General features: G+C 32.0%; 1 protein-coding gene and 1 long non-coding RNA gene across 3 annotated transcripts; both read right to left on the bottom strand.

Moving 5' to 3' along the window:
* Window positions 1–10,651: 10,651 nt before the first annotated feature.
* On the bottom strand, window positions 10,652–17,428 carry LOC128984979 (tachykinin-like peptides receptor 99D). Its single transcript, XM_054404351.1, has 8 exons — window positions 17,423–17,428; window positions 16,926–17,114; window positions 16,149–16,297; window positions 15,544–15,700; window positions 14,871–15,038; window positions 13,942–14,042; window positions 13,107–13,197; window positions 10,652–11,942 (listed from the first exon to the last, which is right to left on the bottom strand). Exons 1-8 carry the CDS (start codon window positions 17,426–17,428, stop codon window positions 11,766–11,768), a joined length of 1,038 nt encoding a protein of 345 aa, XP_054260326.1. The 3' UTR covers window positions 10,652–11,765.
* Window positions 17,429–17,496: 68 nt separating this feature from the next.
* Window positions 17,497–57,115, bottom strand: LOC128985447 (uncharacterized). Of its 2 annotated transcripts, none has more exons than XR_008490026.1 (3): window positions 57,082–57,115; window positions 22,137–22,300; window positions 17,497–17,558 (listed from the first exon to the last, which is right to left on the bottom strand). It is a non-coding gene; the product is annotated as an uncharacterized LOC128985447 (long non-coding RNA). The 2 variants fall into 2 exon arrangements; XR_008490025.1 differs by lacking the exon at window positions 17,497–17,558 and adding an exon at window positions 20,859–20,962.
* Between the last annotated feature and the right edge of the window lie 14,974 nt (window positions 57,116–72,089).

Here is a 72,089-nt window from a genome sequence, read left to right on the forward strand (position 1 = left end):
AACAAAATATGTAAGATCATGGGCATGTGGAAATAAGCCTGGTTAGGGCAGATGAATCATAAGATTGCTACTAAGTTATATAAGGAATTTCAAAAGCCTAAGTTGACAGGCCAGGTTTCCCCGTCTACAAACATCAAGTTGGGACCTGTTTAAAAGTATTCAGTGACTTATCTTGTCAAACAACTTTAAAACCATCAAACTATCGTATAGGGTCGTTTCACATGCAAAGTATATGAACTATTGGTACTGCCATATTAGTATGAACAAACAAACTTTATCTAAGATTCTACCGACGCTTTACATCACAAAAAAATTCCCTGATCGTAATAATCTTTTCTTTATTTTGTTATTGATGGCCAGTCCACAATTATTCTTTATGGTTAACATCAATTTATGAAATGTCATCTTTGTTGTTGATGTGTATTTTTAGACGGTAATGATAGAACCCATTGAAGCATGAGCTACGGTTTTTTGTTGTTACTTGTTTGTAATGATTATCCTATATGTACCTAGTGATGGTTATGCTGCTGTTTACTTATAAATAAATAAACTGCACTCTAGGTTATAACTATTACACAGGATGTCCGGTAACTCTCTGGACATATGTATATAGCGAGTGTTATTGCTTAGGTCAAGAGAAACACATTTCACCATAGGAACATGTGTCTGTGGTGTCTAGTTTTCCGTCCGTCTGTCTTTATGTGTTTGAAAAAATAACTCCTGAACGGTTTAAGATACAGAGTTGAGATTAAAAAAAAGGTTTATCTTATGAAGACCTATCTTTGTTTAACATTATACTAACAAATCATTAACCGTTTCAAAATTGCAGCCATTTGAAATATTTGATGCCAAATTTCATGAAGACCGTTAACATAAAAATATTGCAAGAGACAAAAAAGTTTGTGAAATTTTATGTTGTTTTCAATGATTTTATTTTTTAATAATGGATAAATAATAACAGAAACGTCTAGACAGGCGGTTAACTAGGCACCACAGACCCACGTTCCTATGGTGAAATGTGTTTGTCTTGACCTAATCAATAACGCTATATACATGTGTCCAGAGAGTTACAGGGCACCATGTATAAGTGCTAAAAGTTACTATGGTATTGCCAATTTTGGTTGGGACTGACTTTAAACTTTAAGTCAATGAACGTGATATTTGTATGTTAAGTAAATGGTTAAAAAAATCATCCTAACAATAATTGGTCGCTTTTAAGACACAAGGGCGTAATTACATATACTTTACATATGTACTTACACCCTTCCCGCTTGTAAGCGTCAATTAATATACAATGCAAGATTTCTAGCCTTTTATAAATATATCTATTAACATTTATTTTTCCTCTGAAACTATTTTAGAAAGAAGCAATTTCTCTGAAGAGTTCAAGAAACACGAGAACTGGCTCATTACTTGAGACGCGTTATTTGGACAAAGTGTCATTAGTGCTGCTTATTATTGTCTGGGAGAGGTCAGCGTGAAATATGAGACATCTTTCTGGCATCATTGCTTTATCTTTCTGACAAATTTCAAGTGATGTATTTACAAGTTGATTAATATATCGTGGTATTTAAGAGATAATTTCTGATATTTCTTATCCAGAGGTTTATATGATATTTTAAGAATTCAACCTCAGTTCAGAAAGTACATCAAATAAATAATTTGTTTGTTAAAAGTTTAGTCGAGATAGACTCAGAGATGGTGAAAGTACTCTAAAAAATCCCCCTAACGAAAATAGGACGAGAAACAAATGAAGTTACGAGTAAGTATTACATGTTTGGCAATAATGAGCTGTTAATTAAATAATAGCTTGCGAATTTGTGTAAGAACCTACTAGACCTATGCGGTGTTCTGCCTATTTTTGTGTAGATTTAATCACTTTAAACCATTCTGCTTTTAGACTTAAGTCCATTATTGACACTACAAATAGGACTGAGTGCATTTTACGGCCGTTAATTAAATTCCTAAAAGTCAATTTCCATTTAAAATACTTTGCAAAAATCGCAGTGTGAATGGATCTCTATTTTATCGTAACTCATGTTTCATAATCTTTTGTCGGTGGGTTATTATGGTAAGGAAACACTTTAATTTATGAAAATCTAGATTAACTATTATAGCATGCCTGACATTATCAAACTGAACTACTAACAGCATATTTTTAAACAAGTATTTGTTTTAAACTTTATTAAGTTTACATGAGCAGTCCTGTAGCTTTATAGATGCTAAAGTCAGTACAGCAATGTTGTGTGTACTGCATTTACAATTGAAGGCGCATTCAGGATTCAATTTTCCTTTTTGTGGACGTAGGTTTGATACAAGTTTGATTATAACCTTTTGTTTATTATTAAATTTTCAACTTAAAAGTCCGTAATATTTTGGTCAAGAATATAATTTACGTTGCAAAATTTTTTAAGTAGTATGAGACGAGAAATATTTGATGGATTTTACTATTTGATAATTATTTTATTATAGGTACCTTTTATTTTACTATTTCTTTATCAAACACATTGTTAAATTAAGCTGTCTTTTTTATTTAATTAAGACCATGACGTCTTTGTTCCATTTTATCTGTAATATGCATCACATGACCATGTAAATCTTTACTGTAGTATTAATTCGTCTCTAATACAAAACGTGTCATTGTTATCTTGAAAAATAAGACTCTTTTGTATTAAAACCCTAGATTTTTTCCTCTCTCTCATTCAAACACTCCGCAAATCTTTGGTCCTTCAAGCCGCGGATTATCAATAAACATTAATGGAATTTTTTCTCAAGTTTTAAGAAACTTTCAAAAGTGTTAAGAACAAAATTTTATAACAGCTTCCAGAGGATAAAATTAAATCTTTTTGGAATTTAATACTTTCAAAATGTTATTTACTACCTTCAGAAACTAGATTGACCCTAGATTTAAAAACCCGTGTAATCTTCATTGAAACAGCAATAGTTCTTTTACTTAACTCATAAGTATCAGATTGTGTTATATATTTTTTCAAACAAACTCTTATTTTTAATTTAAGTAATGGCATGTTAAGTTTTAAAAGAACTCGTTGTATGTTCAGGGGTTTGTAACCTACACAATGCAGATTATATAACAAAACGTAAGAGTGCCATAGTTCTTAGGTTTTGTCAGGTTTTCAAAATAAGATAATTGTGAATAATAGTTTACAAACAAATAAATTTAAAAATTTTCTGATCACAATCTAAGTTCAACGAGTGGGTTGGTATTTTTTCAATGATTATTCATATTGATTTATTGTACATACATTTATAAATACCACAAAGAACAATGGGCAGAAGCCATTAGGTCACATGACGTTGTAGTGATGTCATTATCACACTACAATCTATGGCGAACATGATCCAAACACATTGTTGTCAATAATTAATATAGGGAGTAAGGTGAGTGTTTGTTCTATTTGCAATGAAAGTCTGACAGCGATATTAGCTATCATGAATTATACAGGGTGTTTCCAAACTGTATGGACATATTTCGTGGGCTTGTTCCTTAGGCTAAGACAAACATAAACTGTCATATAAGTATAACATTAACAAATTCCTAGATTTCTGTTCGTCAGACTCTTTGTAATTTTTAGGAACTATTTTTTATCATGAGTAATTTTTTAAAATAAAAAATTTCAAAATTGGTATAAATGTGTAGTTTAGAAGGTAAACAGAGCTTAAAACTTTCGTTCCAATATCTTAAGTTGTTTCAATATGGCGGCCTTTTAAATATTTAATGAAAAACTTCATGAAAGCCGTAAAAATGTAGAAAAGTGTTTTAAGATAAAAAGGATAGGAACATTTAATCCAAATCAAATGAGTTCTTGACTGTTAAAATCGGGGTAAAATAAAGTTATAATTTTTTCTACATTCATTAATAAAATATAACATATAGGCCATTTCAAATAATAAACAATATGGTAGTCCTACTAAATTACGTAACCGAATGTAGAAAAAAAACTGATAACTCGGTGTGTAGTTAAACTTACCACGTAGGGTAAGTTTCTAAAACAACAATTCTATGATGAAAAGTTAGGAAAAAGATATTTGATGTTAATACGTTATTTTTGTAATGGAATCACAACACAATACATTCTGGAAAATGTGCTTGGAAATAATTTTAGACTCTTTAACACTCTTATACAATAAGTAAAACTATATCGGGTATTTGTAAAAACCATTTTCTTAAAACCCACTAAAAGGTTAAGTCTAGAAAGTGTTAAACGTTTTTCAGACCATTTAGTAATGTTTGCATCGACACCTGAATCCAAAAATATAGTGATGTCTCATATTCCTCGAACTTTTAGCCACGAAATTTAAATCTTATGGGATATTTGCAAGTCATTGACTATTTAAGACAAAATACATTCAATAGTTTTTACATTATGTTTACTGCAATGCGTCCCGTTACATGGTGCATAGTCAAAGTGAACATAATTACAATATCGTCTTTGAACTTTGAGGTAATTAGTACCTGCAGGCTTACCGTATATGTCAACCAGCAATATTGAACGGAATTCACAAACACAGTACTTTAACAAGCTTTGTACAAAAGGTCACCACTCTACTGCACCAGTTTAATAAAATTAACTCATTAGGCATTAATGCTTGACATTATTTGTCTTGTCAACAATATAAGACTCTATCAACTCTTTTCAACCTTTTTTGAAAACAATTCACTCGTTTGTTAGTCTTAAAACGTTATGGGTAAAACAATATCAATGGAAGTTTTCAATAGTAAACTTCTTTCAGTTAGAAACTGATTGCGAGTTAAAAATTAACGCAAAATAATACAAAGTATCGACTATAATATGCCACTCAGTTCTGTCTTATTAAAATACCCCCTAAACCTAATACATCAGAGCATTAACGTATTATTCGTTTTATGACATATTATACTACATTATTCTACAATGGCAGATATATTTGTAACACTCTCAGTTTATTAGCATATTGCTTTGATCTTCTAGAGTCTGGAATGTTTGAGAAGAGCAAATGTATGTGTGCTCGATTGGTACTTATTTTTAAAGCTGTATTCAAAATTATATTAACCTTGTATATATAAGTTGATCAAATTCATTATACATTTTAAGTAATGATATTATTTATGCTTTATGCAGTCATGCACATGTTTGTGAACAAAAGATTAAATTTGTACAGTAAACTTATAAAAAAAAATATGCTGATGGTTTGGCTTGATCAAAAAAATCTTCAATTAATTGGTTTTACATTTAAAATCAATTTTTTATTTTTATCTTTTTATCTAATTTGTTGATACTTTTATTAAAATTTAAACACTATAAATACTATTGTTTATAAACGTTAGTATTAATTTGTATTTATTTAGTTGTTCACTGCTTTGTGTTTTGATCACGAAGACAGTGCCAAGGGGTTAGAGTGGTTTTTGTGCTAGCTTTCACGTCCTAAGCTTGTTACTTATTTTGAATTGATCTATTACGGTTAGTAGTTTAGATGATAATGACGAATTAATTTAGGAAACATGTGGCTTTTTAATTATAAGATTTTTGTCTGCAGTGTTTCCTAGGATTTGATAGGTGAAAATGCTCACTTGTACATAAGCTAGTGTATGCCTACAGTATTTTTTTCTAACTCAGGAACCAGGGACCCCCCTCCCCCCCAATAAAAAATTACACCCAGGCTTAAGACTAAGGTAGGTTGACTAAGGCTGGGTAAAAAAAATTCAGTCTTCACACGAAAAAAACAGTGCCTTTTCTCACGATTTTAATAACCCTTTTTACAATGAAACAATATTTAAGGATATTTGCTTGGATAGTGTATTCGTTACCTATTCACTACTACTTTTTATTTGCGTTTATTTACGCTTTTAGGCATTTTTTACCTTGTTTGTAAGGAGGTGGCTCAACACCTGGTCTTGTCGACTGTTTAACGGCAACCGTTTGTTTACATAAGGCTAATTGATAGCCCAATGACAAATGCCATCTTGGTCCAGAATCTTTGTCTATTGGAATTGAACTTGTGGTCATCAGATTTGAAGGCGAGAACTATAATCACTCGGCTTACCACACGCTAATAAACAGCATAGTTTACAGTCCATACTATACTAGGTACCACGAGAGTTTGCAGTTGGCGGCAGCCAATAGCAAGACTGGCATAGCGTGACGTTGCAACATCCCCCGTTCACTAATTATTGACACAAATTAAAATATATTAAACATTGTTTTGAAATCAGGTGGTATTATTAGATTTGACAACAGCGCACTGTCCTCATTGGCTCCTTTAGTGTCACGTGGTAAATATGCTCCACCCTCAACTGCAGACTCTCGTGAACAGTACTGTTGTTAAATTTAAGCTCTCCTAAGCAAAGCCCTTATTGGGGTCCATATTGATGAGGGTTTACCATACTACAGTATTGTTTTGGTATAGGTTTATATACTCAGAAAAACGCAATACATGTCTATAGAAAAATCATGGAACTTATCGTAAAAATGTGTAAGTATGATTAATAGGCATATGTTGAAAAATCTTACAAATCGGTTATAGAATATGCAGATTCAGTCTTTAAAATTAATTACTTTTGCTGAGTAATAATAATATCACGGTATAACCAGCTGAATTTCAAAAAGAAAGAAAAAGCCAAATACTAGAGGGTGATGTAACTTTTTAAAAAACAAAACCAGTTTTTGACACGACCTTTTGACGTCATGTGAATTCATCGTTGTGCAAAAAGCATAAATAAACGTTCCTTTTGTGTGACAACTGTCAGAAATTTAGAAGACTCGAGTATAAAAACAGTAATTACTCAGAAGTGGTCTCTGCAGTCATTAGCATGTCTGTCTCTTCTTTCATACGTTTCATTTACGTTTTTAATGTGAACAATATAAGTTCAAACTGCAGTGTAGTCCTATATTTGTCTCTACACACGTTTGTAAATTTCAGTATTACAATAAAGTAGTAAATTCAAGATTTAATTCAACATTTCTCATAATTTATTTAGAACAGTTGGTTAAAGAAATAAAATAATATGAAAAAATGAAAATAAATAATGAAATATTGTTTATTACGAGATGAAATTAGGATTTTGCAGAGGTTGTTAATGACTAACATTATTTTTTATATTTGTTAACTAACGTAGACTCATTTTAAGCCAAAGTCATTATTTATGTATTGTTTGAGTAGATTTGGTTGACCATGCATCTATTTTTTCCCAACATTTTCAGAATATTATCAACATGTTGGCTCATTCAATCGGTTGCAAAGTTGCTGAAGATATAAAATTGACCCTACGAGGACAGACAACGCTAATAGTTTTTTTGTAGCCGTAATCCGTAATATTTTAGTTTAATGATAATAATCAATTCGTGGACCTATACACTTTTTTCCTTAAAGTTAGTGAATAAATGAAGGGCTTAAACTCATTTAACTAAAAAAAATCATTTAATCTCAAACCAAGTGGACTACATCACGTCGGTTTTTATCTAAAATTTAATAAAATCCTTACTGTCAAGTATAAAAGCATATTTATGTCATATATTAGTTTTTTGAGTAGCTAGACTGTTGATTAAATTACTTCAAAATCAGGACAATTTACTCAGTCTTACTCAGTAAGATAAAATCAATTTATCTTAAACTGTCAACGACATTAATCTACTTTGTGAGTCGAACATTTCTGTAGACATTTTAGTCCCTTAAGTCATATACCAACTTAAATACATCGATTAACCATATCTGATTGCAATTAGAAATTTTATACTCAATAAATGTCTCTTTAATTAGTTTCGCCTTATCCGATGGGGGGTAGTACAAATTTTATATTGGCTTGCGTCTATATTCGCTCCGTGACTACGTCTTCATGCAGTAACTTCTTCGACGCTGTTACCGACACGATCATGATATCCAATTGCCATTAGAAAAATTCATCTTTACTAATTTTCACTTGACTGGACAAGCTTTTTGCCTTATCAAACAATCATGTTGCAACGATAGAAGTGTTTTGATCTCATGATCTACGTCGATGTAGTTAGTAGGCTACCCAGTGATATAGTTTGGAGGGGGGGGGGGACTGACTGGTTAGGTATCATATCATTTGGGGGGGTCCTTAATAAAATGTATGTTTTCAAAGTTTGGGGGGGCGGGCTCCCTACGACCCCTGAGTACCTCCCAGAGTTGATTTAATTATACTACGAATAGTGTATTTACGGACTACATATAATAAGTCAATGATAATAGTCTTCTGGCTAATCTAGTAAAAATTGGCCACTAAAGTGGCTTTTGAAAACCGAAAGTTCAGCGTATCCGAAGGTGTGCTCTTGAACTGTTCTCCTATGAATTTGACATTTTCTCTGTTTACCATTAAAATACATAACGTTAAATAAATATCTCAACTTTTAAGTTTACTTACAACATTTGTTGAATTTCCTTGTTCATGAATCGCAATATAAGCAAAACTCAGAAGTGTCACAAGAATTTACCCTCTGTCAGAAAAAAATGTTTGAATCATCGTTAATTAACTGTTTTACTGGAATTTAGATTTTTGCAGTTACATTGCTTTATAACCCATTTAAAAAGAAAAATTTGGTTCTGTGACAAGGGTTTTTAATTAATATAATAGTAAACGGTTGCACACTTATGTATTTGATATATCATTGTTAATAACTATAAAAATAAAAACATTGACAATTAAGTTAAAGTAAAAAGGGACAAAAAACAGCAAAAGACATGCCAAACATGTTTAATTTACAGGAAATACATGAATAATGTTTAATAAACCCTTGGTCATTCATATTTACCATTCGTAAATTTGATCTTGCGTCTTTATGACGAAAATACACGTTTATGTGGAAAGAATGTTGTAGCACAGCTTGAGTTAAAAATTACTTTTTGAAATAACAGGTTAAATTTATTACATAATTTTTTATAAAACCAAAAAATACTTTGATATCCTACTAATCCTACTAATATTATAAATGAGAAAGTTTAGATGTATGGATGTATGGATGTATGGATGTATGTTTGTGACAAGTGAACGCGAAAAATACTGGTCGGAGTGGGCTGAAATTTGGCATGATGATAGCTCACATTCCCCATTAACATATAGGCATATTCTTATTTCAAAAATCCTTTCGGGCTCCGCCCCAGTGGCTCTGGGGTTTCCCATGTTAACCTTATGAGAAATGAAATTATTGAATCTTAACAGCAGTTTCAATTAAACAAGTTGGTTCTGTTCTGTGATGTTCAATAGCATTAAAGTTACAAAAATTACTAACAGGGTGCAGCACTATTATTTCTTTTACATTTATGACAACAGCTAATTTGCAACCAAAAGGTGAGTGAGCGTAGCGAACGAACTTCAACCTGGAGGCGAGTTAGCGTAGCGAACGAGCTAACCTGAAGGCAAGTGAGCGCAGCGAACGAGCTCAAACTAAAGGTGAGTGAGCGTAGCGAACAAGCTCCAACTCAAAGGTGAGTGAGCGTAGCGAACGAGCTCCAACCTAAAGGTGAGTGAGCGTAGCGAACAAACTTTAACCAGGACGTGATTGAGCAATGCGAACGAGATAATCTTGAAAATTAAGAAGTTAAACGGGGCAAAGCCCGCGGGTTACAGCTAGTTTTATCATAAAATGAAATTTATATAACAGTAAAACTAATTAGCATAATTTAAAGAGTAAATTCACTTTATAAGATTTCTGGGCAGTGCATTTATTTCCTTATACAATGTATCTGATTCATTCAACTATAAAAAATACATATTTGATAAATAAAAATAAATATTTAGTATTATTCTTTTTTGTGTGGCAAATCCAGGATGATCTTTTAACAAAACTATGATCATTCAATTCGTATGATTACGACTTTGAAAGGTCTGACTCTAATGTGTGTTGATTTGGTAAACTGAAATTATATTTAAAAGTCAAACTTTTATCAGATTCAAAGTTATTGTTACACTTTTGAAACTCTACAAAATGAAAAACCATACACCATATCATCACGAGTTGAGAATCAATCAACTCTAAAGGAGAGAGATTCTATTAGGGAGGAGATTCTAAAGTTTTGTTTGACACCACTTTGGTAAAAATATTTGCCAAATTAGCCTTTACAGCAGACTTTTTTATAAATTTTAACTACTATTTTAAATTAATTACACACTTTTACCTCTCTAAATCTCAAAACTTATTATATACCGCTTGGTCATTGTTATCCGCCATTATTTTAAGCTGCGAGGAACCTTTAAAAATAAAAATAATGTTCTGTGTTTTAGAGTTTGGGACGACTTCAATCATAAAGTGAATGTGGGCTTTGCAGCCAGAGGGATAGTTTTTAGCCATAATCTTGTTAACTTTTTTTATTAAAAATTTAACAAAACTATCGAGCCTGCAATTGTGTACATACTTTTTTACGCCATGGGTTTCATAGATTATAAATTGTAAAATTAATTTAAAACCGTAGTTAAAATTAAAAACAGTTCGTAGAGGCTGATTTTGCAACTATGTTTAACAAGTGTCAAACTCAACTTTAGAATCTCCTCTTCAAATTGGTTCCTACCCTGTGGTTGTATAGTTTTTCATTTATAGATTTATTAATAATTTAAGGATATTACCTTGGATATTTAACTCTTTTCATAAAATAAAATTATAAATTAAATTAAATACCAAATTAGTTAATAAGTGTAACATTAATTTAGAATCCCCCTGTATTTCAACAACCAATTTACAAAAATGTTAAGATTAAGTTATAGATTGTTCCAAAAGTGAAGTAGACTTTAAAACTGTACATGTGATCATCAGTAGAAAACTTTAGGCATCTAATGCAACTACATAGTTCTGCAAATATTACGATCAAAAACATTGTGCATATTACTGTATATACAAATTTACAGTCAAAACTTCAGTGTATTTTCACCTTTAAAGTAAAACCATACAACATCATATACAGATACAGACATTAATTGAAATTAATACAAATAACTTGAGATTATGTTTTATAAAAATATAATAACGTTACGTCAAATTATTTTCCAAAAATCCATTTTAAGAAAACTATTTCAATAGTGGAACGATATTCCTGTGTATAAAAATAATTATTTACAATTTATACATTTTCCAAATTTCCAAATTCGGAAGTAATAAAACATATTCAAACTTTTATATAAGGGAGAGGATACGCGTCCGGTAACCAGGCGTGGATTAGGCGTTCGGCAATAACCTAATAACTAACCAAACTTGCCGATAGTAAAAAAAATCTAATAAAGGTTAACATTTAACTCTTTTCATAAAATAAAATTATAAATGCCTCAAATTCTAACAAAAGATTTACGGTTCAGAAGAAATGGCATTCTAAGAAAAATCTTTGACAACAAATTAGTGTCACCGGTGGGATTCGACCTAGATACCCCTTGCTCATCAGCCGAGTACTCTATCCACTACACCACGAACACCGATAGCTGTGCATCTTATCGTTGTGGTAATGGTGTTCCGGGCCCCCACAACCCGGTGACGTCACTGCCGAACGCCTCCATGTTCAGTTACCGGACGCGTATCTTCTGCGTTTATAGAAATATTCAAAATTACACATTTTCATATTAGAGTCTATTTACGTAAAATATCTTGACCACCTCACATATTTACTTCAGCACTTCACGGGGTTGGCTGTTGGGGAGACCTTTTTAGTTCGCACTTTTGCGGAAACTTCCTCACAGTTTGTCGCAGTTTGCCAAGATCGGTTTCGTTCTCCACCATAAAAGAAATCGTCGCAACGTTTCTTTTGTTGGCGTGAGAACCCATTGACACTCATTGAAGCGATATTGACGTGAGCTTGGAGCTCTTGGAGTTGATGGTGGAGTTTCTACGCCACTCAAACCTGGAGGAGTCCAGGCCACTCAACTCCCTGGCGAGTGGCTCGGTCCTCTTGACTTGGCGGACACACGGCCACCGCAATCTCATCTGGAACTCACGCTTGAATTTCTCCTGAAAAAGAGTTAAAATGCATGCAGCTTTGTTGTGGTTTTTTTTCATAAGTGGACATACAACTCCATTTCGACAGGCGCACAAATCTGTTTACGGTGGGTTCGCAAATCTGAATAGGGGCGAATAGAAATTTGGCCCTTCCCTTCAAGTCGTATATCGGTTTTAACTTTGTAATTTGGAGCAAACTTATATATGGTGTATATCTGGAGCAAATATTTGTAGGATAAAAACAGACTCTTTTTAAGAAACAATATATTTATAAGCTTCAACCCGCAAACTTGATACACTTATATGTATATTGTACATTTAAGATTTTAAAAACTGAAATTACAGGAACAAACTAAACTACAAAGAAAGTTACCTAAATAGAACTATTAAAACACTTTACAACACCTAGTTGTTAATTTACCTTTATAGTTACGAAATTTGTTAAAACTGTGATGAATAGCAAACTATAGCCTTTTTAAAATAAAATGTTTGTGTCCATAAATACATTAGTTAACTGAGAAGAAAGTTAAGTGAAACCCAATGGCTCAACTCAAATATACATTTCATCAAATAATCGAGAGCTCTATTTAAGTAACTCTATTTGTAGTTTAGTTTGTTCCTGTAATTTCAGTTTTTAAAATCTTAAATGTACAGTATATCAATTTATCTACAAAACTTTGATAAATTTGCCAAATATGTACATTAAAGGGTGTACAATACCTGCAAATAGTAATCCTTTGTTGCTGTTTTGGCAACTAGTTTTGGTTCCGTGCAACTATAATCAGGCCTCAAGGTATCAAGGCAATCACTTCATTCTAAGGCCGTCAACAGAGTTCAATAAAAAATATAATAAATACATGTATATTTATTCTATGTTTTCGTGTCTTGTATAATGTTTTAATTATTGAACTCTGTTTATGACTTTCGAATGAAGTGATTATCTCGACACCTTTAGTAGCCAAGACAGCAACACAGGATTACTATATGCAGGTATTAAAAAAAATGTTAAGCAATTTAACGATAACCCCCATGTCATTTTACCTTTGCACAGTTGTGCATGACAGAATATGTTAACTAGGACATAGTTCGGCCGCTTAGAAAACGACCTGCGCGCTAATGCTAAACCAATGCTGTATGAGGTCGTTTTCTAAGCGGCCGACCTAGTAAGTAACTTACATTGTAAATGCCGTATATGAAGGGGTTGTAACAGCTGTTGCTCATGGCCAACCAGTCGATGGAGAACCAAATGATGTTTATGTATCGGAACCTAAACAACACAACACAGATTACCATACTCATGCATGTGTTGTCGGACAAAGGTGTCAGCAGTTTTAGTCGATACTAACATGTTGCAGTTTGAATATTAAGCGTTAATAACTATTGATTTGTTTATGATTGTTCTAAACAGTTATTTAAAAATCATTAATTTTATTTTTATTGATTCTATAGCCTCAAATAATTGTTATCTAAAATCGATGAATTATTGATAAAGGTTTATCTAACTACCAAAATTCGTCATCACTCAAAATCTGATCTCATTATTATAATAATGTGTGAAAGTACAATCTCAATTTCAAACTCAATAAATATAGCCTTTTATTATACGATAGAAAATATTCCTGTTATTGTTAGTGGAACTTTTGCTGGGAAGAACGTTTTGCTAATAGATCAATGACCTTAGTTAAAATTGTAAAGTTTTTGTTGAGAACACCTTTTTACGGGCTGTGTCTTTCAGTTGAAGTTCATCTAAGTAGTTATAACTTCTACACAGGATAGATTATCCTGTCATAGTCTTCTGCTGTTAAATTATGTTTCCAACGATATTTAGTTAATTTATACTGAAATATACATATGAAATAATCTACCAAGACAATATTAACTATTGTCACAGTATAACAAAGTAAATGGGCAAAAATTTTTGCGCAAAGCTAATCTGATAGTAATAACGTTCCTGAACCAATTGCCTGTTATTCACTAGTATTAAATACATTTATTATATAGTTAGACTCACCTGTTGATTTCAGGATAGATGTATTGCAGGACGGTGTACGTTTGTAGAGGTAGCCAGCAGAGAGCGAACAACGCAACAACAATTGCGAGCATTTTGATCACCTGAAGCAACATCAGATCACAACATCAGCAACATCGTATCACTAAGTAAATCATATGCTTAATACTTAGAGTGCACATAGTGCAATAGTTAAACTTGGTAGATTAATGTGTTAGGGAAAGCGACAATAAACTAAACAGGTATTAACGTCCTCATTGTTTTAAATATATTTTCTGATAAATATGTTTCGTTATCGTGAAAAGCAAGTTTATGCCTAAATATATTTGTAGATAGTACTGCCATCAACTGATTTTATAAAAAGTAAAGTAACCATAAGTTAGTAATTATCCAAATAAAAAAATAAACAATGACATAAACTAAAAGAGAAATTCATCATGGTCAAGAAACGTTTTGTCTATTTTAATACAATCTAATAATAATTCTGATATTCTTGGATTAATTTATACTTTTGATAATGTAAGTAGCCCTTGTTTTATACGCCTGGAATCTAAAATTAGACTCTCAAGTAGTTGAGAACCACATGTATACCAATAATTTACATAACAACCGTATAACAGAATACTATGTGCCTGACTGAAACTACAACACACACTTAAACGTCAGCTTTCCCACGAGTTTTCTAGAAGCAATCCTCCATTCCGGAATTAAATCTCTCTCAGTGATGACCAAAACTTATACTTATGACGACGACATTGAATAAAATATAGTATAAAATAGTATAAATATTTACATGAAAAATATGCTTTAAATATAAGCTCAATCTATTGCCACCAAGTATTAAAAACACATTAAAAGCAGTAATAAAAGCTTTACAAACCTAGAAGAATCCACTTTACATTAAGAAGGTTATTTCTTACCTTTTTTATTACCTTTTTCTTATTTCGCATAATGTTTGCGTCCCGCTCAGTCTGGGCGTTTCCCGGAGCCGTCGCCCCCCACAGAGCAAGACCCATGCGTGCGTAGACCCAGGTTATGATGATGAGTGGGACCAGGTACTGCAGGAGAACCAGGATGGCTTGGTAAACCAGCATAACCTCCTGTAAAATAGTCAAGTTACGCTTTTAAGTAAATTCAATGTTTAGACTCAGAAAGATCATTAGCCAGGATGGTTGTTAGACCCATCTTCTCGTGCTAGGAAGCCATACTCTATCCCAGAACTGTTTTACACATTAATTTAGGCTAAGCCTAGGGTCTTTATGGTATTATCACCAGACAAATCTTAAGTCATTCGTGATTTTCTGGATTTGAACCCCGGGCCTTCGGGTATAAAAACTATGCAAGAACCCATGATCTAACACTGAACTAGACGGCTCACCCTAGCCTGTCTGCAGCCATTCATTTGTTTTTGTATGCATTTTAGTAAATGGCAGTTTGCCTATACGAGGACGGTTATGACCTGCAAAAATATCTCATTAACATTTTTAAATAGGTACACTTCTAGCCTAAGACCGGCTCTAAATCAGTTAGACATCATAGAGAAGTAAGGTAGTAATGAACCGGGACTCATTCCCTCTGTTATGTTTTTTTACACAACAAAAGTACCTCGGCGACATTGCGGTGGTAGCAGAAGTAGTAAGGATCTCCCTCTTTCTCCATCCTCGTCAGACCCATGGCGAAGAGATAAGGAGCTCCCATCAAACCACTGATTACCCAAATAAGCGATATCACCAGCTTGAACTGAACCTTGGACACCCGAGCACTGAATAAAAAAAAAACAATGACAAACATTTCCTTTTTCAGAGTAACTTAAAAAAATAGGAACAGTTTTCGGTTTCCATTAGGCTTATAGGCCTACATCATTTAGTTGAATATTATTTCATTCCCTTAACAGATGATTTAAACATTTACAGACACATTAATGATATTTTGCTGGGACAATATATACGAGCAATAGGTATATTTTGGTAATGTTAGGTTTCTATTTTTTTCCAAAGCTAAAAAAACTGATTAATATAAATTACACTAGACGAAAGTATTATTTAATTGATTACAAATTACAAAACTAACTTTACAAGTCGCTGTTTAACAGTAGCAAGAAAAGCTCACAAAGAAGTTTGTTCCAGATAGATTTTAATTAAAACCTAAGCCTTTTTAATTAAAGGCATCAAGTTTGTTGTTAATTACCGAGCATTTTGAATAATACTAACGTGAAGGGAGTGAGAATGGCTCTGTGACGGTCTACGGCGATGGCTGCTAGTGTAAACACACTGACGGACACACTGATCACTTTGACGAAGGGACAGAAACTGCACATGAACTCAGGGAATATCCATCGCTGCAGCAGAGCTGACTGAAACTGAAATACATACGAAAACAATCAGTCAAGATTTAATAAAATTGTTAACTAACCTACAGCTTTACCGTGAAGCAGTGCTTCTTTCTATAAAAACCTTTTACAGAGATAACCGAAATTTATACTTAAAGTGACAATATTAAGTTCTATATAAAATTTGACAGAAACATATGTTTGTAAACAGAAACTCATATTATGATCTACTAGTATGTAAAAAGACCTAATGGATAGTATTTTACAAGGGCACAAGGGATGGTGGTTGAAGTGATTGCTGATCAGAGGTCAGTCTCAACCCCGCCATGACTGCTTTCTCTATACTAGCATTCGATCAATTACTTATAAGACATTGAGATGCCATACACACTAACATCAACGACTTGAGAAAGCACATTATAAGTTGAGAGAAACAAAACCAGGGAAGACAATCAATGACATTCCAGTCTACTGGATCGTGTAAATATATGAAACTGGAGGTGAAACACAGTAAATAAAACGTAAAGCTAAAACATTACGTGAAACATCGTAGCTTTAAATTGTATAAAATTAGATTGACGATTATAAAAGTACAATTCTTTAAAGCTTAAAGATAAAAACACTCTCATGCTTTTTAGAGCTAAACAGATAAATTTACCTGAAAAGGTATGGCAAACAGACCAATGACGATGTCAGCTAGTGCTAGATTTGCGATGTAGTAGTTAGTGACACTTCTCATACGCCGACTAGTGGCGATGACCCAGATCACCAGGCCATTACCGAAGACAGCAGCTACTGATATACTACCGTAGCAGATACTCAGTAGTATCACCTCGTGTGGTAGAACCTACAACATTACTGACATTGTAGTTGGTGACACTTCTCATACGACGACTAGTGGCGATGACCCAGATCACCAGGCCATTACCAAAGACAGCGGCTACTGATATACTACCGTAGCAGAGACTTAGTTGTATCACCTCGTGTGGTAGAACCTACAACATTACTGACATAGTAGTTTGTGACACTTCTCATACGACGACTAGTGGCGATGACCCAGATCACCAGGCCATTACCGAAGACAGCAGCTACTGATATACTACCGTAGCAGATACTCAGTAGTATCACCTCGTGTGGTAGAACCTACAACATTACTGACATAGTAGTTTGTGACACTTCTCATACGACGACTATTGGCGATGACCCAGATCACCAGGCCATTACCGAAGACAGCAGCTACTGATATACTACCGTAGCAGATACTCAGTAGTATCACCTCGTGTGGTAGAACCTACAACATTACTGACATTGTAGTTGGTGACACTTCTCATACGACGACTAGTGGCGATGACCCAGATCACCAGGCCATTACCAAAGACAGCGGCTACTGATATACTACCGTAGCAGAGACTTAGTAGTATCACCTCGTGTGGTAGAGCCTACAACGTTACTGACATAGTAGTTGGTGACACTTCTCATACGACGACTAGTGGCGATGACCCAGATCACCAGGCCATTACCAAAGACAGCGGCTACTGATATACTACCGTAGCAGAGACTTAGTAGTATCACCTCGTGTGGTAGAACCTACAACATTACTGACATAGTAGTTTGTGACACTTCTCATACGACGACTAGTGGCGATGACCCAGATCACCAGGCCATTACCAAAGACAGCGGCTACTGATATACTACCGTAGCAGAGACTTAGTGGTATCACCTCGTGTGGTAGAGCCTACAACGTTACTGACATAGTAGTTGGTGACACTTCTCATACGACGACTAGTGGCGATGACCCAGATCACCAGGCCATTACCAAAGACAGCGGCTACTGATATACTACCGTAGCAGAGACTTAGTAGTATTACCTCGTGTGGTAGAACCTACAACATTACTGACATTGTAGTTGGTGACACTTCTCATACGACGACTAGTGGCGATGACCCAGATCACCAGGCCATTACCAAAGACAGCGGCTACTGATATACTACCGTAGCAGAGACTTAGTAGTATTACCTCGTGTGGTAGAACCTACAACATTACTGACATAGTAGTTTGTAACACTTCTCATACGACGACTAGTGGCGATGACCCAGATCACCAGGCCATTACCAAAGACAGCGGCTACTGATATACTACCGTAGCAGAGACTTAGTAGTATCACCTCGTGTGGTAGAACCTACAACATTACTGACATTGTAGTTGGTGACACTTCTCATACGACGACTAGTGGCGATGACCCAGATCACCAGGCCATTACCAAAGACAGCGGCTACTGATATACTACCGTAGCAGAGACTTAGTAGTATCACCTCGTGTGGTAGAACCTACAACATTACTGACATAGTAGTTGGTGACACTTCTCATACGACGACTAGTGGCGATGACCCAGATCACCAGGCCATTACCAAAGACAGCGGCTACTGATATACTACCGTAGCAGAGACTTAGTAGTATCACCTCGTGTGGTAGAACCTACAACATTACTGACATAGTAGTTTGTGACACTTCTCATACGACGACTAGTGGCGATGACCCAGATCACCAGGCCATTACCGAAGACAGCGGCTACTGATATACTACCGTAGCAGAGACTCAGTAGTATCACCTCGTGTGGTAGAACCTACAACATTACTGACATAGTAGTTGGTGACACTTCTCATAAGACGACTAGTGGCGATGACCCAGATCACCAGGCCATTACCAAAGACAGCGGCTACTGATATACTACCGTAGCAGAGACTTAGTAGTATCACCTCGTGTGGTAGAACCTACAACATTACTGACATTGTAGTTGGTGACACTTCTCATACGACGACTAGTGGCGATGACCCAGATCACCAGGCCATTACCAAAGACAGCGGCTACTGATATACTACCGTAGCAGAGACTTAGTAGTATCACCTCGTGTGGTAGAACCTACAACATTACTGACATTGTAGTTGGTGACACTTCTCATACGACGACTAGTGGCGATGACCCAGATCACCAGGCCATTACCAAAGACAGCGGCTACTGATATACTACCGTAGCAGAGACTTAGTAGTATCACCTCGTGTGGTAGAACCTACAACATTACTGACATTGTAGTTGGTGACACTTCTCATACGACGACTAGTGGCGATGACCCAGATCACCAGGCCATTACCAAAGACAGCGGCTACTGATATACTACCGTAGCAGAGACTTAGTGGTATCACCTCGTGTGGTAGAGCCTACAACGTTACTGACATAGTAGTTGGTGACACTTCTCATACGACGACTAGTGGCGATGACCCAGATCACCAGGCCATTACCAAAGACAGCGGCTACTGATATACTACCGTAGCAGAGACTTAGTAGTATCACCTCGTGTGGTAGAACCTACAACATTACTGACATTGTAGTTTGTGACACTTCTCATACGACGACTAGTGGCGATGACCCAGATCACCAGGCCATTACCAAAGACAGCGGCTACTGATATACTACCGTAGCAGAGACTTAGTAGTATCACCTCGTGTGGTAGAACCTACAACATTACTGACATTGTAGTTGGTGACACTTCTCATACGACGACTAGTGGCGATGACCCAGATCACCAGGCCATTACCAAAGACAGCGGCTACTGATATACTACCGTAGCAGAGACTTAGTGGTATCACCTCGTGTGGTAGAGCCTACAACGTTACTGACATAGTAGTTGGTGACACTTCTCATACGACGACTAGTGGCGATGACCCAGATCACCAGGCCATTACCAAGGACAGCGGCTACTGATATACTACCGTAGCAGAGACTTAGTAGTATCACCTCGTGTGGTAGAACCTACAACATTACTGACATAGTAGTTTGTGACACTTCTCATACGACGACTAGTGGCGATGACCCAGATCACCAGGCCATTACCAAAGACAGCGGCTACTGATATACTACCGTAGCAGAGACTTAGTAGTATCACCTCGTGTGGTAGAACCTACAACATTACTGACATAGTAGTTTGTGACACTTCTCATACGACGACTAGTGGCGATGACCCAGATCACCAGGCCATTACCAAAGACAGCGGCTACTGATATACTACCGTAGCAGAGACTTAGTAGTATCACCTCGTGTGGTAGAACCTACAACATTACTGACATAGTAGTTTGTGACACTTCTCATACGACGACTAGTGGCGATGACCCAGATCACCAGGCCATTACCGAAGACAGCGGCTACTGATATACTACCGTAGCAGAGACTCAGTAGTATCACCTCGTGTGGTAGAACCTACAACATTACTGACATAGTAGTTGGTGACACTTCTCATAAGACGACTAGTGGCGATGACCCAGATCACCAGGCCATTACCAAGGACAGCGGCTACTGATATACTACCGTAGCAGAGACTTAGTGGTATCACCTCGTGTGGTAGAACCTACAACGTTACTGACATAGTAGTTGGTGACACTTCTCATACGACGACTAGTGGCGATGACCCAGATCACCAGGCCATTACCAAAGACAGCGGCTACTGATATACTACCGTAGCAGAGACTTAGTAGTATTACCTCGTGTGGTAGAACCTACAACATTACTGACATTGTAGTTGGTGACACTTCTCATACGACGACTAGTGGCGATGACCCAGATCACCAGCCCATTACCGAAGACAGCGGCTACTGATATACTACCGTAGCAGAGACTTAGTAGTATCACCTCGTGTGGTAGAACCTACAACATTACTGACATAGTAGTGGGTACATGAGCTATCCTAATAATTTTAATTATTATTATAAAAATCCTATATTTCCTTAGTATATAGTTCATAGTTTTAATTTGTTGTCTGTAGGTTTTTAATTGACACTTTAAATCTAAATGCAAAACACAAATCCCTCTGGTATTGTGAACGTTTTTCTTGAAGCGCTTTGTACTCTTTTACTGAATATCAAAGCAATTTCGCCACCAGCAGGAACGATAGGCAGAACTCACAAAGACCTTTACATATAGGTGATTTATTGTCCACTATACAACTATTTCATGTCCTGTTTTCAATCTCCATTTACTGAAACTTGTAGGTATATTGTATTCAAATGTATTAAATGCAATATTGTATTTTTGAGTCTGTTTTAGGAAATTAGAAAGCTTATTAAGTTATTTGTTCTTCATTTAGTGACTGTATTATTTTTAAATGTTTTGCGTTATCTATTAATTTCTTCCAAACAAAAAATATTTGAAAAAATATAACATATATACATCAAACTAATTATTTGAAGCGAAAAAAGTAATTGATAGATTTTTATATTAATAACTGCACATAAAGACAACCCATACAGTTACAGAAGGCGTTGCAAATTTTAAATGTATGGTTGTTTTTTGTTTTGCATAGAGGTATCCACTTGGTTTTACTATTTTAAAAATGTGAAACATATTTAAGGAATGTATTATATAACCGAATACATGTTTGATGCCTTTTGATAGCTCTTTATGAAACAGCTAAGTCACCGCAACTATGATAAAGACATTCAAAACTGTACTTCTTGCAAGTATACAACGTACTTAAAAAAACTCGATTTATATAATTATTTTAAATGTAAATACGATTTCTGCTGCCATTCTCTGCTTCTATATAGTTTTTGTAAAAAATATTTTGTGTTTCATAAAAACCACTAAAACAGTTTGATGATTTTATCCGTGATGAAGCTTTTAATTTAATATTTGATAGAATCCATGATAATATTTTTGTATCATTACTATGTTCAGAAGTCACTCTTTGTGACAAGTATTTCGACCGTAGTTGCGGTTAGAAAATGCAGATTGATAAAAGACATATTATTGCCAGGAAGGTTCGGTTAAAAGAAACCGAAAAAAATACGGAACACATAGACAATTGATAGCATAATATTACCTCATAAATAGGTTCGTCTATGAGGGGAATGACATTTTCATATCCAGTCTCAGAAGTAAAAGAGTGGTAATTTCCCTCTGTAAGGTTTTGCGTTGGACTTTGGTCAGTCCAGTTGACCCAGTTTGTTTGATTTGTCAGGTCCATTCTCCAGTTCAAAATGTCACCTGAAAAGAAAAAAAAATAGTTTAAGATCAAGATTCAATGTTCAACCAATTTAATATATCATTATTTGTTAACCAACATGAAGTAGATTCAGCAAGAAACCAAAACAAGCAGTTCCTCTTTAGCACTCATACATCTATTGGTTTTTGTATTATTAAGCATAGCATTATTAATAAGTTAGGTCTTAGTTTCTCTTTATTACCTGATTACATCATAGATAACCATAAAATTCAGGAAAACCTGTCGATTAAGACAAATAGTTTAAATGATTGCCGTCTTGTAAAAGAAAGCAAGTATTTTATCATGCTGGGATTATGAATATAAATAATTATACATGTAATTAATAAAGTGGAGTATCCTAGTTATTGAAATTTTGAAGAGCCCCTTCATATATGCATTTCCTTACAATAGTTGAGAGCTTCTCGCGATGTTTGAAACTGCGAACTGTTTTTACTTTCTTCCCCTATACATATATATGGAGAAAGTATTGTTTTCGTTAACATTTTCTAGTTTGAGTTTTGAGTAGATATATCCATTTTGGGTACCCCTGAACCCAAAAAAGTGGTTTTCGAAGTGATGTCTGTGTCTGTGTGGCTGGATGTGTACAGAGCTACATACCACACCTGTAGTTCGATTTTGATGAAATTTGGTATGTAGGTACTTATCCATGGTATATCCAGGCGTTTTTTTTCATTTTTTTTTTAATTTTGATTTTTAATAGGGATTCTTCCATAAAAACTCATAAAATTAAAGTCGGATATTTTTTAGAAAAGCTGGGTTTTATCAAAATTTATACGTTATGGTCCTTATAATTCTAAAAAAAATAGTACAACACCCCATTGCTGTAACAATTACGGTTTAAAAATTATTGCAACTTTTGTGATTTTGAACTATAAAATATCATATTTACTCTCATCGTTTACTCTGACGAGTTTATAGGAGAAGGTATGTGGCAGAATGTTGATAATGTTTATTTACTACATTCATTTGTGTACATAGTAAGAATATATATTACATTTAATCGTACAAACCCACTATGCACACACTGAAAAAAGTTAGCAGTTTTAAATATAGCAAGAAGCTCCATTAAAAACATATTAACGGATTGCCACATTTTGCTGAACAAAACTATTGCGATGTGATCATTGTTCAGCCCAAAAAAAAATACTGGTACTGATAAAGATAACCCAAGACGAAATTTGAAAACGTTTTCCTAAAACAAATATAATCTGGATTTATTTTTGAACCGGCAATACTTGACTGTTTGACTGCTCAGTATCAGGGCAATAAAATCCTACTTTGGACAGTCTTTAATTAGAAGGAAGCAGTGAAGCTAAAAGCAATTATATTGAGCTTACATAGCCACAGGGTTCATTAGGGCTTTCATTCCTCTTCGCTGAGCATCTTGAGTCAATAAACTATGTTATGCATGCTCATTATTAGCTGATTTCAATCAACTTATAAAATTAGCTTTACTAATCTTTTATTATATCATTCATATTACTTTTACACCAGCGACATTTTAATATTTTCTAGTGATATAGCAGTAGTATTGACCCTGTTTTGAGTATAGGCACAATTACTCTTTAGTATATTGGATTAACTATTTTTTTGACATTTTCACTAGGTTTAATGTATTTTTAATGTTTTTAGTTCATTGACTTAATGTGGTGTTTTAATTCAAGGGAATTAATTGAGGTTTGATTTTGATAGCACCAATCATAACTGTATTTAAAACATTAACATTGATATATTACTATCAGCAAAATAAAGATTATTACTAAATCTTTCCAGTAATACGATTCGGTAAAAATAAAATCTAATCCACGAATTATGCTCTTCTAAGTAAGTATTGTTCATGTTAACAAATTACTCAACAGTTATACGTAAAACGGATTTTGTAATTCACAGCTATCGTCACAAACAGCTGTTCGCAGTTGGTTGATAGAAATAACAAGTGATTTGCTACTTGACACGATATAAACTAATCTGTCAAGGCCAAACATCGCTTCAACAGTAAGGTAACCATTCACTGCAAACCGTCATACGTTGTCCTACATTCTAAAATGTGTTTCGTTGTAATTTGAAAAGAAAACTATTCGCTCACACAAAAATCGTAAAAAAACTAATCTCCTAAATTTACCTTAAACACATTATACGCTTTGGGGGAAAATACAAAAAAATACTCGTAAAATAAAACTGTCAAAAGACTTGAACGTTTTTAGAGCTGTTTTGGATAATAGTATTGGTAGTCAATGTGTTATTGACTAATCATAAGTATATAAGACACACAACTACTAAACTGTCGATGTGTTCGTCACAATTTACTAAAAGAATAAAACACTTTTGAAAAATAAAGATATTTATGTCTACTGTAATCACAGGTGTCTATGTTTATTGAGTGTAAAACTCTAAATAATTATTTTAAAGTAGAATGAGACATTTGTGCGCAAATCCGAAGTTGTTAGACATACTTAAATGTAGGCTGAAGCTGTTGATAAATCCACTAGTGCACAAATTGAAAACAGGTGAGATATAAAATGTCATTAGCGCCGAGCAAAGTTAAATTGGAATACACCTCAGAACTGTATTGGAATTTTAAACTAAGCCATGTCACTTGGTTTACCTTCCTAGAATAGGAGTAAAGTCGTAGTAGTTTAATTGGTTCTCGTCAATTTAATATGTAAGAGCAGATTGTTTAAAAATAAAAAAGTTTATCCTGCATGAAACAAATATACTTGTTCGTTACGAACTGTACACTTAAATTAAGTTAAACTTAATATACATATATTCTTAATCCAAAAATCAATTGTACGGGGATTACATAAAAAAAATTAAAATTAAAAAAATTGTCAAAAGAAAAGTATGTTTCCTGATGCGTTTGAGTTTAAAAGTCGTCGTTTATTTTATGGAAACATTTTAATCTCATAATAGAAAGAAACTTAAAATTACTAACGCATTTTACAAACATCCTCTAGTTGAAGGCTAAAATACTGTTTTTCCATTTGTTTAATATATTTGCTAAGATGTGAGTCCATAAGTATGCAGATAAATGCTAAATCCTGCTGTTTAATATCTTTTTATTGTCCTAAGAAAACAACTGTATATTGATCGAACAATAATCTACAGCCTTTATTATTAAGCGTTATGGCTATGAATTAGTTTTAATACATTTAGACAATGGGGGTTACCATTTGACTAAAAAAAAAACTGTAAAAATCTGTGCTTACTCTTTTGTGACATTGTAATACAAAAAATCTATGAAAAAAACAAAGTCATTAAATGACGCCTATTCGAAATAGGTATACAACAAGGTTCAGAATATAAAAGCTGCAACAATTATTCCCTAAATCCTAAACACTCGTAAGTATAAACCAAATCCGCTGAACTTGTCATATTGTGGATTTAGAGTTTAATTTCCTGGATGAAGCAAATCCAAAGCCTTTTTCCTAGAATAACTTCCTGATTTTTAATATTCTGCCACTTTTCAGGTCTCCGTGGTTCTTGTGGAATTATTTGCTTTGAAATTTAATGAACTAATATGAACAGTAATACAATTTTAACGATTTTTTTAGTTAAAAAGTTACTAGCATCATCTGTAACGGGTCTAATAAATAATTAAATAAATAATTAATCCAACATAAACAAAAGGTTAGTTATCAGAACAGTAATTAAATAAATTGCCAACATTAAATTCAATAACGGACGTTTCAGTTAGGTAACATGGTGGATAAATTAGGGTCAAATGGTTTTAAAAAGGATTGATTGTAATATATTCCAAGATGGCGAGATTGAGAGCCGTGTTTGTTGTTGAGGAAGACGCAACTCGGTATTCTGCGCAGCCAGTTGGAGTTGGTGGAGAACTACTGCAACGCTTTTAGGCTCTGAAACGGAAATTTTCCGTTTTCATGGAGTTGGCAGTTCTCGGGTTGAGTAACCGACACGCACACTCGAGGACGGGGCAGGCGCAGGCTTTATTTCTTCACCGGTCGTTTTGTAGTAAACTCGTTAATCGTAGTGGTTAAGACATATTCGCAAATTACCGAAGGGGTAACAACCCCACGCTTAAATAAAATAAATGTTTTATCTTCTGATAATTCTTGTTACTTATTAACATGAAATAAGCTCCACCAAACCACACGGATAACCTTAGATTAAGAGGAGTGCTCTACTAGCCTATAAGCTAATTAAATGTTTAACTGGTTTGACTGACTATTGTGTTTATTCATAACAGTAGTCAATTAATTTAAAGATGAATACTTGTAAAGCGCACCGATACACATTCAACCTATTACCAAAGCAAAGTAGAAGAGACGAGAAAATAAATATATTTATAATTTAGTAATGTCAATTATGCATGATTATAGTTCTTTATTAGTTGGTTATGATGTTATGTAAATATGTTTGTTGTTTGTGTCTATTCTGTTTAAAATGCAATACTTTCAATCAGGTTTGTACCTCAAACACTCTAAACTAAGGCAAAGTAGGACAAGTAAATAACTTGGCTAAGACAAAGTGTCTTCGTCGAGAGTTTGGTATGTAAATCACAGTTATTTAATTAAACAATACAACTTTTATATACTGTCAAACTTACTTATTATGAGATATCCCAGTTTAAATAAGGATTTATATTGAGAAACCTTTAGACTTAGTTCCAAGTTGATAAGTTTAGGGATTATAAAGTCAGTACACGTATAACATGTACAAAATATTGTTGTTGCTACCTTTGTTAATTACAACCTAATCGCTTAACTGAGTTTTCATTAATTGATGTTCTCAAAATTAGATGCCAATCAGTCGATGAACAATTTGATACCAAAACTCAACATTAAACACTTCTGTAAATCAGAGCCATATATTATAGTTATGTTTCACTATACTGTATCTTAATATGGCATAACATGAATGATATGTTTTGTTATAATACATGTTTACAGACACATTATGTATAGCTAAGCAATTTTAAGTCTAATTCTGACCCATAAATATTGCGCCTTAATGAAATCTGTTTGGATATTGAAGTATTATAAATTTAGTAATTTATGGTTTTAAATGAAAGCTTATACTGTAAAGTATGTTATGCAACCTATAACGAAGAGCAGTTCATATTAATTGCAACAATATGGAAATCGTATGTTAAAATTAAAACCTACCTTCAACATGAATCTACACAAATGCACCGTGTAAATAACTGAACTAGTTATCAAAGTGCATTATAAAAGACATATGTAACAAATTGCAGTGGAAATATGTCAACTTGATACGTCACTCTGTCCTCGACATGTCTTGCAAAATACATGCATGGGTAATGTCAACTCCTACTTACTACTTATGTATATCCAAGTCATGACAAAAATATTTTTTAGTATTGCCATAATGTAGAGGTTTTTTGATTAACATTACTTTAAACACAAACACCAATAATTTAGAGCACAAAATATATTTCACTCCCTAAGAAATGCAGAAATAAGCACCCCACAGGTCGTTTCTTTGTCGTCACCAAGTCGTTGACCCATTTCAAGTCATGAACCGTTTTGCTGCTTATTTCCTTGAACAATTTTAACATCTAAAATAAAGTATAGTTGTAGAATAGTTAAAATAATACTTAACCTTTCTATACAGTAAAATGATATTCAGTAAGCAATTTATAAATTACTATAATACTAGAGGACCCATGCTGCTCCGCAGCGTTAAAATAAATATAATATCCGAGAAATTATCAAATTTATGATTTTTGATTGAGGAATCCAGTATTAAACGACCAATAGCTCAAATAAAGCCTATATCTTTTATATTTCATATCTATATCATGAGAAAACCTCATATCTATCTCATGGAAATACCTCATATCTATCTCATGGGAATATATTATATCGTTCTCATGGAAATACATCATATCGTTCTCATGTGAAAATTTTAAACCCATCTCATGGGCATATTTGATACTGATCTCATGGGAATATTTCATACCCATCTCATTAAAATATTTAATACCCATCTCATGGGAATGTTTCAAATCGTTCTCATGGGAATATTTCATATCCATCGCATGGGAATATTTAATACCCATCTCATGGGAATATCTTATGCTACTCTCATGGGATTATCTCATACCGTTCTCATAGGAATATATCATAAACTCATCTCATGGGAATATCTCATCCCCATATCATAAGAATATCTCATACCCATCTCATGAGAATATTTCATATCCATCTCATTTAAATATCTCATACCCATCGCATGGAAATATCTCATATCGTTCTCATGGAAATATGTCATATCAATCTCATGAGAATATTCAATTCTCATCTCATTAGAATATTTAATATCTATCTCATGGAAATATCTCATACCCATCTCATGGGAATATATCATACCAATCTCATGGAATTATCTCATATCGTTTTCATAGGAATATTTCATATCCATCTCATTTGAATATACCCATCATCATACCCATCACATGGTAATATCTCATATCGTTCACATGAAATACATATAAGATATCGTTCTCATAAAAATATTTAATACACATCTCATGGGAATGCATCATACTTATACATCATATGGGAATACTCAATACTCATCTCATGGGAATATCTCATACCCATCTAATGGGAATACATCATACCCATCTCATAGGAATACGTCATATCCATCTCATGGGAATATTTAATACCCATTTCAGGGGAATATGTCATACGGATCTCATGACTTATCTTATGGGAATACATCATATCCATCTCATTGGAATATTTAATACCCATTTCATGGGAATATGTCATACGCATTACGTGACTTATCTCATGGGAATACATCATATCAATCTCATGGGAATATTTAATATCCATCTAATTTGAACATCTTGTACCTATCACATGGAAATAACTCAAATCGTTTTCATGGAAATACATCATATTAATCTCATGGGAATATTCAATACTCATCTCATTAGAATATTTAATATCCAACTCATGGAAATATCCCATATCCATCTCATGGGTATATCTCATACCAATCTCATGGGATTATCTCATGTCGTTCTCATGGGAATATTTCATATCTATCTCATTTGAATATCTCATACCCATCACATAGGAATATCTCATATCAATCTCATGGAAATACATATGAGATATCGTTATCATGAAAACATTTCATGGAAATTCATCATTTCAATCTCATGAGAATATTTAATACTCATCTCATGGGAATATCGCATACCCATCGCATGGGAATATCTCATACCCATCTCATGGGAATATCTTATACCCATCTCATGGGAATATCTCATACCCATCTCATGGGAATATTTCAATACTCATCTCATGGAAATATATCATATCCATCTCATGAAAATATTCAATACTCAACTCATGGGAATATTTCATACCCATCTCATGGGAATATTTAATATAGTTCTCATGAAAATACTTCATATCTCTCTCATGGGAATATTCAATACTCATCTCATGAGAATATCTCATACCCATCTCATGGGAATATTTAATATTCATCTCTTAAGAATATTTAATATCCATCTCATAGAAATATCACATACCTATCTCATGGGAATATCTCATACCAGTGAATATCTCATACCCATCTCATGGGAATAATTCAATACTCATCTCATGGAAATATATTATATCCATCTCAAGGGAATATTCAATACTCATCTCATGGGAATATCTCATATCTAGCTCATGGGAATATCACATACCCATCTCATGGGAATATCTCATGACGATCTCATGGGAATATTTCATATCCATCTCATTGAAAAATTTCATACTTATCTCATGGGAATATCTCATATCCATCTCATGGGAATATCTCATACCCATCTCATGGGAATATCACATACCCATCTCATGGGAATATCACACCCCTTCTCATGGGAATATCTCATACCCATCTCATGGGAATATTTAATATTCATCTCTTAAGAATATTTAATATCCATCTCATAGAAATATCACATACCTATCTCATGGGAATATCTCATACCAGTGAATATCTCATACCCATCTCATGGGAATAATTCAATACTCATCTCATGAGAATATCTCATACCCATCTCATGGAAATATATTATATCCATCTCAATATATGGGAATTTTTCATATAGTTCTCATGGGAATATTTAATATCCAACTCATGGGAATATCTCATATCCATCTCATGGGAATATCTCATACCCATCTCATGGGAATATCACATACCCATCTCATGGGAATATCACACCCCATCTCATGGGAATATCTCATACCGATCTCATGGGAATATCTCATACACATCTCATAGAAATATCTCATACCGATCTCATCGGAATATCTCATACCCATCTCATGGGAATATTTAATATCCATCTGATTGAAATATCTCACACCTATCACATGGGAATATCTCATACCCATCTCATGGGAATATTCAATACTTCTTTAATGGGAATATTTCATATTCATCTCTTTATAATATTTAATATCCATCTCATAGAAATATCTCATACCTATCTCATGGGAATATCGCATACCAATCTCATGGAATTACCTCATACCAATCTCATGTGAATATCTCATACCCATCTCATGGGAATATTTCAATACTCATCTCATGGAAATATATTATATCTATCTCATGGGAATATTCAATACTAATCTCATGGGAATATCTCATACCCATTTCATGGGGATATTTAATATAGTTCTCATGAGAATCCATCATATCCATCTCATGGGAATATTCAATACTCATCTCATGGGAATATCTCATACTCATCTCATGGTAATATTTAATATCCATCTCATGGAAATCCCTCATACCCAACTCATGGGAATATCTTATACCCATCTCATGGAAATATCTCATACCGATCTCATTGGAATATATCATACCCATCTCATGGGAAAATGTTAAATATCAATCTCATGGGAATATCCAATAGCCATCTCATGGGAATATCCAATACCCATCTCATGGGAAGATCTCATACCCATCTTATGGGAATATCTCATACCAGTGAATATCTCATACCCATCTCATGGGAATAATTCAATACTCATCTCATGGAAATATATTATATCCATCTCAATATATGGGAATTTTTCATATAGTTCTCATGGGAATACATTATATCCATCTCATGGGAATATGTATTACTCATTTAATGGGAATATATCATAGGCATCTCATGGGAATGTTACATATCGTTCTTATGAGAATACATCATATCCATCTCATGGGAATAAACTATATCATTGGAATATTTCATACCCATCGTATGGGAATATCTCATATAGTTCTAATGGGAATACGTCATATCTATCTCATGATAATACCTCATATCCATCTCATGGCAATATCTCATATATTTCTAATGAGAACACCTCACATCGTTCTCATGAGAACGACTCATGTAATTCTCAGTGGAATACCTCATATAAATCTCATGAGAACACATCATTTAGTTTTCATGAGAAACCTCATATCGTTACATACCTTCAATTTGAGACCTCAATCATGAAAATCGGTAGGGTGGAAGAGCCAAACGAACTCGGCAAAGAAAAACCGAATTTTACTCCCATAAGAAATACATGGGGAGCAAATTTCGTTTACGTATAAGCCGAGTGGGATTATAGATAAATATATGCCAATGCTTGGTGGCAAATCTGTACATGCATACCTTCAATTAGAGACCTTAATCATGAAAATCGGTCGGGTAGAAGAGCCAAACGAACTCGAATAAACCAAATTGTTTAATATATAAGAAGAAGATATGAAGTGTTACAAAACTACTATCAACTAATATGAACTATAGTCATTTGTGTAACTATAGTGGGTAAAGTGGCACTTTGCAAAGTATAAACCGTACGACGAAGTATAAATCGTACTGCAAAGTATAAATATGCAGCAATTAGCAGCTTTCTGTACTATAAACAGTAAAAGGAAGCCAACTTTGTCGAGTGACTGTAGGAAAAAAATATTTCGTAATGATTCTGTCAAAATACTAGTTTATGTGTTGCTTTAGATTTATAAGTAATTATGGACATACACAAATTTAGTATCCAAACATGTCTATAAGTATAAAAGAGGATGTTTGTATATACAGGGTGGGACAGGGAAGTATCCCTAATTTTAAAGGTAAATTTAAAGACAACCAAAAATGTTAGAGCCAAACTTTTTATTGAGATTAAAAGGTTACATCTGGGAGTTTATTTTAATATAACTTTACTTGGTTTTAAACAGCATATCCTGCAAGTTGTGTCCCTAATCTTAAATGCATTACTGTATTCTGGTTCTGGAGTTCATTATAACTTTGTGAAGCATTTGTTGTGGAAAGAGGCAACATTCAAGTTGAATTGCATCCTTCAAGGCATCTAGGGTCTTCCCTTGAACTATCCTAGGCTTAGCATCACTCCAATAGAGCACATTCTGCTTATTTACCCGCTCCAGGAATATGGAAGTGTGCCTCGTCACTAAACAAAACCCAAAAAGCATGAGGTAGTCCCGCAATTAAGATTTCACATGCCTGCATTCGTTGTTGCCAGTCCCTTTGTGTGAGTTCATGAGCAACTACCCTCTTGTATAGATGGAGGTGTAAATCCTCATGGAGAATACGAGGCACAGTACGATTAGACAATGCCAGCGCGGATGCATGCTTACAAGGAGAACTTTGAGGAGACTTCAAAATCGATCTTCTGACAAGGTCAATGTTTTCAGGACTCCGGACCGTTCTTTGAGCTCCAAATATCCTTCGCAATACACCACCACATACACGAAAGTAATTCACCCACACCAAATTGTAACAGCTTTGCGACAGGCCAACCGATAACCCGACAGCCAATGGTAGCTGCACAGCAACAATAGACAGATTTTTGAAAAAAATACATCTCGAGTGCAAAAGCACATTGGTCATAAAAGTAATAAAAGTGAACAAGCCATATCTACTACTGATAGTGATATTTTTAGAAATTCCCAAAACAAAAGCTTCGTTTGAGCCTAACCCCATTCCTCCAGCACACCCACACTACTCACAGTACCATCTTAAAAGTAGGGATATTTCCCTGCCTCACCCTGTATATATATATATATTTGTTTGGCAGTGATAAACTCAGACACCGCTGAACCGATTGCCACGAAACTTGGTACATACGTGTAGAATTTCATGGAATAGATTTATACACCATCAATTTCGTGATACGTCCAATCGGCTCCGCCCCAGTGGCTCTGGAGTTTCCCATGTTAACCTTATGAGAAATGGAATTAATGAATCTTAACAGCTGTTTCAATTAAACAAGTTGGTTCTGTTCTATGATGTTCAATAGCATAAAAGTTACAAGGATTACCAACAGGGTGCAGCACTATTATTTCTTTTACATTTATGACAACAGCTAATTTGCAACCAAAAGGTAAGTGAGCGTAGCGAACGAACTTCAACCTGGAGGCGAGTTAGCGTAGCGAACGAACTTCAACCAGGACGTGATTGAGCCATGCGAACGAGATCATCTTGAAAATTAAGAAGTTAAACGGGGCAAAGCCCGCGGGTTACAGCTAGTATTGTATACATAAGGGTTAGGCAAAAGTCTGGAACCCCCCCATTAACTTTAAAACGAATCACGCCAAGGAAACTAAACTGAGCACACCTTTATATGAAATGAAAATGCACTTTTTGGTCAGTATAAAAATTTTTTCCGGGACCCCAAAATGGGGGATTTTGGGGGCAACTCAAAAATTTCAAATGTTAAGCCCCATCGAGTGACACCTCATTTTGAAGGTCTTGATTTAAGAAAACAAACAACGCAAACTAGAGGTCCCTATCTTAACCCAGTCAAAAATGGCGGTCACTTGAAATTTCAAAAAAAGCAATTTGGAAATTTGAATAAAAAGTAATAACCCCCCTTCTAAGTTTTTTCTAATGTTAATTACAAAGATATCCTTTTGGTGGTTGTGCAACCTTCGCAGGTACTTTATTATTGTCATTTCAAAAATTTTGAATTTGCACCGAAAATGGGGGATTTTGGGGGCAACTCAAAAATGTCCAATTTTAAGCCCCATCGAGTGACACCTCATTTTGAAGGTCTTGATTTAAGAAAACAAACAACGCAAACTAGAGGTCTCTATCTTAACCCAGTCAAAAATGGCGGTCACTTGAAAATGCATCGCACTATTTAATAACCTCTTATGAAGATTCTTGATCAATAAACAGTCAATAAACAGTGCGTACTAAAGTTTTATTAAAAAGCAAAACGTTATTAGACGAAATTTATGTTACAATTCTTATTAATCACTATCTTTCAATATGGCGTAGGAAAACATCTTAACATTAATAATTATTATCAAATTTTATTGCTTCTACTCACCTAATTTCCTTATAAAAGATGCTCGAATTGCTCCCCTTGTACTGTCTGGACATGTCCTAGCCTGTTGTAAAAATGTGAAACAGCATGTTGAATGGATTCTCGTGGAACATTGTGAATTTCCTCAACTATCCTGTTCCTCAGATCATTGATGCACTGTGGTTTTGTTTTATACACATTATCTTTAATGTGGCCCCAAGCAAAGTAATCAAGTGGTGACAAATCAGGTGACCTTGCAGGCCACTCGACAGCCCCTCGTCTCCCTATCCAGCGATTTGGAAACATGTTGTTCAAATACGTGCGGACATCCCGGCCATAGTGTGGAGGTGCTCCATCTTGCTGGAACCAAATCTGATCACTGTTATTAGTTGCTAACTGGACAGCGGGAATAATCTGCTGTTGGAGCATTGTCAGGTACACTGCAGAGTTAAGATTACCTTCAATGAAGAACGGTCCGATAAATCTATCTCCTACAATACCAAGCCAAACATTTAATTTTTCCGGATGTTGTGTATGTTGTTCTCTCATCCAGCGAGGGTTTTCATCAGACCAGTAGCGACAATTATGCCTGTTGACATTTCCGTTTACCATAAAAGTTGCTTCATCTGAGAAAACAATGTTATTTAATTGAATAGTATTGTTATCAATACGTGACATCATTAACTCGCAAAATTCTACTCGACGATCGAAGTCATCCTCAGATAGTTCCTGAACTAAATGAAGTTTGTATGCTTTAAAACCGCTGTCGTGTAAAACTCTACGCACTGATCTTTGGGAGATCTCTACACTTAGGCCAACAACATTTGTTGAGACATGGGGATTTTCTACAACAGATTGCAAAACATCCAATGACTTTTCTTCGTTTGTAGCAGTTTTCGGTCTTCCTGATCTGGGACGGTCCTTGACACTGCCTGTCTCTTCAAAACGTTGAACAGTTTTTATTACTACTGATTTTGAAATAGGGTTACGATTAGGAAAAGAATCATTAAATAAGTTTTTTACCTGTACATAACTTCTGATTCTGTCACCATATCCTCGCATAATTAGTATAGTGATCCGCTCTTGTTCACTCAGCTCCATTTTACAGTAAAATTATGAAACATACCATATTGGCTAGTGGTTAGTCTCACCCAAATGCCAGTCTGATAGTTACTGATAAGGTTGTGGTCCTAGAATGTCAAAGCCGGTGAAAGTTGCCCTCAAGAGTTATTGTTTTCCAATGTGGGTTTTTCGAGTAATGCGGCTGGTTTTCCTCAATGTACAATAATTGTAAGTGAACTAATAAAATTACTCTGGAAGTAGATGACAAAGTTTGGTTTGCACAATTTGTTTTCTTAAATCAAAATCTTCAAAATGAGGTGACACTCGATGGGGCTTAAAATTGGACATTTTTGAGTTGCCCCCAAAATCCCCCATTTTCGGTGCAAATTCAAAATTTTTGAAATGACAATAATAAAGTACCTGTGAAGGTTGCACAACCACCAAAAGGATATCTTTGTAATTAACATTAGAAAAAACTTAGAAGGGGGGTTATTACTTTTTATTCAAATTTCCAAATTGCTTTTTTTGAAATTTCAAGTGACCGCCATTTTTGACTGGGTTAAGATAGGGACCTCTAGTTTGCGTTGTTTGTTTTCTTAAATCAAGACCTTCAAAATGAGGTGTCACTCGATGGGGCTTAACATTTGAAATTTTTGAGTTGCCCCCAAAATCCCCCATTTTGGGGTCCCGGAAAAAATTTTTATACTGACCAAAAAGTGCATTTTCATTTCATATAAAGGTGTGCTCAGTTTAGCTTCCTTGGCGTGATTCGTTTTAAAGTTAATGGGGGGGTTCCAGACTTTTGCCTAACCCTGATGCAAAGTGTATTAATATTGAAAACACAGCTAATTGCAGTTTCTTATTAACTTTAATTAATGCTACGGTAGCGTAATAATTTTAGCAAACTGGTATAGCGTAGCTTTCAGCGATAGTTTAAATTCACTCAATCAAAAAAATCTTATTAATATTAACAATTTATTTGAAAAAATGTAATTTCAGCTGTGTAAGACAGAGCACAAAGAATTCACAAGTTACTGGTGGCTGTAATTAGTTTTTACTTTCAGTTCAGTTTCTTTATTCTCGCCATCAAGAGGAATATTAGGAAAAAGATACCTAAAAGATGTTTAATTGGAAGATCTTTGAAACATCACAGAGTAAATTCTCTTTAAGCTTTAGTTTCAAAAGAAATTAGACTAAGCTGTTGGTCCTGAAAGATTAAGCATATGTAAATTTCCAGGAATACTTGATAATTGCAAGGCAAAGCTTTTAGGCCTAACTAGAAACGACCAATAAATACGTAAAATGTACTAAGTAAAACCCACATTGCCTAATATTACCTAAATATTTAAGTAATGTATATACATGTAATATTCCATTAGTTTTTTTTTTTTTTTTTTACAAAATCTAATCTCAGTTGTATGTGTTTCGGTCAACAAGGTCTGTACTAATCGTTAGGCCTAGAGCTCTTTTACAATGGAAATTCAGGAATGAATTATACGTTGTCAATTCAAAACTATTAGAAAATTAAAGCTTACGTGAAGTAAATTTCTATTAACAGCTTTTAGTAAACTATAAGTTCTCGCTTGAAAAAAGTTATCTTTTAGGAGGTTTGTATTGAGTTAATTCATGAAAAGCATGTTACATAAATAAATGTTCATTAAAAATATTTTGCATTTGTGATTTTTTTTACGTTTGCATGAATACTCGTTAAAATAGTTTCACAGGCTACAGATTTTTACTACTGATCATAAAGTTGAGAAACTAATCTTTACTAACCAAAAGAGTTTTACAAGACTATATATTGACTAGTTCATGAAAAATTCGTACACTGCCTTTACTGGGATGCATTGTACATAATATAACCACTTAAACCCGAATACATAAATATTGGAATACGATGGGATTGACGTCGAAATTGTTTATCACCTGCCAATAACACTCTCCTTTGTCATTGCTTGCCATGTATCAATATTTCATGTTTCTGATCTGGCGAAGTAAATAGGTAGCCAATATTACTGCATTTATATCACATTAAGAAAATATGTAAATTGAAAGGTAGGTGAATGTGATCCCCAGCGTAATTTTGCTAAATTTAAGGCGTTATTTATTCAAAAACATGATAAACGTTTTGTTCAATTTAAGGCGTAATTAATTCGAAAACATAATACACTTTTAGGAAGGATGAATTCTATAGCCAAGTCAATGCAGTATTACATATTTCCCTATAGCTTCTACACTATTAAACCGATGCTTATTTAAAACCGTAATTACATTCTACACAAAAGTTAACAATATTTAATAAATTTAACCTACAACTAATTTTAATCATAAAGAACATAAATCGTGATCATGAACCAAACAATCGTGATCGTAAACAATTTAAAGAAATAAAGTAAAAAGGAAAACAAACGAACCAAGCAGTTCCTATTGTCAATACCTATGTCCTATGTAGCGAGAAAACATTTTAAACGTAAACGAACTTGGATAGTTATTAAAACTACTTTAGGAAGCGTTTTTCATGTTCCGGATACTTGGTTTCGAAAGGGTCTTGTAATTGATCGACATAGACAAAGGAAGCGTCAATTTCACAAAAGCCTGGCAAGATGATCAAAGTGACTTGCATTGTGTAACAAAGCTTTTAGAAAAGTAGTTAAATCAAAACCACTGTACAAAATTATCTCAATATTTTGTATACAAATGTAACCTTATTAATTTATTTGATTTTTAAAGTGAACTATTACCATGCCTATTTCAATATACAAAGGCAACAAATGCAAGGAGCCCGTGGAAAATATTTTAAAATGAATAACCTTTAAGCCTTATGATTAATACTAAATACCAAAGATGTCTTCGACTTTAGTCTTATTATAACAAATACATAAATAGCTGATCCCTTCAAGGTAGATTAACTAACACTAAAATAGCTTTCTCATACTAAGTTTAAGTGAGTATACTGATTAAAAGACGGGTTTTGGGAGTGTGGAAACAAACTTTGATACCGAAGGAATTCTAAACTTCCGTGTTTAAACTTGTAATAACCTGAAGTGTCGAGTATGGTAGTTTGCAGTTTTGTTTGTTCCCAACCTGAAATAGTTTGGTAAACATTAAATAGTTCATTAACCACTTCAATTGATATTTTCAGAATGTGTCGTTGATATATAACTATTCTGGATATATTTCGACGGCTTAATTTCAATAATCGCTTCTAAATTGTTTTTAAATATACACAGATTGTTCTCTTATCCAGCTTTTAATCTTTTATAAAAATAATAAATAATAAACTCTATAAGATTTACATGTAAGCTGTAAAATGCAAGTTCAATTAGGCCTATATAAACTAGCTACCTTTTGTACCCTGTTTTGAGACGTACATTAGTGAATAACATGTTTTAGCACTCAGATTTTCTATTTATAATTTTAAAATTTGAAAAGAAAACAACACTTATTTCTAAATCTTTAAGCGTACTTCTTGAACAACTTACTTGACAGTCCTGAATTTTTTCACAAAACACAAAACATATTTCCATACACTAGGTGGAATCACATTTGCCTTCTTTCAACATATAAACTATCTTGTGGTAGTAAATCGATTTTGTAGAGAATATATCCGTCGATGTTTTATATCACCCATGAGACGGATGGTAATATATTCTAACGGTTTATATCCCCTCTCTTTGAATTGTATAATAGTGTGTATTTATATTTTACAATATAAATTTGAAAAGTGTATTTGTCAAAGAATGTATTCCTCGTTACACTATAAAAACAAAATCGTGATTTATCGCTACTGTTAATACCAAAATGTCTAAAACTACACAAATTTATTTCTAATTTACAGCTTTATACAACTTGATGTAAAATCACATCCTGATCAAATATAATTTATTAAATTTCCTGCTATTGTAAAAGAATAATTTGATATTTTAAAGAAAGGCGTCTTTTAGACAGCTCCTTTCCACTAAGCCTCTTTCTAACAAATCTCCTTCCAGCCAATCTCTTTTGACGATATAGCTAGGGTAATTATGAATATTTAGTCAATCCTTTTAAAAATCCAAATAATTAAATCCATACAGCTTTTTTAAAACTAGTGCATAACAATTGAACAAACATAATAATCAAACTTCCTTTCTCCTTTGTAATTTGTTTTATTATTTATTAGTTCACTTTTATGATTAAGTTATTTGAAATTAAATTATATGCTACATATTTGTAGTTTCATATAATTTTGAATTTAGAACATCTTTATGTTAAATAACTTATTGGTCACCATTGTACGTGTTATTACATTTACGGAAAGTAAATAAAAGAAACGTCTTTATAACAATTACAACACATATTTACTCTAATACTGTTACTCCCAAGACTGTAAATATATAAAAAAGTGGTAAGTGGTCATATAACTGATAATAAATATAAATGACTATAAATGAACATTCGCCTATTGGGTCTGATGAGGGATGGAGTGTCCAATCGAAACTGATCACCACATACCACCTTCTTTTATATATTTAACGTCTTGTGAGTAACTGTATAAGCGTAATTATATCTTTGTGTTATCAAGTAGGACGGTCTGTCAGGATTGATAATTTCAACAAATTTGACAACCGTATTATGTACGATAAATCTTAATTTGTTGTAATAACTTCTAGGTGAACATTATATAAACACATTTTCTTACAACGTTCAAATTATAATAATAAATCTACGAAAGCTGACGAATTGAGTGATATCGACGTATATTGGACTAAAGCCAGCAAACTAAAGGAACACTGTTTTGTATTCCCGATAAAGGGCATTCAACCAGAAATGTTTTATTGTATCCTCGATATTTTAAATCCAAGCTTATAAGTTGAAGTAGAATATGTCTGCACTAGTTTCCAGTATGTAGAAATGTTAACTTTACATTTTGCGTTCGTGAGATTGTTTATGGAATTAATTGTTGATTAAATAAAAAAATTTACGAAGATGAGTGTTAACAATCAACATTTGTTCTGTAGGTAATATTTTAAATCTTTTACCCAGTGGAATAACTACACTAATACATGTAAGTAGTGAGACTCACACATGCTAAACACCTGCGTTATGACCACTACTGTTTGTTGCATTATGCGTCTCCTGCCACTTCCATTCTGACAACTAAACAGGCGAAAACTGGGTTTCTCCTTTGAAAAGTTATTTAATTTAGGTAACTAAAAAGTACTTTAGTACTTCAGAGTATTGTAAGTACTTAAAAAATGCAGTTATGTTAAGCTTTAGCTTAGAAGAACAGGCTTAAACAAATTTTTATTACTATGCTCACTTAGTTTGTTTGGAATGGTATAATAAATTATAAATAAAACCATGCCAAAAATACGAACGAAACCCTACTTTTCAGAGTAAAGTATTTATTTCTATCACTGGTAAGAAGGGACCTGAAAATCCAGCTATGATTTCGTGTCCTGGTATTTCATACTTCCACACTACTGTAGATTTTATAGAATCTACTTACTACTCAAGTGTTATGCAATTTTGGGTATTTTAACGTTAGATGTTATTGTAAGTTTTAATCAAAGTATGGTTGCAAATACAAATACCTTTTTGTAAAATCTGTATACCTACAGACAAAAAATAGATATGATATATTATCTCAAAATACAACTAGGCAAATTTCATTCTTTTATTACGGTTAATAGCTACACTTTTATGGGCAAAGAGTACTAAAAATTATAGCTGATGTTTGTACTTACGACTTAAACACATCAAGTGTACATTTATTAATAATAAATGTAATAAACCAATGTATTGAAATTGTATTTTACGTACTTTTCATGTAGAATATATGCTGAACAATCTTTGCCAAAACTTATTGTGTCTATAATATATGTACCTGTATACAACTTGAAATTCATGAAAACATCAAACTGCGCCAAAACAATCTTATCCATATTTACTACACTAGAATACTAGTTTTCGCAAAACTGTGTTTAGTTAACTAGTCAGGAACATTAAATGTTTCATTTACTTTTCCAATAAGTTTGCTGATCACAAATCAAATTAATTTGTGTCATAAGATAAGAATGAACTGTATACGAAGTGTTTATTTCTTCAAATAAACCACAAAAGAGTTTTTACTTAAGTAAAAGACTTAGATGTCTTCAACGATCTGGACGAACTCCAGTAAAGTAGAAAAGGAAAAATATTTCCATTGTTAGAACAAGAGCGTCCAACTGAAAGTGATTCTTTGTAACTTATGACGATGTTTGTGGTTACTTTATTGAATTCGATGTTTCTAAGATCAGTATGCTGCATGTACGTCATCTTCAAATTGACCTATCTATTGTGTTAAGCACACAAAATCTACTTAACAAAATTAGTGGACATTTCGCAAAAATAGTTACCTTTATCTTTAGTACCATTATTGTGTTTCCAATTTGATATCTTGACTTAATTTTACAATGAAGAGTAACAAAGTTACCCAACATTTGGACTTTAAATTTGCAAATACATTTTTTAATTGATTAACGATTGACCTGTTTGCATGAAGAACACCCTGTGGGCCCTGGTGGGCTTAAAGGAATTTTAACATGTCGATTCATAAATCAATGTTTATTTATAATGATGGCCAAGTTGCCAACCAGACTTTAAATTTTAATTTCTTTTTGAAAATAGAAAATGCACATGAGTTCTTAAATAAGCTCGTAATGGTATATCAAGAAATCACCAATTAAAGAGTAGGTTGTCTTCCTAAGCCATTTCCCCAAATCCCTTGACTGATAGAAATAAACTATTTACACTACTTGACCAGATTTTTACAAATTTGTATTCCTTAAATTATTTTACCACTTAAAAATACACATTAAACTTTTGTTAATTTTTATCCCGATTAATTTGAGATTTAGACATGTTGTTGAGAAAACCCGTGCAATTTTGATAAACTCATGAACCATCTCACATCAAGACGAAGCGATATCTGTAAATTGATATTTTCTCATACAACAAACTTTATACGTGAATGTTATTATGTGTGGTATCTCTGGGGTATCATAAGATTTCCTGACTTGAAAGTGACGTAATATTGTGTGAGAGTTCAGAGGAAAATATTTTCTGAAAAATATGCTCTCTGATGTTTACAAGATAACAGTGATTAGGTGATACACGTGTTTGAACCCCCCTAAGGACGCTTTCGCTTATATATCATATTATATCTTACTTATATGACTATCAAATAAGACAGTAAGGTAACACCTATTTTTTCTAGATTTGAGTTATGCTCTAGTAAATAGGGTTCTTAACATATTTGTGATAAATATTAATATTAAAATGCAACTATGAGTATATGATTTGCACTTGATAAAAAACTTATAACTACGTTTCCTGTAAGACTTTAATTACTTGATTCAAAATATGATACAATTGAAATAGATATATACATATTTATAAATTGTAAGTTTGTGTAATATATACATATACTTAATGAATTAACTGTTAAGGGATCTTTACTCATAACATATCATAGTTACTGCTTCTCCATTATAAGGGATGTTGGAAAACGAATGAAGTTTAGTATGTGTCAGATTGCTGATACCGTTTGTTTACCAATCGAAATATCTAACTGTAATATACAACTAAATATCATTGACAACATCTATCATGACACAATAATTACGGGTTGAAACAAAATTGCATAACTTTGCTTATTATAACCCATTTATGTCTACCGGTTGCTATGGTTACCCATGCTTCGCAACTTTGTGAGAGTACAGAAGAGAAAAATGGGAGTTTTACTGTACATACAGTTACATATCCAGTATTGATAATAGAGGCAAAAATTCCTCGTACTTATTTATTTTTGTAATGAAGAATTCTATGGCTTATGTATTTGTTGTGAAACAGAAAAAACATCCGTAATAAACTATTGTAATACTAACATAGAAAAAAAGTTTTACTCAGAAAAAAATTAAAGAAATAATTTATATCCAAAACAATCGTAACAGCTTTTGCATACTCAATAAATTAAATAAGATTAAGTGTAATCATTTAATGGTAGTGTGTTCTATTAGGAGAGTTTAACAAAAGCTTGATTTTTTTAAGACATTGCTCTTCAAGATCATGCATATATGTGATTAATAGGTTTAAAGATAATAAGTTTCTTAAAAGTTGGTGTTACTAATTAACTTCATATGTCGACGATCTATTTTGATATGAGTTTAATTTACATGCAGGATCCATGTCATATTAGGAACACCACAGTAAAATACGGTTGGGAAAGTGATCTAGATCTATTATGATAAAATATAATAAATTTATGTAGAACATGGTAATAAAACAGCTGGATTAAAAATGAATTAATGTGTGATACTTTACGCATTAATACATTTTTATACATACTATTTCATAAAAACTACTACAATAAAAGTTTAAAACTACATTTAAAATATACAGGTACTTTTCAAAAGTCTCATAACATGTCGTAACTATATAATTCTATGATATTAAACAGTTTCCATGTAATTCTCTCACAACTAAAACTACTTATGCAGCATTCGTAACAAAAGTGTTCGAATTACATACTCGTAAGAAATAATGTTGTACAATATGTTGTATATTTATTGAACATAATGTAAATGCAATAATTCTCTAAGAGGTAATCTAGTTTCAATAATATAAGTTTTACAAACTAAACGTTCACAAAAATAAAACGGTTCTTAAACATTCTAAAATAGAATATCGTAATTTGCCTTTTATTACTTGAAAGTTTTGTTTCGGCAAAAAAGATTCTCTCTGAAACGGTGTATTTCTGTATTGTACACATTCCCCGTGGAGCCTTTAAGCATTATCTCTATAAACAAAACCTCACATGGCGCCTACATTAGGCCATAAATCTGTTAAATATTGTCTTCAGTTTGATATAGTACTAAAGCCATTGTATAGGACGTTATATATCTTTTGCTTTACGGTTTTAACCTTAAAGTGACCATCAATAAGAACTGACTATATAATATGCAAACAAGGTAGGTTTCGAAAGTGCCCACAAAAAAAATCTAAAGATATTTTCTTGCTATGGGTGGATCTAAATTTGTAATTGTGTGGAAATATTTTGAACATGTTGAAAGAATATAATACTTACCTCATAAATAATACATTTTTCGACAAAAATATCCCTACAACTAAAGCAGAAGTTTTGTCTTAACTACAAATGTTTGTATGTCCAACGCAAATGGTTTGTCAAATGTTAAAAGTTTTTTTTATATTTAGATCATCAAAACACTTATATTGCAATAAATTTGCTCAAATTACAATTTTTCATATTCAAAGGAATAATTAATCTCCTTCAAAACTAATAAGGAGATGTTGTCAATACACAAAATAAATACACATTTAGAAAAAAAAACTGCGAAAAATAAATAAAAGTACCTTTAAAAGTGTTTTAAGAAAAGGATTATTAGTGGTATTATGTTATTAGAAACGTGTACACAGAAGCAGAAATCGGTAGACGTTTTTCTCAGATAAATTCAATATTCTTAATGGAAATTTGGGTGCTTCTACAGTTAAAAGATTTTTAGACCTCCATTGTATGTGCTACGTATGGCAAACAGGACAAGGAAAACGCACACAAAGGTAAAAATATCACAGTTTACCGGAAGCATGTAATTTTCTCCTTTAGACCACGTTGACTTCAATAAGGACTTTTTGCTACTTTGTTCTTTTTTGTTGAATTTTGTATGAAAACATCCGTATAAAACAAGGATTTCACGTAAATAATTTTCGTTCCTACCTCATTTAAATTAACTTTTGATTTATTGTGAATAGATGAAATAATATTCAACATCTCCATTAAGAACTGGTAATATTGGGTTGAGTCAAATTTGAAATTAAAACGTCTCCACCCCATAAAATAACAAAAAATAGGATTTTAGACAAAAATCCGGTTTTGATTTAACATAGTATTTTATGGTACTTACAATTTTATATTTTTGTTTCATTTCTTATAAATTTGGATTTTCAATGGGGATTCTTCCATAAAACCCCATAAAATAACGGAAAACCCGGATTTTCCCAAAAGTGGCCCGAACGATTTTGATAAATATTTAGTATGTTATTGTCCTTTACATTCTAAACAAAATGGTATCCCATTTCTGTAAAAATTAAGGTTCAAAAGTTATGGTAAGTTATGTTATTTTCCCAAAAACCACACAAAATAACAAAATAGCTTATTCCCTAGGCTATATAGGAAATTCCCTAAAATGGGATTTTAGAAAAAAAGCCGGTTTTGATTTAACATAGTACTAGTGTACATGTTGCTCGAATTTGAGCGATTTCAAAGTATTACAGGAGTTATTTCAAAACTAATAACAGTCATATTTACAATGAGTTTAATAGAGTCAACTCAAAGATTACCGGTGTGTAACTCAGACCATGTTTATCTTTGTTTAATAAACCTAAAACTAGTTTTATCCTTCTCAAAATGCCTCATTGTACATGCAACACCGTTAATTGATAGAGGGCCAATTGAGAACGAAAAAGTCATTTTGGGGTAGTGTTAGGGCGCATTTGTAACCTAATAGTTGAGATTGTCCAGGGTCAGGTGCTGACTGTGATGAGTTAAGCCTAAGCCTATTACGCACCACTGTTCTGTAGCTGCGGTCGTTCTCACGATTACGCCTCCTGTCTATGTTTCGTTGTCGTCGCGTCGGAGGCATTTAAAAGAAAAAAACACAACAAATAAACAAATTATAGCTACACAAAACAACGATAAACACAGAAATTTGAGTTACAATCATGCTAACACAATCCATCATAGCAACACAAAACAACGATAAATACACAAATTTAAGATACAACCATACTAACACGATCCGTCTTGGGGGATATGTTTACAAAAACTCAAATAGTAAATAAATGTACTCAATGCGTTTCATTGAATTGAAAAATAAATAACATCAATTAAATTATACAGCTGATCAAAATGTAAACAATTATGTTCTCCATAAGGATAACATGGGAACTTTCAAAGCCACTGGGGCAGAGCCCAAGGGACGCTTTCAAAAATGTAAGGCCGGTTTGCAAATCTACGCGACACGCTCTTTCCAATGATACGTCAATGGACAAAATCGGTTAAGAAATGGCGGAGGAGTTCAACCGACAAAGTTTCATGTAGTGTATTAATTATATAGATGTTTTAGCCCTGACAATTTTGAAAGTTGTTTTTTATTTTTTAGAAATTTTGATTTTTTGTGGGGATTTTTTCTCATAAAAACCCCATAAAATAACGGAAAAATAGATTTTATAAAATTGGCCCGAACGATTTTGATAAAAAAATTTTATGTTATAGTCCTTTAAATTCTGAACAAAATTGTACAAATTCCATTTCCGTATATTTACTCTCGCCGCTTACACACGATAAAGGTTGTTGACAAACTTATGGGAGAAAGTATGTGTCAGAATGCTGAAACCGTTTTTTTTTTTTTTTTTATCTTAAACTGTGTGTATAAAATGTTTGTTATATATTCGAATACTAAAAAAAGGTTGGCTTATAAGGCCTGAAGAACCTTCCCACCTTACCCTGAAGAATAGAAAGAATAGAAGAATAGAAGAGTTCCCTGAAGAATAATATCTACATGCGGCTTGCATTATGAATAATAATACGAGAATGTAAAAACAGAATGTAAAAACAGAATGTAAAGTAAAACAATATTTCGGGCGTTTTGTTGATCACTAACATTTATCTGTATTTTGATGATAAATTTAGTAAAATAATTTATATTTTGTAGAGCTCTACAAAACGTAACTCAAGATACAAAAATATGTTTTTTGCTCGAACACAGTAACCAAGAAACGTAACAATTAATTTGTTTTAGTAATTTTCTATGTATAATAAAATTATCCGTTCTTGTATTTAACATAATTGGCGGGTTGATTTACTGCTGGCACGTCTGAACGATTTTGAAACCAATATAGCAAATTATATAACAAATTAATAAAATCTTAAGAGCAAAATTATATTATTTAACAGTAAATTGCGTAAACAGTTCAGGTAAAATATTATTTCCCATGAAAATGCATATACTTAGATGCCAATCATGCATTTTGGATGACCAAAAATATCTTAAAAAATTACTAAACATTTTCCTTTCTGCCTGTTCCACAGACAACTAATAGCAATTTGTAAGATAAGTGGGCCACTCTAGCACTATACAACAACCATAATGTCCAATGCAGTGTATTATAAGTAAATTTAGGATAGCTTGTTTTAACCTTAGAGACTAATAATTGTATTAGTCTCTGAAAAGGTTCTCTACAGTGTTTTGTGCTTTTGTGGTGAAGTAAGAAATACCATAGCTGAAATAAAAGACAGTTTTAGGTTTAAAGTAGAATTTTTTTTACATGTAAAACTGGAGTTTACTGCACAATGTTTGGATTAATATTGTTGTTTTCTTTGATAAAACTGGATACAACGAACACATATGGTATATCTACCAACTTAATATTAGTGTACTAGAGTTGAATGTAGTAAGTATATTAAACCTGTATCCTAGATCTAGTCAAAATGGTTGTCTCAGTAATACTGACGAGCAACATAGTAACAAGACCAGGGATTGGACCGTTCCATTACGGAAGTCTCAATAAATGCCTATGGCGAAGACAGAAACCTAGAATTTTTATTAATCTTTTAGGGGTTTTCTTTAAATACTAAAATATATTTACAGACATTTCATAATTAATACAACTGTAATCTTCTATCTTAACTATGAGTACAGACACAGTTAAAAAAATATATTATCTCCGTTCCTCGTAGAGTTTTAAAAAATATACAAAAACAATCGGACACATTTTAAGAATAAAAACACATTTGTATAAAAAATGTCTCCTGACATGTATAAAAAAATTTCATTTTGAGAGTTAATTTTGCTCAAGATTTAGGATTTTATTGTAACTATAACGAAATGAATTTTATAAAACCAAAACTGGACTCGAATACATGAAACAATATCATTTTCGATAAATATACAAAACATCTGCTTGATTGGTGTTTAATTATATCCCACTAATTAAAATCTAACAAGCTAAAACACATCATATTTTTACTTTTATACTTTTTATGCTTCTACAAAAATCATGTAATGTAGCATATAATAATCCCTAGATGAATCCTTTATTTATTCCACGAGTCCAAGCTCTAAACTATGTTGAGTCGATGGACAAATTTAAACATGAAAGTGTACAAAACTAAGAGTGAGAACGAAATCAAGAAATTAGATTTGGGCAGACAATAGATTTAGAATTTACGTGAGCTGAATAACAAACGTGACTCTTCTTGCGTATCTCTCACATGTCCCATGGAATTCAATACCTCAATAAACCTGTTATTAATACCTTTTAAAATACTTAAAACCCCGAAAACATAAAGATAATTTTAATCGAAATTATTCGAGTTATTATGGAATTTAAAATGTTTAAGATAATGCCAATTTGATCTTAGGTTTAACAAAAAAGCTATCTGCAAAATTGACGATTTATAAAGAATTTGATGCAAACAAACATTCAATACATTTAAAAAAAAATTCTTCACTATTGAACTATTTTAAAACAATATTTTAAGTAGTTTACGAAATACTCATGAAAAGTATGAGTTTTTATAACTTGGTATAGTTAGGTAATGATGACTTTAACTGCTTAAACAAAATTAAAACTAAATTATTTAGATGAATTTATTATGTTTTATTCTTCATATAGTTCATATGCAAAAGGACATAAATGCCATACACACAATACCCTGACTTTATGATAAACTTGCGTGTTTCACAGACGAAGGTTGTCCATTGTGTGAGTTTATAGGACAATAGGTGAAAATATAAACAGGATATAATGGAATTCTAAGAACCTTTAAAATTGTGCATACACAAAGTGATAATATTACGATTCTATTAACTATAATATTATACAAATATTAAGATAAGTGTTAAAGCAAAAATCCTAACCTGACGTATTACTTGAATAAATAATGAACGGGTAAATACCCACACCACAGCAAACCTCCAGCCCTAGAAAAGTCACATTTACATACCTTCATAGATTTGAAGTAAATTATTTGCCTAAACAAGTACAATATTTAATCCCTTTTTGAATAATATTATTTTTAACGACTACATTTATTTTTCTGGTACTGGGGAGGGGAAAAGTTTTTTTGTTATATATAAAATGTTGATAAAACTAAAGGATAAGAAAAATATATATGCCTGGTTTGATAATAATCCACCCTTTAACAGCAGGAGTTTTATTTTTCTCCATAAGAGTAACATAAGAGATTTAAATTTGCCGTTTTTTTTTCTTCTTACCAACCTTTAATTGTACAACGATGGTTTACTCGATGGCTGCAATGAAAATAGGGCATGTCCTGGCTTTGATGCTAAATATAAAAAAAACAATTTCTTTAAACTTCAACCTCCCATAACACCCAACGACATGATTTTGCTGTTCGTGAACTCGTCAAGTTTGTCCTGCATTTTACATTCATGCCGAATTTCATCAAAATTGGATCATAACTACTAGAGTTACCATGTTCACGGTCAATAACAATAAACAAACTAAAATTTACCTTACAGTTAAAACATAATCTCGTTTAGCTACTGCTGGAACTACATATACATACAACAGCTGTTTCCGTAGAACGGAAGTATCGATTATAACAGCCCTAAAGGGACGTGCATCTTTGATAGCTTCTATGTCGCCGGAAACTCTATTAACTGGTTGACATCTGCCACCCACTAGCTCTATCAGACATAACACAAATAGAATATCCAACTTTGTCTTATCATATTATCAATTCACTGTGCGTTATGGGCAAGGCTGTTTTTTTCTTTTTTTTTATGAACCAAGTTCAAAGTCTGTCAACCAGTGGCATAATCTATTTTATATTGGCCTTGCTTTATAACCCAGTAACCTTGTTATAAAAATCAGGGTCTACCTTGCATGAAATGGGGTAGTAGGTTTCTAGTGATTCCCAACAAATATTTAACTGGTATGTTAATGACACTAAGGTAACAAAATAGAACTATCACACAATGAGAAACATGTATTTTACTGAAGACCATCCTTCCTAAAAGCTATACGAGAAAAAAGTATCCATACATTATACTAGTTACTGTTATATGTTCAGTACCTTCTATGGAAGTCCAGGCAAGTCAAAAACATTGTGATAACAGAATAATTTTTTTGAATTTCGCGGGCTGCAAAAATAAATATTTAATTAAATATGCTAAGTTAAATTAGCATAATAATATCAGTTTAGTATTGAATTAACTATACAACACTATGTGAAAAAATAATTTATCTCAAAGTAATATTTGGAACAGTTGATATTGAAAAATTATATAACTGACGTAGTATCAACACCACATGTTTATTTACAATATTAACAATTTTTAATACCCAAAAATAATATCCAAATACATAATGTACCATTGAATCGGAAAAAAATGGTTCATCATGTAGTTATTTCTTGATAAACTACGACCTTTATCACTATTGGCAGCTGTCCTCAGAGGGTTTGTGGTTGTAAGTTTCCATCAAGCTCAACCACGACGTTGTGGTTGGATACCAGCAGCCAGTCTGGTAATGGATATCCAACCATGCATTGTTGGTGTAAAAATATCTTAATTAACTTTTCAGTAAATTAAATTAGTACATAGATTTATATTATTGTCAAACAATCAATCCACTTGCTAAACGTAAATGAAAACATTTTCATTGGGTAAAATACCAAACTTTTCTTCAATTTTATATGCTTTACCACTCTTTATATGATTTTCAACACAAAACTGGCCACCATACAAAGTACACTTGAAAATCAATATTAATGGTACTCTGTAGAAAAATGCTGCTATTTTCTTGTTAAGAAAACACCTTCCCACTACAACCATATTTTATTTATTAGATAAAATTTATCTACATCAATCATCATATATTTTTCTTATGAAATAAAAGTAGCGTAAAGTAATGTGAACACATCAAGAAATATAAATATGTAAACATTAGTAAGGTGGCAACGTAATTTAGGCCAGTATTTCAAAGTTGATGTTAAGTCATTTAGCACTGTTTTATCTGATGGTGTAAACAGCACACGTAAAATGCTTTAACATAGAGGCTTTATGAAATATAACTCAAATGCTGTAACGGTATTTAGTTTGTTGATTTTTGAAGAAACACATCTAGAATATTACCATTGAAAATATTGACGATTACTTACACAACGCTTTAATTAGAACATGGTTCTGAAAAAAAAAAACTATAACGCATGCTATGTGTTCATGTATATGTATATAAAAAGCTAAATGACGAATTGTTTATGGGTTTACAAGTATTCAATTATTTTATGTACGCTTAACTGAGCGTTTTAAAATTTGTTAAAACCATCAAATCTCCCGACCTGTTCAATTTAAGGTCAGTGGTACGCTTTTTGATTACAAAAAACATCCGATGCCGACAATCATCACCAGATGACTGAAGGCTATATGCCCCTCGATGTATACAGTATACATAGATGATGGCCCATATGGCCCTAATGCAATGAGTATGGGTAAAGTGCGGAAATAGGTTTTGTAATGTAAAAATGGATTTTTTTAATTTGTGGCTTTCTGCTAAAAGTCTGGGTATCCATCACAACACAATTAATTCCATCTGAAATGAACATGTTTACAACCATTTCTAAACTCCCTATCCTATTTCTGCACCTTAGCCTCAATCATTGCATTTGGGTAATAAACTTCAGTCATCTGGCGATAAATTTTGTCATCGGATATGTTTCTTGTAATCAAAAAGTTATCACTGTTTTATATTTTTCCGAAACAAAAAAAAAACTTTAAATAATATAATATTTAATTATAATATTTAAATAATAAAAAAACTTTAACTAAAAAAAAACTTGATATTTTAAATGCGTTTAAACAAAAATATTTTAATTAATGTTTAGTATTCCGTGTAAGTATTGATAAAAAACTTTTAACGAACAAACAAACAGCCTTAGTTACTCGTAATGCTGCCAAATAATAATTAATTCACAATAAAGATTAACTTAGCATAATCACTTTAAAATAATTTATTAACTGCGTTTGCGAACGTTTTTAAGAGAATTGACCTTTTAGTCAGAGAATTAAAGTAATCGCACCAACGTACTCTTATTTAATTTGGTATTGTATTCTACCACCTAGGTTAGTTGGACAGTTTCTGTTATATTAAAATTAAATATAAAAAACTGTTGTACAAACAATAATCATTATTTGGATTTTTTTTAAAGATGCCTGTATTTATAGTTTATTATTTTGACTCTCCTACTACATTGACTTAAACTTATATTTTTCAAACGAAAAATGCAGTTGACCCATGCATTAGTAAAACAGTTTTTCATAATCACTTCATACACAAAGAGCCTAGACAAACAAATCCTTAAATTGGGCTTAAATTATTTGAGTTAGAAATTAAATACTCATTGAGATTTGAAACATTTAGTTTTTCTGTTTGAACAAATTGCTGGTTTGTGTTTGAGGCTATAAAAAATCAACAAACCCGCGTTTAATTTAATTTTTAATACCCAATCATCGTTCATTTTTATTTGTATCAGTAGAATAGCCAAGTTTGATATTTTTAACAAACGATATACAAGGAATGGTCCAATTAAATATCCAAAAAGTAATTAACTTATTTGGTTTAGTTTACCAAATTAAAATTCTAAATATTTTACTTAATTGTACATAAGAATTTAATACTTAAATTAGTAGAAACATTAAAGGAATATATTTTACGTACAAATATCTTTTATATTAACAAAGGGAATTTATTTTTAACCAAAGAAAGCCAAGAAGCAATCTTCAATCATTTGGATGAGAGCCAGTATACTGTAGTAGAAGAGTGAAAATGGTTCTATTCTACGGAACAAAGTCATTCAACCGAAAGTGGTTCTTTGTATTAAATATGTGGTCATATTTATTTTGTAAGATAAAATGATTTGATGCATTAGAGATGTATAACAAGTACGATATCTTAGGTTAGGTGTTGTTTGATCCTAATCAAATGGAAAATATCTCATTACTATGTATATATTTATTTTTTTCTGTGTTTTTTAATTTTATCTACGCAGTGTTTATTTTATTAACAACTTTGTCTTTGTATATTTCATTTTGAACCCCTGGTTTGAGCTTTGTGTAAAACGTAATATTCATTGTAAGATAGATGTATAAATAATCTGCATAGTATTGAATGAGCTAAGATTAATTTCTAAGCATTTCTTCTTATTTACTTTGGATTTTTCCCTTAACACTTAATCTTAAATCGTGACCTTTACTATATGCTCTTAGAAGAGGAATTTAATTTAACAATTTAACTAAAATACACTCGCCCCAGCAAACTTGCAGACTAAGCGAATTTCAATTCGTAAAACAAACAAACTAAAACGGTTTACCTTTCTTCATAAAAATAACAAGAGAATTTTTTGTGTTCAGTTTTCCTTCAGTTTTATCTGTAATCTAAAATCATACAACAACTCTTCAATGTACAAAATTATTTATTATTTATGCTTTAAACGATAGCTGTAGTGCAAATTTGGCATTTACTTTAAAGATCGAAATTTGAATTAAAAACAGTTAAAAAATTATCCCCCAAAACACAGTTTTCCCATTACCCTAACCTTTTGGCTTGTGAAGTGTTTCATGTTTATCTCGCCCAATACATTCGTGCCGAATTTCATCAAAATCAGGCCAAAATGACTCGAATTAGCATGTACAACACACGTACACAAATATTATATATTGAAACTTGAACGAATAGTGTATTTGTATTCTGGTGTAGGCTATTTAAAATTGAAAAGGTAAATTGGTCTGGGTACCGTGCCACTTATGGTAATATGTAAATGAGTAACTAAACAAACGAATACGATTGCTGAGTTTAGTGGTACATAAATAAAGGTACATTTAAATTCACAGGTAACATCCATTCGCCTTCCTCTTGCGTGAAGTTTAGTGCCGCAATAGATATTGTTTTTTTTTACATAGTAAAAAAATATTATTTCTGATATCAAAGGTGAAAACAGGATTTGCAGGATTGGAAGCGTTGTAATATCGAGCTAGGGTTCAGCCAAAAATATTGACTCAGGACTCAGGATGGTTTCTCTAAGCTTTCCAGTTCAAACCACATGTGTCGGTGATACTAGAGTGAAAATTGTGTATAACAGATATGTACTATATGACTTTATTTATGTGTAAATAATCGATTAATCCAAAAGATTCTAGGTACATGCATTACATTATTTTTACACAAACAGAGTTAATAATCAACGTTAGTTAGTTGCTAAAGTAAATAAAAATATTTGATTGTTCGCATTCTAATTAGTTTTATTTTACAGTTCAATGACTGCAATATTTTTTTTATCCTAATGGCGCTTACTGACAAATGTATTAATCCACGCGCAATTAAATCTTATAACGTTGGATATTGGTGCACAATGTATCAATGTATTTAAATAAAATAAAACATAATTTACGTGTCAGCACAACGTTAATTAATCTGTATGACGAGTTACGGTAGACTTGATTTTACTTACAGTAAAAACCATTAAAAGGAGTATTGCATTTGAAAATCATAATCGGCTAGGATATACAGGGTGTTTAAATAACATTGTATAAATGAACATTAAATAATGGTGATAAATGAGAGGATTTTCTGTTTGCCTCGATTAAAAGAGCTGTTTTAACAATTAATTATAAGAGCATATTGAAAAGTGTTTCTTTAACTATAAGTAAGAACTAGGTTATGGCTTCTAAATTGCAATAACGGGATTTTTTGAAAATGTGTTTCCTTGAACTCAGAATCGTTGTGACTGTTCATAGATACTTCCTCTCCTAATGTATTATATAACGGAGATAATTTTTGTTTTATTAGTTGAATGAAGTCATTTAACTGCGTAATAAGTTTATTTCTAACACGTAAAAAACACTAGCTTGGTTTTAGTGGTTTTACCTGACGTTAAAGTAAGTAAGCCCAGTATGAGACAAGAAATAGGAAATATGTTTATCCAAGCGAACTTTGATACCAAAGGAATTCCAAACTTGAAACTTGTAGTTTACAGCGGTATCACCTGTCACGCTGTGTTTTCACTTTATTGAAGGCTAAGCAGTTTAATTTGGTTTTTCAACTTACTTGCTAAATTGTCATAATTTATTGCAAGGTTATAGTGTTTTTGGATTATACATTAAGATTTTTAATAATAAAATTTTTTGTCTTTATTTTGAGTGTTGTAATAATATTTTATGGTTTTATAAATTCGTTTTATTGTTTAAAGTTATATTTGTCTAATATTTTCCTTTGTGTAAATTTGTATTTGAAAATGTTAAACTAAATTTTGAAAGTTATTCTGGAATGACGGTCGGTGAAAGGTAATACCAATAAATTTAGTTTTAGTTTATTTAACTTTTATCCAGAAAAGCTTTTCTGTTATTGGGTGTGTTTTTTATATCTATAACATTCTAAACGGAAATATCCCAAGATCTTTTATAGGTTACATGCAATATTTGTAATACTTTCAACCCATAACTTTATCCCTAGGATATAGATCGAGCAGAAACTACATATTCGGATATTCCATATTTCCCATGAGACAGAGGAAATATATTCTAACTGTATATTACCTTTCTTCACTAGCAATATAGTTGAATTTTCACACCTCGACTGGAACTCTTAAAGCCTATTTTTTGTTAATAAATTTACATTATATTTAGTAATTTAATATCTTAGTCCGATAACCGGAAAACGGGTTTGTATGCATTTGTTTTCAATACTGTATTTGGTTGTAGTGTCGAAAATATTATAGTATATTAAAAATGAAGAATCGTGGTGTTGAAGAAGTAATAGTAGTATATAAAGTGTATATTTAGTAGGGCAAAACTATAAAGTTTTTTGACGGGAATTCGTTTATGAAGCATAGCCCTTGATATTAAAATATTTGTTCTGGAAAATTTTTTAGGCTTGATTCAATCTAAGATCCTAATCGTTTAAATATTTGACATTGACGTAGTATTATTATTTCTGTGTTCCATTTGTGCGTGTTGTAAAAAGGTACAGAAAATAAGTTGTATGCTGAATTCAATTTGCGTAGACCAAAAAAGTATTTTACGTTAACTAGGCTCTCTACATATGTTAAATATTAGTTTAAAATTCCTCCAGAATATTTTGCTAATATATTTATGTAATTTCATTATAATCACAAATGATATATGAGTGGTGTCCGACATTCATTCTATTGCCCCATTAATAACATGGATGACATTTAATGACATGTTACTTTCGGAAAGAAATATGCTTAACACTCAACGCATATACATAAATATATTCCATAGGTTTTTCTTTTCACTTACTGATTTAAAGAGTGATGTCTCTTAGTCTACTCCATGTGAAAATCTGAAAGCAAAATAACAGTTTCTATACGTTACTTGCAGTGTATTAAGTTATAAGCATATTTAATGATGTGTAAAAATTACTTTAACCTTAACTTTAACTTTAACTTTAAATAATAGCATTGAGTATATAATAGACATTTTATGACAATACAACCAGAGGCTAATCTAAAAAAATCAATAACACATTTACATAGTGAGTGTTTAAAATTTACTCAAGTGATTAATTTTTGTGTTTTGCCAAGCAATAAGGTAAGTTAAATTAAACAGGCAGAAAGGCCTTTGGATGTTATTAATACATATATTTAACATATTGCCATTACTTATAGTGCCGTTATGTACTTTGAAATGATTTCATTTTATTGACAATCGATACAATGCAAAGTTTGAAAAGTATTTAGGAAGGATGTAGGTGATGATAGCTCGTATTGTAGTTATACTGAGAACTGTCGTAAACATTTGCTTACAAGCATGTCAAACTGCCACTAACGGACATGTAAAACAAGTGTATAATGTAGAGTTTTCTGATGGAAAGTCTTTCAAACAATTGATCTTAACTCATTTAACATATGGTTGGAAAACTTACTTTATTTTTATTTGGATAAATTTTTAGGACAAATGCCTTGTTTTTGTGTATTGTGAGGACTTTGCTAGATATTTGACGGATAAAAAACTGCTCTCAGTTTTAAATAATAATTGAGTACCGGTATGGAAACCAGTTGCCATAAATATTTTAATGCGACCAGGAGGCATTCAGTATAATAAAATATTAATTATTGATATATTTATCCTCTCTCCTTCTCTCACAAGCAAATACTTTTGTACTGTATACTTATATTGGTATTTTAGACGGTAAACGTATTCCCGGGTACCAAAATGTCCCTATGAGACTTCCTTACTCTTACCCAACGACAAATTGGGTCTGGAGCCAGGTCCTCCAGCGAGCCAAAGGCGAGTAAGAGAACATAACTTTCATAGCATATATTCTGTTGGATAGAACAATTTTGAACAAATTACCAAACTACTACAAATTATAGTTAAATGGTGCAGTTACAGTTAAATTAAATTTTTATTGTATTATTGCTATGGTTTGAAATTTGTTTACACAAACAGCTTAATCAATGAGTTGTGTTTTGAAAGTATAAGAGATACGAATATAAAGACTTAAGTGAGACATACATTACTGGTTTTGCAAAGCGTTTAAGGATATAAACTGTTCCACTTAAGGCAATGTATTGTTATAATCGCATAAACTGGCTATAAAGGATATCGAAATTCAATATCTTGATAAATGCCTACATACGTAAGTAGGGTACTTCGACATCGGTCTGGGCAAGTTCTTTGTTCTTGATCCAGCTTCCTATTCAAACTTTGTGAGACGGAGCAATCAGTTTAAATAGATTTATTTTTCTCGGACCTAATATTTTGAGATTTTTATATACTATGTCCGTAAAATTTTATTGTAAAAGGGTTATTTTGACTATAGTACGTGCAAAATCTGTTCAATTGAGTGGATTCATGTGATAGGCTGAACATTTACAATAGGTTTCTTTACATCGTGATATTCAATGTATTAAGTTCAAGTAGCTATAACTCAAAACATATGAAGTGAGTCTACCATGGTGAAGTAAAATCATGTTAAATAATTAATTATTAACTTTTTAAATCATACCTAAACTTAATCCAACATAACACACAGTTTAAAAACTGCATGAAATATTCAATATAGTCTATATGGATATAGTCTATTACTAAAGATCGTTTTTAAGGCGCAGTCAACATTTAATAATCACTCTACGTTCTACATTTTATAACCTTTACCTTAAAGAACCCTTTCAGAAGCAAATTAGATTATTTTTTTTTGTAAGAATATAAGTATATTTTTACTTTTCATGAAAATGTTTCATTCTAGTATACTATTTGAACCAATAACCTTCAACATATTTTTATAGTGTTTTCATCCTTATTACTATCATCTATATTTTTGTGTCGTATAGGTGACATTGACGTTGCAATTTACTGGGCAAATAGAATTAATATTTAAAGTGTCTCACGTATGGTCATTAGCCAATATAACTCAACGTTTAGTAGAAACACTCATTTGTACAAGTCTACGGAATAAAATGTGATTATTGATTAAAGATTGTAATGAAAATTAGAAAATTCAAGTTGAAAAGAAGAAAGTGTAAGAATTGTTTAGCAAGTTTTAACTTCCTTTCGACAAACGAAATCATACGCTAAATTAGATCTGGAATCATTTCTTTGCTCCTCAGAGATCGTTAAGACATTAATGGCACATTATGCTCAACTTTATCTTAATTTTAAAATTAACAATTTTATATAGATTGTCAAAATACTTTGTATGACAAGATGGCATATTAAATAAACGCAATAATGCCTTTAATTATGGCCAGGCGTCTTAATGTTAAGCATTTAAATATGTTTACACAATAATTTTATTTTATTCAATTTAGTATTAAATTAGCATACATTTTCCTTAAAAGTGTGTATTTGAACTCAATATGGAGGTACCTGACCGAGAAATGCTCTAAAAAAAGTGCTCTAAACTAAAGTGTTTTAGTAACTCTTCGATTTGATATTTAAAGTCAAGATATATAGGTTTTTTTGCCGAATATAAGCACAAGAATTTGCCACGTCACAACATGATCCACGTTCTGCTAGTGCAGTATCCAAGCAAGCTATGACTTAGGTGTAGTGATTAAAAATTTATGGATAAAATCTAGTGACTAAAATGGAAACTACAGTTTTAAGTTTAAACTTAATATAAACATTTAAATGGTTTTAAATAGCTGGGGAGCGATAGTCAGCAATAATCCCTATATAGTAGGTAGTAATCGCTGTTACTAGACCTGATGATAAACAAACTTGTTCAGTTATACTGAACAATTTTTAAATGTTTTAAAATATAAACCACATTTTTTTATTTCAGGCAGTGAAGAAAAACTGATATAATTCAGAAGAAAAATCACGGCCGAGCGGAAGGATGTAATTTTCAACTTTTGTCAGACTAAGGTAACTTCAAAGTAAACAGTATGTCTGAAATTTACAAATTCTTTTTTTTCTCAGGAAAGTAGATCGACTTTACATGTTATAAATATTTTTTTCAATTAATATAAATTCTTTTAAACAGGATTTAGGATAGTTGTGGTCAAAAGATGTAACTGGTATCACTTAACAATTAATGCGCTAATTTAATATTTCTTTAGTTATAAAAGCCTCTGAAATAACTTTGATTTATTTCGTGTTTAATTTCAATCAATTAATTAATTATTTAAGATGCCACTATGGACTTATTTTAACCCAAATATGAGTGAAGGATGAGGGTAGGATGAGTTTCGCAATCTTGTAGTCTTGTTAGTGACTAAGACCGACATGTTCCTTAGACACAGCTGCTAATTAATAGCCCATACAGCCAATGAAAACTAAGGGACCTACAGTTTATAGAGGAATCCAAACCACATTCTTGCCTAGGTATTAACGAATTGGTCTAATTATCAGGATAGTGATGCGGATAGTCGTAGTACTCACTCGTGCGGACGTTAATCAATGTTATTTAATCAGTTTTCTTAAATATCCAAGCATATGGTAACAAAGAAAATTTATAATTAATTATGCATGACCAGAGAATAGTAGTTTGCTTTTTAAATTGCGTCGTTACTACACAGCTTAATTATAGAGAATGCTACTTTACTTTCAATTGTACTTCGTAAGTTGTCAAACATGATTTAATGTTAAGATCCAATGGAAAAAGTTTTAAAATGGGGGGTTTCGCTAAAACCTATGTTCACACACTTCCGTATTTTCAGATGCTAAAATTATAGAAATGTATGATACCAAAATCTATGCAAGTGTTTTGGTAAAATGGTAAACGTGCGTTTAGACATCGTTCTTTTGAGCTTAAGTTTAAAGTCAAGTTATTAGATATATTTAACGCATTTAATTTAGCATCTAAAATATAATAATTTTTCCTTTAATGACAAGGCATTGTATGCGACTAAGATTGTTTCAATGTTTACATGTATGTACTCGGCAAGGCAGCTCTAAATACATGATAGAGACATAGCTACCATATTGCAATGCGCCTTGATCTTAGTAATCAAAATAGTTTATGTCACCTTCGTGAGACTAATTAGTATCATAATGTAGGTAATTAACGGCTAATGGTGTTAATTAATTTCTAACATCATATGTTACAATTTATAAACATCATTTTATTAATGCATAAAAAATATTAATGTACCAGAGATCTTTAACATTTAATACAAAGGTTTATAATGAACTTATTAAAAAAAGGTTGCAAAATATGAAAAAATGATTAGAAATACACAATTGCTAGCAAATATGGATGATTCCTTCCATGAAGTTTCAAACGAGCATTTCTCGGGTATGTCGCAGATCCTTTACATTTTAAGATACTGATTTTTAAAATGGTTTTAACAATATAAAAATTATACAGTTTTTTACATCTTACACTTTAGTTAAACGTAAATAATTTTAATCCAAAACGATAACAAACAAATACATCTAGAAGAAAAATGTATGTGAGGCGGGATGAAAAATCATTCAATTCATTCTAAATGTTAAATTTAGTAACAAGGCCCTACTCTTGTTATAAAAAGTATTAGATTCAACGAATTACGCAACAGATTAGGACTCTTTGATCTTTAATTGTGCTCAAAAGAGCGTCAAAGCTGAATGCCATTATTAACGCCTTAGGAATATTTTTATTTTATTTTTATATTCTATTCAATGCTTTTGAAATTATATTTAACACTTTTTAAAATAACTTGTAAAATATCAAGGTTAAATTCTGAATTTCGATGAAAAACAATTGACTAAATTTTAGTCATAGTGAATCAGGTAAATATGTAAAAATAAGTATATAAACGAAATTATCTATACAGTGTGGTACTTAAAGGTAGATACGGGTTTTTTATTTCTTCATGTTCATATCGAGGATAACCCCATATAATGTACAATATTAAATACAATCAAACACGTTGTAAACAAACAAATCTTATGTTATTGTATCTATAATTTTAAAACTACTTGTTAAAAAATTTGAAAGTATTTGCTTGTATAATAGGAAACATTTTCTTAAATTAATTATGCTGTTCACCTTTGTCTATTAATTGTATTCTAATCAATATGATTTATTCCTTTAACGATGATGAAGTAGTGAATCTGGTAAGTTGATTGGGTGAAAGCACCTGGTACCAGGTGGGACAATCTCTTAAGATTCAATCTAGAAAATCGATGAAAGGGAAATTTATTTTGCTTTAAAAGATTACTTTTGATTGTTGACACTACTACAATAGCTAGATTGTCAACAAGCAATGTGATGACTATATTCTATGAACATGTAATCAAACTGAAAATTAATAACTTTTCCAAACTTCGTGGTTACTATATTTCGTGTCACTGATTTTTAAACAGCAATAGAAAAACTTTCATTACGATATTTGATTGAACACAACAAATACCAACAAAATAATTTATAATTCTATGTACTCCATTAAATGGTTTAACAATTTATCATTAAATAAGTATATGACAACGATGAATATTTTATTGTAAAAAGAGTTAATCTGAAGCTAAAGATGGTGCGAACCATTAGGCAAAACCTTTCAGCATAACTAACTCTTTGCTCTGCCTTTTTGGATTAGTTGTTAAAAGGGAGGAGAGAGGAAATATTGAAAAAGCTAGATTATAAATACGCGTAGGTTCTCATTTCAAATTAATGATTGATTTCCTTTATTTATAGCTACTACTTATCGTCAGTCAATAATTTTTATGAATGTTATTTACAGGTCATAAATTGTTTGGGAGGAATATTTTAATATTTTAATTTTGTTTATTGATAAATACAAGTTTAAAAGATCCAAGAATATTTCAACACGGTTACATTTTTGTCAAGATATTTGTTGTGAAGCGTTAAATTTTGTGTTCAGAAATACCTTTTGATATTACATTCTCCAGGTCATTGTATGAATTACAGCTTTGTGATTTATTTTTTGTACATAACGAGTTTATATGAGTTATTTATAACAGAATTAGTTTTATAATATGTTAATGAAACGTACGCGGTTATATGTTACAGTTAAAATAGATGATAATGATAATGGTGTGTATTAAAAATCCATACCCCCACTTGTCCTGGTTTTTACAAACACAGGTAGGCCTAACCTACTTTGCATATTCCGCTCAAATTTATATTTAAAGCAATTGTACACTTTTCTAGACAAAATATAAAAATACGTTTTCATTATTACACAAAAAGATGCTAAAACAGCTTAAGAAAATGTCTTTACACATTGTCAAAGCAGTAAACTAAAACATGACAAAACAATAAAAGAGTCCAGACATCTAATGTTTCTGCAGACACTATTATTAGTACATATGATCCCTGAACACTACTCAAGTACAATGGTGGAAATTATATCTGATAAATAATTTTCAATTCTGTGCGAGTACCAGTTACTTCTTCACAATAAATGTGTGAACTTATACAAATCAGTAATCCCTGTTAAGTATTTCTACAATAATATTTCAGACGGGCAGTGTAAATATATTAATACAACTGTTATTTGGCGTATTTTTGTGATTTCATTTAATTCAATAACAAGTACGATGCTGATCAAGAAATTATTTGGTTTTTGGTTTCAAACTTCTTAACTAATGAGGGATAATAATCAGTGCATATCCAAAACTAAATATGACCTTTAAAGAGTTTACATTTTATTTAACCATTCTTTGAATAACAAAAATAATAATACTAATATAATATACAATATATATCTAGGGCTAATTGTAAATGTCATTGGTTCCAACATATACTAATGGATGACCTGCAGCAGTAAGGGGAGATTTTCCGTCTCTTTTATTTTACAAGGTAATACCCTTCAATAAAACCAATCTATGAAAGAGTAAGATATAAAACGTAGTCAAAGAAATACTCCCATGTGTTTTTAAGTTTATGTATTCTATAATAAGGCCGTGGAAAAATCATATATGTCTATTAACATATTCTTTTCGTATTCAGGCTGTATTTAGGTATATTCCCCACCTAATAGAAACGAGTTTCAAAGATCCATGAAAATGATTATATTAGTTACCAAAAATCCTTTGTTTTCTTTGTATCTTAAGATAAAATATATAATTTGATTAGGTCAATGACAAAATTTGTTTTGAAAATCATAATTGTACATATCTGAAAAACGTTTGCTGAAAGACCTTCTATCATTATTAATGTATATAAAATGTACTGTTACAAATCATACCATATATTTTAATATATATTTTAAAGAATATACATTTTTTTATATATCTTTTGAACAACTTTTCATAAAAAAATCGTGTTTTTATAAGAAGGTACGTAAAAAAATATTAAAGTGAGGGATTTCAACTAGCATATAACATCTAAAATGACTTATACAGGGTGAGATAGATATTTACTCTGAATTTAAAAATCACAATCAGAGCCTAAGTAAGCAACTGAAGTTAGAATTGGTCAAACAGTAGTGGAGGACAATTCTGTTTATGTTTGTTTTTGTCAAAATGCTTATTTTATGTTTTTAAAAGGATGAAGTTTTTTTTATTTCTAAAAAAATAAAACTGGTACTAGTTTTTATTAAAATTTAAACTAACAAATTTGTGGGCATAGAAAAAAAAATGCTGTTCATAATATGTCATTATTTTATTAAAATTTACTTGATCTCTCCAAAATAACAGTTTGTTTCATTGTAGCAGTTTCTTACAGTTTATTATAATTGTTATATTAAAATAAAAACTGTTATCACACTAAAATTTCTCATTTTAATCGACATTGTACTGGTCCTTATTAAACTTTTAGAATTTCTTTTCAGAACTACATTTTATTTTATACATAAATTGCCTACTGTCATTTCCTCTTTTACAACACCAATTTGAAAACATTGTTAAACATTATTTTGGTGAAGTATTAATTTTAATGACTTCATAATGGTATGAGTTAATCTTGGTGGTTTTAATATTCAATCAAATTACAGTCCTTACATAATGGAGTACTTTGCACCTATTCCACCTTGTCCTCGCTCCAACTATTAATCATAGCCTCAGCTGTTCTCTTTGTCATTGATGAAAAACTCCAAAATGAAGCAAAGTTCAACCAATAACATTTGGCTTTTAAATAAAAATTCATTTATTTATTGGCTACGTAAACTGTTTTAATTGATTTAAAAAATTTAAGAAACAATGATCATAAATTTATGACCTTGCATTGGTTAACCTAAGGGTGTTATTTTCTTATATTTTGAATACATACATACAAATAAAAAAAAAATTATCATTTCGTAATGAATAGATCTTTAAAAATCCAAACCCCTTTTTGTAGGTAATACTTAAGGTTTTTATTACGAAAGACGCAAAATAAATGAGAGTATGATAGCTTTTACCGAGTGGAAACACCTGAATCGTGACAAATGTGAGCTTTTTTATACAATAGACCCATTTTTACCACACATAAATGTTTATCATTTTTTATATCATATCGACGAATATTATACAGTCCTATATATTAATGTGTAATTAGTACCGTAAAGAATGAATTTAAAAATAATCAAAACACTTTTCTAATATTTTTAAGAATATAAATTACCTACCATTTGATGAAATACAATATAGGCTTATATACATTTCATTGTTCTAAGATGATTATATCTTAGTTTACTATGGCATTGTCCAAACATGATATGACACAGTTTCTAGCCTATTGTTGTACCTGTATTGTATATTGTGTCAATTTGTCTATTGCACAACGATACGGATCAGGTTTCTAAATCAGTATCTTGGCGTTACCAAACAGTACATTACATTTATAGATTCCAAAGTATATATGACAAGTTTTAAATATTTATTTGTAAACGGAGTAAAAAATTTATAGTTTAACAATTAATAACTGGGTAGTGTAAGCTTCAGATAAAATATTAAAATATACACTAGATAATAAATACAATTAACCAGTGGTATAATTTTACCATACAAAAAGTAAAATTTTGACCTAAAGCAATTTAAATTGTATGGTAATATTTTAATTCTTTTATTTTAAGTCTTGACAATATTACTGAACTAAAAAGAAACTATACGTTTCTTACCTACCATGAGTTGTAAAAAAATGAGTACAATGGCCATTGTACGATCATTAGGGTCACAGGAAACACTGGGAGTCTGGTTACTTTCATTGCCATGTTCCATTAACGTTTGACACACTGTTGGAGCTAGATTTAGAAGTTATTACACTGCTATAATATCTACAATTTATTTATTATTCTATAAAAAAAAATCATAAATCACTATACACTGTTAAGGTGTAAATATATTCTGTGTTTAAAGAACAGGGATACCTGGTAAATTCAGTTTTTAGTTTTTGTTATTACACATCCCGTACAAAAGTAACGATTCAATTCAATGCAATTATTTAAAATGGGGACGCCACTATTTTAACCTAAATATGAGTGAAGGATGAGTGTAGGATGAGTGGCGCGTTCTTGTATTTTTGTTAGTGACTATGGCCGACATATTCCTCAGACACAGCTGTTAATTAATAGTTCAATTAATAGCTAATAATCAATATTAATAATAATTAATTAATAGCTGTTAATTAATTAATGATGTACTTTACGAACTGATACAACGGTTTTCGGAGTTTAGTAGTTAGAACATCCAACTTATCTTTTAGGGACCGGAGCTCAAACCGCCAAACCCCAACAGCATTAGGATAGTTATAATTAAGTGGTTTAAGGTTCATCAAACTTTGAAAAAAGTTTATATCTTTCTAAGATAAGAAGAGTTTTTTTTTTTTTATATATAACATGTCTTTTGCTAATCAAGGGTTTTATTTTTAGTAGAATAATCTGACTACGGAATATTTTTAAGATGAAACAAATATATAAAAAAAACTTAAAACTTTAGCAATAGTAGAAAAATATCAAGATTTAACTAAAAAAACCCAGCATAACTATAACTACAAGTGAAAATGTATTTTCATAAAGAAGAGGAGAAACCCGACAATAGTAATGTGAAAATCAGCAATATTATATTTTATGAAATTAACACAAAACAACAATATCGGAAAATGAAAAGAAATATTTTTCAACAAAACGTTTGACAGATATCTGTCAAAAGTGAAACATTCCCCACTCAGTTACAGCTGTCAGGCAGTTACAATTCTTTCTGTCAGGCAGTTACAGATATTGTAAGACCGTTCATAACAAGAATTTGACCCAGATACAGCTAAGCAATAATTTGTAAGAAGGGGATTTTAATATTTCCAGAATGCATTACAGAATTGTTTAGAGCGTATGGCATAGAAGAATGTTAAATCAATATGGATAGTAAATAAAAATACGTCTAATATAACTTGAAATTAAAAGTGTTTGAAGTGCTTGGACGTATTTTGTTTTACTTTCGTATAATTAATTTCACCTAATTTTTAATATGATTACTAAAAATTTAGTTATCCAATACAATAAATAATAACTACTACGCTATCTTATAAAACTGTAAAATCCTTTTCATAGAAGCTTGTCTCAAAGTGGGATATGGTATTGCAGGTAAAGCCAATCATAACATATTTGTAAACATTTATCGAATTTAATTCAATGGATCAATTGTTGTAAAAATGATTCAATAGTAACATCAGCACATTGATATGCATTACTTATACAAGACGGATGAAAATATAAAAGTTAAATATCTCATAACAAACGTGATGTGTCAATCTTCACCAACCCCGAGTTGAATCTGTCATATGAAATGTTGCAACACATTTGTTACTTTTTTCTCTATACCTTAAAAATTAAAGTGCCACTGCATTGTGCTGTGCAGATCACCTACATTTACTAGCTAATATTAAATAATAAAGAAATCGAGTTTTTAATAGACCTCTAAGAATTTAACCAACACTCAATCGATAATTCAATTAAAAAAATATATATATGGTAAATACTATTTTTTACCCTACTATTATTAATGAGATCTATTGTAGAACTGTTCACTAAGGAATGTGAAAGATAAGACTAAGTTGGACAGAAAGGAGTTTCTTTAAGTACCTTTTGTGTTCGATACAATAGCGTCGTTAAGGCTTTTTGTCCTTTCAAAGCCCTAATAAGCCCCTTATACTCACACACACACACATCAAGAAGATGGATTTATTCGGAGATGGTTAAATTCTTATTAGTTTAATAAATAAGTAGGACACATTTCATTCAGACTGGGTTAACATCTAGGTAATTGGTTTCTTAGTTTATTCATCTTTCAACAGGGTATCCCAGATGGGATGGTGGTTTCATTTAATCATTTTATATTATAATCATTTCCTTGATTTTCACAAGGCATCTAATAACTTAAGAAACCATTAATATTTGTAATAAATGAACAATCTGAGCAACTTGTTTACAATATTTTTATGAAACTGTTTATATTTTATCTTTAATTTTACGCTTTAGTACCAGGTATTATTATATTCCGAACGTATATTTCTTTTGGTAATTTTTATTGGTACATCATACGCTTTAATTCTACAACTAATATGATAGCTGGACGCTGAAGTTGATCCTTCAGGGTTCCTTGCAAATGTACGTTGTTTATTTGCATTTAATTTTGAAATCTCTGTAACAAAAAAATTAATAAGTGCTAACTACTAATAAAAGTTTATGAGCTGTATTTGTTTTACTATACGGAACTCTTATAAGATTGACTAATTTGGAAGCACAATCTTTAAGTTAAAAAGATTATAAATTTTCTAAATAAAAATCCTAAATAGTTTTCTCTCAATTATATTTTGTGCACTGCATCGCCACTGAAATGAGGGCAGAGTTTAAGTTAACATCCATTCAAATTAAATGAATTTGTAGATGGGAAGTCAATTTCAGCATCACATTATCTGCAATATAGCTTGTTTTAGCAGGACAATATTAATAGTGATAACTCAAAAAAAGATATTTTTTTCTTGGTGTGTAGTTTAATTTTTTTCTTGGTCCGTTATTTTTATTTTTTAGAGCGTTATTTTATATTTTCTTGATTCGTTATTTTATTTTTACCACGCTATAGGAGCTTTAAAATATTTAACTCGCCAAAGGTTATTTGATTTCGTGTAACTGTAAATTATAAAAACGATATTTCTGGTTCAACAACATATATTTGGCTTCTCTGCTTCTATCCCAGGTATTTATAAAATTTTTAAAGTATGTTGTAACAAAGTGACCGATAAAGCCCAAATGTTAAGAATTTTGTCCTAACATAGTTTATCTATATCACAGTATGTAGTATGAGGTTATTAATGTCCCGGATTTTATTGATCTTTAAGACCATAAATGTTCACACAAAGCTGTAACGATAAAATACTCTACGTTTAATGTTCAGTTGTCTGCACAACGCATAATGTTATTGGTAATAAAATCACACTTCATCTTACTACGAAGTGTTGTATATCTTCTAAACAATGAACATGTAATGTGATGGAGTAGTCTGAATCGTTGGCGAGATAGACTAGAAGATAAACTGAATGTCTAGGCTATTTTATTGAACGTGTATAAAAACATGTGATGAAAATAGTTTAAACGGAATAACATTTGTAAAAGACTAAACTACTAAATGTAGTTTCAAACCAATGAGTTTCTAAATGATCGTTGGCGAAATAGACAAGAAAATAAACAATATGTCTAAGCTATTTATTTAACGTGTATAAAAATATGTGTTGAAACATTTTAAGTGGAATAACATAAAAAAAACCTTTGTGTACTTTCAACCCAATGAGTTTCTAAATGGTCGTTGGTGAAATGGACAAGAAAATGAACAAAAGGTCTAAGTTATTTTTTTGAACGTGCATGCAAACGAGTGATGAAAAAGGTTTAAGTGGAATAACATTTGTAAAAAAAACCCTGAATGTAGTTCCAACCCAATGAGTTTCTAAATGATATTTTATGCACAAAATGGACAGCTATAACGTATTGGAACGAACCTTTGTTGGCTTCAAAAACATAAAAGGTCTAAACTAAAATATATACCAAGCTCTCAATAACTATCTTCTTATTATTTTATCAAAATGGTATGAATTAATACACCTCGTAATGAAAATAAAATCCAGTTTTTATTACGGAAATGTTTCCATAACTTGTCTTGTAAGCATATATTACATAAAAGTCCAAATGCATGCTAAGTTACGTGTGTGTACAACAAAAAATTATGTAAGAACCTTTTTTCCTTCCACTTATCTTCATGATCTGTTTGTGTCTGAGGATGAAGAGTAATGTAGAGCTTCGAAATGACAAAAAGCCATAACAACGGTATTGTATCGAACGCAAAAGGTGCTTAGAGAAAACGTCCTTCTGTCCTACTTACGTCAAATCTTTCGTATTTCATAGTAAACAATTCTACAATAGGTGGCTAATAATCATGGTGTTCAAGATTAACTATTGAATTTTTGGATTTTTAGCAAGCATAGCTCCATATATAAAAGATTATTTCTTCATTATCATTATTATTTTACATATTCGCTGTAGATATTAGACACAACATGATGCAATGGCATTTCCAATTTTGAAGCATAAAGGAAGAAAAAAAAAATGTGTGATAACATTTCATATGACAGATTCAACTAGTCGTTGGTAAAGTTTGACACATCACGTATAATATGAGATACTGTAACGTGTGTTGTTCTGCCTGTTTCGTTAATTTTGACACAGTTTTACACCTAGAAATACGTTAAACTCGATCTGGCAATGTTAACAAACATGAAATAGTTGACTTTACCTGCTACACCCAATTGTTAAAATAGTTTGACATTTAATTAAAGAGGATTTAACAGTGGATTTATTGCATCGTTGTTATGTAAAACTGAGAGAAAATTAAATCAAGCAAAATTGTTAATTAATTTAGCTGTATCAATGATATTATATACCACATACATTTTAAAAGTGTAAGGTGCCAAATTTTAAGGGGGGTAAAAACGTACTACGAATAAATGAACATCAGAACTTGCCCGATTTTTAACCACAATAGCCTACTCCGAGGCCTATGTGTTGGCCATAGCTTGGGCTATGGGCCAAAGAACGTAGGCCTATTTTTATTCACAGTGAAGTACACAAACACATCCACAACTACATATTTATTCATAATAGCACTTCGTTTCACATAATAAAGTTAAACCGGCCGATTTTACAGGTATTTAACGCCGACGACGACATAACCCCAAACTGGTGTTTATTTGTTGACAGACGACAGACGAAACTAGACCAGCTCAACAAGTGAATTTGCGATCAGCTGTTGTCTAGTAGTACTTGAGTTCGCCGCTTGAGCGCGTAAGCCTCGAGCGGGCAGGAACGAAGGATTTTACTCCAAGACAGGATTATTCGTTCACACGCCGTCTACGAAGTAACATCGTCGTTACAAGACTACGCATTCCCGCCGATCGCCGATATTACGAAGGTTAGCTATTCTAATAGTTAGACCATTTCTACGTTTTACTTTATTTTCGTTTAACGCACGCATTCTCGTTTTACAACTATTCTCGTTTCAGAACTCGATCTTAAACCTCTAAATTCCAATAACTTCGTTTTCGCCGACCTGCATAAAACCCGCCAGTTCCTGCCTGCCAGTGACTAGCGGAGGATTATCTTACGTTTGGTTTTGAATCAATTGGCTACGAAATTACGTTTATTCCGTTCGTTTTAACGATTAATTATTAATTAGAATTCAACGTTTTAATACCCCGAGACTTGTCGTCTAAGTTCTAAACCCCGACTTTGGCGGGTGAAAGAATCAAGTCTTGGGAGCAGGCTGATTTAAACAATCAGCTACGTAAACTAATACTAAATTTATTTTAAATCATCTCACGTTAAATTATCCGTCCAGTTGTATTAATTAGGCCCCGACGACTCTGTAGGAATTGATTTTACGCTATATTTCGTTCT

Source organism: Macrosteles quadrilineatus, unplaced genomic scaffold, assembly GCF_028750875.1.
Source record: "Macrosteles quadrilineatus isolate MER2022 unplaced genomic scaffold, UCM_ALF_1.0 Scaffold_2__2_contigs__length_208266976, whole genome shotgun sequence".
NCBI lineage: Eukaryota > Metazoa > Arthropoda > Insecta > Hemiptera > Cicadellidae > Macrosteles > Macrosteles quadrilineatus.

Excerpts from the sequence above, each read along its gene's own strand:
- LOC128984979 (XM_054404351.1), bottom strand. Across the intron at positions 15,701-16,148 it reads GCCATTCTCACTCCCTTCAC|TGCTCGGGTGTCCAAGGTTC; the intron begins GTTAGTATTATT and ends TTTTTTATTCAG. Across the intron at positions 13,198-13,941 it reads ATCTATCCTGAAATCAACAG|GTTCCGATACATAAACATCA; the intron begins GTGAGTCTAACT and ends TGTGTTGTTTAG.